The following is a 72,089-nucleotide window of genomic DNA, read 5'->3' on the forward strand; positions in this document are numbered from 1 at the left end:
ATCTCTGAGATACACAAAATTTGTTAATCACATGGCATTTTTGTAAATAAATCAACAACTTTTTCAATAAAAGTGGGTCCCACAGTGATGATGACTAGATAAAGTTGATTTATTTACCAAAATGCCATGTGATAAACAAATTTTGTTTATCCTAGAGATTAATTGGGGCTTCGCTTTATCGTTTATCCTAGAGATTAACTGGGGCTTCGCTTTATCAATTACAGTATTATTTTATGGAAAGATAATTCTTCTAGGTTTCTAATGACTAGTACCTTTTCCTTTCAATTTTTTCTTCTTCTTCTTCTTTTGTGTGTGTGTGTGTGGCCTTTGATATGGTTCGCTCTTGTGAAGGTTTTTTTAAAACAAGCTAGACATATCTTAATTTTTGACTCAAATATCGATATTATTATTTGACCTTTGCTTTTGTTATTTTTTGCTGTGACAGGGTCATTAAACAAGCTACAGTTTCTTGGTGGTCTCAATCACAAAGCTTTGACTAGGCGGCCTTTAGTGCGGTGAGTTGATTCTTTTTTAAGAAAAAAATCATATGCTTACACATCTTGCCTATTGAATAATCAGGAAAAATTGACAATTGTCTCAAGACTCTCAACTATGCCAATCCTTAAATAGGGCCCATCTGAAATTTTGTTTAATTAGGTTCTGTTCTATAACCAGGAACAGTCCCATGATTGTGGGATGCCTTCCCCAATTGGTCCTTGGTGACCTATGCCTTGAACAATTTGTAATTTGAAAGTTACTATGCCATGTGGAGTGATTTTATTGGTTCCCTTGATCGTTTTTCCCTTAAATGAAAGAATTAAATAAAATTCCCTATCCTTTCTCTCTCTTGTGGCCCATGGCTTGTCCATCTTTAGGTCATCTCCAACAACCCCTGACCACACATAGGATTCACCGGCAACCCAAACCCTCACAGGAGTTTAGTTGATAATATTTTTTTAGTAGCATTCAGGCAGCTAGAAGAGAAATAGAGCCGCCTCAGTCAAGATGAAATTGCAGTCTCAAGGCAGTTGGTGTCATTGTGTTGCAGTTTAATTCCTTTTGCTTGTGTGTTGACATATTAGACTTTACGTTGGATCATATTTCAATTGATTGAATCATATTATTAATATATGTGAGACCCTTATTAGTTATTACTCACAAAATCACCAATTCAAACCCACCTGCCATATTTTAATTAAAATAAAATAAATAAACAATTTGAGTCTCCTTTCAGTATGTTCGGTGACCATTGGTGGACAGGTGATTTTGGGTGGTGGTTGGGCAGGTGAGGGTTTTTATGGGTGGTGGAGAAGGTGAGGGTACTGCTTGGAAAAGGATAAGGAGAGATGTGTGTTGGGTCTTGGTGGTTGTTGGAGTTGGTAAGGAGTAGCAGAGGATAGTTGATGAGGTGAGGGACTAAAGGTGGAGGTTATTGATTACCTGATTCTTTTATGGTGGTTATGAAACTCAAATGACCAAAAATGGAGATGATTGTTAAGAAGGTCATGTAAGTATTATGTGCCATATGTTATGATAAAGTTTGCTTAGGAACATAAAAGATTATATAGTGGGGTCTATTCCTAGTTATTCAAACTATGTCACGAGGACTCTTTATTTCACCTCAAGTACCCGTGTCGAATCCTTAACACCGCACATGTGTAAGACAGTGTGATTCTTAATATTATAAAACAGCCAAGTTGGACATTTGGATATGTACCCTTGTCGGACATGGGTACCCTAGTCTGAGTAACATATAAATGAGTAACATATAAAATGTATGGATTGTTTATAGGATAGATTTAGTTGGGAGTCCTTGGGACCATATTGTCAATTGTACCTTACATATGGAATCTTCTTTTGTGGATGTGGTGGGGCTTTGAAGTCTTATCTTAAATCAAACCACTGGATGGATGTTGGAATAATGACAATTGGAAGTGCGGCCAAGACCCAACAATAAATAGTACGTAGTATATGAGAATATAAGGGTACATGAGAGTATGAGACTAGGCCTACATCCTTTATGTCAATTATACTCCTGTCAATCTCACAATTTCATTTTAAGTGTGTTCAATTATTTGAGATCCATTGCTCTTAAATACCTTGAATGTTCCTTTCCATTTAGTATAAAGGGGAAATCAATGGTTACTTTGGTAGAAATATTTCAGAAAAAATGTGTCATAACAATCATAACACCTAAAGCTGTTTGAATGTGGCTTGAAAATTTGCCAGGTGTATCCATGCAAGCCTCCATTTATTGGCTAAAAAAAACAATGAGTCATTTGGTTTGAAGACTGCCAGGAGAGAAAAATATTATGTGAAGAAGGACGGCAGGACACAACCTCCTGTTGAAGCCCCATATGTGCCTCAATCAGTAAAAAAAAATATCAAACTTATGCCAGATAAGACAATTGACATTTTTGAAGGCATGACAATTGCTGAGCTTTCCAAGCGCACCGGGAAAAAAATACATTATCTTCAGGATATCCTGATAAACGTTGGGGAGAAGGCTTGCTCAGAGTTTGACTCCCTTAGCATTGATGTTGCTGAACTGGTTGCTATGGTACGTGTTTTACCTGTTACTGAATTAATCTGTGGAACCTGCTTCACACTAGGTGTTTTGAAACAAAATTGAGCTATGTTCATTCTAGAAACATTAGGTTCAATATGATGGTGTATGTTGTTGCAACCTTGCCATCTTTTGATCATACTGCTTTTGCAGATCTTTTCAGTTGTATCTGTTATATGCACTGAAGAAAGTAATAGTGTGATTATTTTTCGTTTCCAGGAAGTTGGTGTTCATGTGAGGAGACTACACTCAAATGAAGGTTCAGAAATCTTGCCAAGGCCCCCTGTTGTGACAGTAATGGGTCATGTTGATCATGGTAAAACTTCCCTTTTGGATGCATTACGCCAAACATCCCTGGCAGCCAAAGAAGCTGGTGGTATAACTCAACATGTCGGTGCCTTTGTTGTGAGCATGCAGTCAGGGGCTTTCATAACATTTCTCGATACACCAGGCCATGCTGCTTTCAGTGCTATGCGAGCTAGAGGTGCTGCAGTCACTGATATAGTTGTCTTGGTGGTAGCTGCTGATGACGGAGTGATGCCACAAACACTAGAAGCCATGTCACATGCTAAAGCTGCCAAAGTTCCAATTGTAGTTGCTATAAATAAATGTGACAAGCCTGGTGCTAACCCAGAAAGAGTTAAAGTACAGCTTGCCTCGGAGGGTTTGGCTTTAGAAGAGATGGGTGGGGATATTCAGGTGATTGAAGTATCTGCAACAACAAAAACTGGGCTGGACACTTTAGAGGAGGCTTTGCTTCTCCAGGCTGAGATGATGGAACTGAAAGCACGTGTGGATGGACCCGCTCAAGCCTATGTGGTGGAAGCAAGGCTTGATAAAGGCCGTGGTCCACTGGCCACTGCTATAATCAAGGCAGGAACATTAGTTTGTGGTCAGTATGTAGTGGTGGGTGTAGAATGGGGTCGTATAAGAGCTATCAGGGATATGCTAGGGAAGTTAACAGAGAAAGCAAACCCTGCTATGCCCGTCGAGATTGAGGGACTGAAAGGTCTGCCAATGGCTGGTGATGATATTGTTGTTGTAGAGTCTGAGGAGAGAGCAAAGATGCTTAGTGCAGGAAGGAAGAAACAGCTAGAGAGAGACCGGCTTCTGAAGATTGAACAGGAGAGGTTGAAAATTGCTTTGCCCTCTGAAGAGGAACCCGAAACAGTTGAAAAAGTTGAATTGCCTATCATAGTAAAAGCAGATGTCCAGGGAACTGTTCAAGCTGTTACAGATTCGTTGAGAAGTTTGACTAGCCCTCAGGTGAGATGATGTGTCTGATATCATTTGGTGTCCTTTTGCTCCCCTATTCAGTCGTTTCCAATTCAGCATTCCTCTAGTCCTTGTTTCCTTTATTCTATGTACTTGAGAACCCTAAACCCCCTTCCCAAATAATCCTGGATAAATTTATTATGAAAATGAATGGTGCCTACTGACTCTTTTTATATGTACTTTTTTTAGATGACTCTTTTTCATAACTGCAATATTTCCTCGCCTGTCTTGAAGTCTGATTCCTATTAATATTGTTTATATTTGAACCCTCAAGAATACTGAAGGTGAAAAATTAATAGTAAAAAGAGTTATACATTCTCAAGCGGGCCTTCTTATTTCATACTTCGTATATGCCTTCTTCTGCATGTATTCTGAAAACCTTTCTTGTCAGGTCTTTGTGAATGTGGTTCATGTTGGAGTCGGCCCAATATCACAATCTGATCTGGACTTAGCTAAAGCTTGTGGAGCTTGTATTATTGGGTTCAATATTCGTAGTCCACCTAATTCCATCAATCAAGAAGCCGAAAGAGCCAAGATAAAGGTACAGACAGTTCTGTTGTGTTTATAACTAGATCTTGAGGTGCTGTAATTTGCAAATATACTTTTTCTGCTGTACTGACTGGTTTCGTTATTATTTGTTTTGAATTCCTTTTCTACTTCAGATAGTACTGCATCGCGTGATCTACCACCTCCTGAACGACATTGGTGCTTTGATAGTAGAGAAAGCCCCAGGAACACCTGAGATACAGGTGGCTGGGGAAGCACAAGTGCTTGATATTTTTGAGATCACTGGTAGAAGCAAGGCCAAAGGGGCTGATGTTAAGATCGCGGGCTGTAAGGTGGTAACAGGTCACATAGCTAAGTCTTCGACTATGAGGCTTTTAAGAAGTGGAGAAGTTGTTTTTGAGGGATCTTGTGCATCCCTCAAGCACGAAAAGCAAGATGTGGACATGGTTATCAAGGGAAAAGAATGTGGTGTTGTGATTCAAGATTGTTTTGATTTTCAGATTGGCGATGTTGTCCAATGCTTGGAGGAAATCAGACGGAAGCCCAAGTTCATATCATCAGATAATGGGGTTGTTCGAATTGAGTGCTGATTATAAGATAGCTAAATGGAGAACAAAGACACAAACAGAAGCCCGATTTTTTATACCTAGAATAAATTAGATTGTTACCTGGGGAATTTTCTGCTCACTTATAGTTTCTGTTTGTTTATTGGGCATTCATACATCAAAGTTTGATGTAATAGAGGTGATTAGGAATTTTGACATCAATAGTTTGGAAAATGTTATTTAAATCAACTGTATATAGGAGAACACCCTATGTCTTGTAAGTTGTAACTCTTCCAATATTGGATTTTTGGCCACGAATTAATTAGTTTATGTTATCAGAGTTTGGAGGAAGACTGAATACAGATTTGTTGTAGTCAGATAATCGACGATTTGTTATTATGTCGTGTTCAAGTCTTAAGTGCCTTTTAAAATTAACAACTGTTAGCGTCAATACTTGAACCCATGACCTATTTTCATTATAATTGAATATTTAATTGTGTTCGTAAAACTAAAATCTAGTAAATGATTTAAACATGTAATCGTGTAGTTTTAAAACAATCTATGATGACAAAGCTCAATATTTTTTTAAAAAAATTTCATTTGTTCATACCACTAGCTTTTCAAAATATGTAACCAAGAATGTATTGCAATTTTTAAGTTAATGTTGTTTTTTCTTGCCACAAAACATGTTGATTTTACAAGAATTCTTTTTTGTAACTAAAAAGCTACGAGTATAAATTTAGTGTTTGATAAATTAAGTAAATCAATAAAATAGGTAGGTTCCTAAAAATATTGGATAATAAGTTTTGATGCTCAATAATATTTGCAAAAATAAATACTTGTTCCTTTTTTTTTTTTTTTTTTTTCTGTTTTGAAAAACATCGGTTTCAAATAAATATAACTTTGCTATATCTGTACTTCACTTAATTTTATTTTAAATGATTCGGGGCATTGCCCATGCCAAAAACAAATTTTTGCATAGTAATCTAAATCTTACAGGGTTTAGTTTAATGTTTGAAAGATTATATTAGTTTTCTATTGATGTAAAAAATCATCTACTAGTCAAAAATATAAGTAAAACAGTTTGATTTAAACAAATTATTTTAGTTTTATATTGATGCAATTCATTTTATAAAAACGTTTAATGGTCTAACATTGATTGGAGACTTATTGGAAAAGTGCTAATGCTGAGAATAAGGTATGGTATTGGTAGCAAAGAGTCAAGTTTATTGAGAGTTTGACTTCAGAATTTTACACAGCAACTCAAATGAGGATAGCAGTGAAATAGAATCAGTCCAGACTCGAGATGTTTGTAGCTTTCAGAATTGAATGAACACATGTACCAACAAAAAATGGCTCTAATTATACAAATCTGCAACATATGAGTAATGTTTTTTATCTTATTCACAGGCATACTGACTAAAATGACAGTAATTAGTACATCAAAAACTCAAGAGCATGACTATCTTTTTTCGAAAAGAGGAAAGATCACAGAGAAGACTAATTCTAGTATTCTACATAGCTATCTCAGCAGCTTGAAACTCACTTTTTCTTCGTAGCACCCTTCTTTTTAGTCTTCTTAAAACTTCTTCCACTCTCCTGTCAAGAACAAAATCAAGCATTGGTCATCTTCCCTAAAGTGCAACTAGAAATAAATGACAATATTGTGGTGTTTCATTCACTCTCACTGAATTCTAGCAGGAAGTAAATAAGGGAGAAGTTTCATGGTACTAAGGTATATGATCGCAGAGCGGAAAATGTTTAGTAACATGAGCAGAGTGACATATCAGAACAATTTGGTCATAGGTACCTTTCTGTATTGTCTGTAGGCAATTTGACCTGTCAGTTCTTGTCCATTTTTATTGATATACACCTGAAAAAGTGTAATGCAGCAGAATAAAGAGGTGATCACAATGATATTAATCATAATCAGAATAGTTGGAGCTAATGCTACAAATCCATATTAACCAAATTGCCATTAATATACACAAGTATACAACACACAGAAGCTAGTAACACAGATGAAATAATGAAGAAAAAAAATACATCACCACCATTAGGAAATAGGAGGGTCTTTTAGTACTAACAAATAACTGCTGTTGGTAATTCTATTCCTGAATTGTCAATATTGTGAACCTGAAGTAGCACAAAAGTTGGAACTTGAAAGTGATCAAGTACACTAGGATGGTCCACATGAACAAGATGGAGTGTAAAGCAGGTTTTCTTTCAGCTACACATAATAGCTTAGCTATATTCAAATAAATCAGTGTAAGAAATCTATTTTTTCTCCCCTATCAAAATATATCTACGTCCAGTTAACACATATTAATTCATACAGTAAGAAAGCTTATCTACAAGTTAATAGCAGTCAAAAAACTGAAATCAGCAAGAAAATGCTAATTGCTTGATCAAACAGTCAGCTGTGATTAAGCAAGCACACTTCTGGTCCATCACATCCTTACCTTCCTTCCATTTTCTGCTACAAGCCACCGACCAGCAGATTGGCCATCAGCATGAACCCTTCTCCTGCCAGCATCTTTTGGAGTGCTAGCTGTCTGTTTAGGGTTAATCCAGTCTCCAGAACCAAGTGATGTTCCTTCTATACCCGAATTCTTAGATTTCTTTCTTCCCCTTTTGGAGCTTTTCTCTAAAGTGACTTGTCTGCTAGTTTGCCGTTTACCACCATCCTGACCAAATTGACTCCTGAATCCAAACAGCAAAGAATCATTAGACTCCAGATCATAAAAAATCTTTAGCGTTTAGAAGCACACAAATTAACAAAGAAAAGCATAGTACATGTAATCTATAGATGACACATTATGCGATTTCGACCCTGCATCAGTAGCAGTCAATGGGATAAAGTAAGGTAAACGACTACGGACTAATCTCTGGATCCTCAAATCATTATGGTAAAAGTAATGGTGAGATGGAGGAACAGCAGATCCTGAATTTTGGTTTTGGAATATATTATTGGCGTTGTTCATGCTTATTTCCTGTTCACTTGAGCACAGCTTGTGAGAACCTGGGGCTGGTTTTGTTGATTTTACAGATTGAAAATATTCAGTAAAGAATTCATCAAAAGCCGGAGTCTGTACACTAGACTTATCACCCGTACAAAAATCTTTCCACAAATCCTGCTGCTGTGAAATGTGAGGCTGCAAATCTACATTTTTGCCAAGAGATATTCTCTGACTTCCATGGCTGGATTCTTTCTGTTTATTGTTTTTGGAAAAATCAGCCCCACTAGATTCCCTGTCAATGTGTTCACCATCTGATTGATCATCAGAGTCTGATTCAGAATCAAGTAGCTTGAATCTTTCTTGAATATTGTATTCTTCTGATTTATTGTTTTTTGAAAAGTTGACTGTGCTAGCGTCTCTGTCATTGTGAGCATCTGATGGATTATCAGAATCTGATTCGGAATCAAGTAGCTTGAATCCTGCTTGAATATTGTATTCATTTTGTTTATTGCTATTTGGAAGGCCAACACCGCTAGATTTCCTCTCAGTGCGTACATCTGATGGATTATCAGGATCTGATTCAGAATCAATTAGCTGAAACCTTCTTAGGGGGCTTGCAGTTAAGTCTGAAAACAAATTTTTTCCTTTGCTTGAACCTAAACTTGTAGAAGGACAACTCGAATCCTGTTTCCCTTTTCTATTATGTTTAGCATTTTCCTGTTGTCTCATCAAGATCCCACATCCAGATAAGGGTAACTTTGAACTGCTACATGAAGAATGGTGTTGAGGTGCCACAAAATCATCTGATCATCAGAGCAAAATAAATTGATGAGACATACACAATACATATTAAGAGTTCTCAAAGTATACACCATGATATATCTGAACAAAACCACCACAAATGCATAGGACTGTTGCAAGAGAATTCTTTCAATCAAAAGTACAATATTCTACATGAGTAACACAACCAACTTATTCTAACAGTATGTTTGGACAGGAAGATGGGGGAACGGAGGGATGTAGAAATGAGAGATTTAATTTTTCCTCGTTTTGATATGACATAGGGGAAAGGAATTGAAGGGATCCATCTTCCTTCCTATTTATTAAAACAAAGCAACTCCAATATGGGAAAATTTTTGAAGAAAATCGAGTCTCACTCTTTCCACTTCCTTTTCTCACTCCTCATTTTCTCTCCTATCTGCTTCCCTTCTCAAATGCTAACCAAACACATTGTAAGTGTTAGTGTGTTACCATTACTCTTCCCAAGTAGTTTGAAAAATAAACCCATCTAAAAGCTAGTAAGCCACACCAACAATGACATATTATGAAGCATCCATTTTCTACTAATTTTCAATCATAGATATATAAAGCAACTTCTTACACTGCCAATTTGTTAGATACAGCAATACAAGGTCGCGAATTAAATAAGCATTGTTTCTTTCACCTCCTTTCAAGAGTTACATCCACTACTCTAGGTGAGTAGGCGGTAAGTGGTAGTAAAAATGAAATGAAGAAAAATGTGTGCCTGTAACAAAGGTGCCAATACTGATAAAAATGTATTTTGTCACGGACATTGACATGAGATAATCCTTGTAAACTTACACAAACTTAACAGCAATCCCCCAATTTTAGACCTTTATCCTCATACTAGAGAAACTATACACTCACTTATAAATTTATAGTGTCTTTACGACTTTACAAAATCAAGTATTCAAGTGAAACTACAAACTGCCAATCAATCAGGATCAGGAGGTAATCAATCAAACTGAAATTATCAAACCCAAATGATATGATTCTAGAAGAAACTACACTTTAATCAAATAAATCAAGGCATTCGAGCTGGCTTTAACACGAAATTCAGACTTTCTTTTCAATGCCTAGCACAATGCCAGTGCCACAATGTACAAGATATGCACTAATGCCAAACAATTTGGTGAGTCAAACTTACATTCAGCTACAATTGCATAACAAATATCACCTTACCCCAATAATTCTCATAACTTTTGAAGCAAAATTCAGCCAAATACAACCCTAATTTCCAGTTCCACAAATTCATCAAACTAATAAATTGGGTCTAATTACTTAATTCACTAATAAACCCTAAATTCAAACCCAGCTAATCCCCACGAAAATAAACAATCAAACATCCAAATTAAAACAACCCAGAAATCATTTCACTAATAAAATCAAACTCAGCAACACAAAACTTAAAGTGTAACCAAAAAACTTACTTGTTTGAGCAATTTCCTCATCAGAAAAGTCCTCAATATCATCATCATCATCAATAGAATCCGAAATGGGGGTAGAAATGGGTTTGTAAGAGGATGGCACACCACGACGGAGACGCCGGAATCGATGTCGGGGAGTATTTTCCGGCGATTCGGGTTCGGAATCGGAAACTCGCAACTCAAATTCGACGTCTTCCAATTCGTTAACCTTTTGTTTACCTTTTTCTTGGGGATCGATTGCGACGGAATTTTTGTGGGTCGGAGGTTTTCCCGGCGGAGGGTTGCGAGAGGGTTCGAAGTCGAAGTCGAAGTCTAAGTCAAGGCCTAAGGAGAATGACGGAGGTTCAATGTCCGCCATTAGAGAGAAAGAGAGAGAAAGTGATTCAGTGAGTTTTTGGGGGGAAAGAGAATTGAGTAAAGTTTTTGAGATGGTGATGAAATTTTTTGAGTTTTGCGCCAAAGTTGAATTTTTTAGTGGGATTAATTTGCAAATCTTAATAGTGGCCTACCATTTAGGTGATAAAAAAAAAGTCCTGTCCGAATTTGTGAGCAGTCCGGCCTGTTTGTTCTGAAATACCTCGTATTTTGTATTTAATTACCTGAGTGTACCGTACATCCAAAGATATAATTGCCATTTTACGCGTCATTGGTTACACGCGCCTGCCTCCTTCCTTACATAAAATTCCGTGGCTTATTTTCTCCTAAAAGTATGGTATTGTGATGCATGTAAGTATGCATATGAGGTCATGTGCTTTTTTTTTTCTTTTTTCTCATTTTGTGTTTTTTTGCTCATACGAAGTATATATCTGACCATGTTAAGTTACCTTTTGTGTTTTAGCTAGCTCTTTAGTCTTGCTCTCTGTAGGCTGACCTTTAATCTGCGTGTACTGCGGCAATTGGATTATCATCGGTAATTTAGTATAATGTTGTCTAAAAAGCCTCGTGAAACAGATATCTCAATCAGTTTCTTACAAACTGCAAGTGTCTGAATTTTTTCACTCTAGTTGGGAGAATTAGGATATGACCCTTGGCCATGGCATTCACCATAAATTCCAAACCATAGTAAATTTCATTGAACCACCAAGGAGTTGACTATATTCTAAACTATCTTTGACTTTGTTAGAATCACGTTATTTTTTTTTTTTTTTTTTGTGTCATTAATTGCTCATTTTTGTCAATTTTTGTGTATTCTGTTTTATGTTTGATCATTTTACATTTGTTTGTTCACTTTATGCTTATTTCTATTTGCTTATTTGCATTGCAGTAAAGCTCCTGATATTAATGATTTTGCGCAACAAGTTCAGCCAGATGGTCAGATTATTAAAGTAGAATACAAGATGAAGAGGTTTAAAACATTAGCTATAAGGGATAAAGGGCAAAAGATTTTGAAAAAAAAAAGTAGAGAAACAGAAGGCTATTGGTAAAGGTAAACAGAAGTAAAGCTAAATAGACGGTGAAATCTGAAAAGCTTGATTCTGAAAATTTTTCAACGAACATCAAAGCTGAAAGTTTTTTTGGTTATAATTCTTTGAAAAGTAGAATGTCTCCTTATTTTATTTTAAGTTTTGTAGGGGATAGTTCAGTCGCTCAGAAGAAATCTATTAGGGCAATTGGTTTCGGGTCGTTAGAGGATTTAAAGGTGACCCAATTGCCTCTTCACTTGGGTTTGTGGCTGGTACAAACATTTTGACGCCAAAACTTGTAGTTTATTATTAAGATATATTTCAGGAAATAGATATATTTAGGAAATATTTTTGATCTAGTGAATATTTCCATATCTTATCTTGGTTCTCCTAAGCTGGCAACACACGTTTTATGTGGCTTAGGAAACTAATTGTTTGTATTATAAATATTGAGCTCATGAAAGCTAATGAAATTAAGTGAAGTTTCTCTGTTTCTACATGGTATCAAGCCAATCGATTTTTTTTCTTTTCTTCATATTAAGTAGCCATGGCTGGCGGTGCCGAACCACCACCACCACCACCAAACAAAATTGAACCTAATTCCCCTTATTACCTTGGGTCGCAAGATCGACCGGGAGATTTCATCACTCCTACCCGTCTAAAGGCTGATAATTATGAGGAATGGGCAGCCGATATTCAAACGGCGTTAGAAGCCCGCCGAAAGTTCGAGTTTTTGGATGGCACCATTAATGAACCATCCCCGCCTTGTACAAAGTCCGATTGGACGGCCATAAACGCAATGCTCATATCTTGGATATCAAACACTATCGACTCTGATTTAAAATCTTCTCTGTCAAAATTCAGAGAGGCTAAGCCGTTTTGGGACCATCTAAAGCAGCGCTTTGCTCAAACAAACGGACCTAGAATTCAACAATTACGCTCTTCAATTTCTAAGTGCGGACAGACTAAGATGATGCCCGTCTCAATTTATTACGGTAAATTACATTCTTTGTGGCAAGAATTAGACCATCACGAGCCTCTGATTTCATGCTCATGCTGTACCTCGTGTTCGGCTGGCCGTTTACATGAAGAAAGGAGGGCTCAGGCCAGATTACATGACTTTCTTATGGGTCTCTATTCTGATTATTATGCTCCTCTCCGTTCTCAAATTCTTTCTCAAGATCCTCTTCCGAGTCTTGACCGTGCATATCAATTGGTATCACAAGACGAACGAGTTCGCACATCGAGGAAAGAGGCCGAACTCAAGGTTGAGTCCACGCCGTCTGAGGCGGTGGGATTTTCTGTTCGGGCAGGGACCGATCGAGGCCGAGGTCGTGAAAAACCGGTCTGTTCTAAGTGTCGACGAACAGGCCATGCAACCTCTTCTTGTTGGGCAGATATAATATGTGGTTATTGCAAGAAACAAGGTCACCTAGAGACTCATTGCTATGAGCTTGTGGGTCGACCCGATTCCAAGAAACCTTCTTCAACAAGGCAAGGACGTGGGTAGGTCCGAGCCAATGCAGCGACGGGCGGCAGTCCAAATTCCTCTGTTTCAGCCTTGGGACAACTATTCACGCCAGAACAGTGGAAAGCCATAGCAGGAGTTGTTGGTAATGCTAAAATTCCCGATAATAGATTAACCGGTGAGTTTGATGTTTCCTCTTGGATAATCGATACCGGTGCCACACATCATGTGACAGGAAATTCCTCTTGGTTATTTGACTCTCAAAATATTGATTGTCATGTTGGTTTGCCTAATGGTACAAAAGTGATGGCTACTTTGGTGGGATCTGTTAATTTATCGGACAAAATCACTCTCACCGGAGTACTTTATGTTCCAAATTTGAGTTGCAATTTACTTTCTGTCTCTCAACTTAATGATGATTTAAGTACTATTGTCCAATTTGATTCTCATGTTTGTGCTATACAGGACCAAGCGAAGGAGCTGATTGGAACGGGAATTAGGAGAGACGGACTATACTATTTTAGCAAACCGAAATTTGTGTCAACTGTTAACGCTTCATCGAATTTGGAATTGTGGCATCGACGGCTCGGACATCCTTCAGAGCAAGTAGTTAAGTTAATTCCTCATGTCAGTAGTAGTAATGGTCATTTAAATAAAGGTTGTGAAGTATGTATGCATGACAAACATCCAAGAGACAAATTTCCTTTAAGTGATAATAAAACCTCAAGAATTTTTGAGAAAATACACTGTGATTTGTGGGGTCCATATAGACATGTTTCGTCGTGTGGGGCTCGTTATTTTTTAACAATAGTTGATGATTTTTCAAGAGCAATTTGGATTTATTTGTTGGTTGATAAATTAGAAGTATTTCAGATGTTTATGTCCTTTGTTGCTATGGTTGATCGACAATTTTCTCAAACTATAAAAGTGGTCCAAAGTGATAATGGCACTGAGTTTAATTACTTGCGTGAATATTTTAATGCCACTGGAGTTTTGTTTCAAACCTCTTGTGTCGGGACTCCGCAACAAAACGGGAAAGTTGAGAGAAAACATAAACATATTTTGAATGTTGGAAGGGCATTGCGTTTCCAAGAAAAATTGCCAATTTACTTTTGGGGGGAGTGTGTTCTCACGGCCGCTCACTTGATCAATCGTACTCCTACTCCTCTCTTACAAAATAAAACCCCTTTTGAGATACTTTTTGGTAGACCCCCCTCATTCGATGCTATCCGTACATTTGGATGTTTATGTTTTGCACACAATCAAAATACCAAAGGTGATAAGTTTGCAAGTCGAAGTCGAAAGTGTATATTTGTTGGATATCCATTCGGGAAAAGGGGGTGGAGATTGTTTGATTTAGAAACAAAAGTATTTTTTGATTCCCGAGATGTGAAGTTTGTTGAAGAAATTTTCCCGTTTGGGTGTCCCGAGGATGTAAACATCACAAATCATGACTATGATAATCATGAAATTCATGAGGACTTTGCTGAAAATTATTTAGGAAATATGGTTGAAGATGGCGACAATCTGGAAGCACTACAAGCCCAACCCACCACTCCATCCTCTGGCCCAACTACACATCAGCCCATTTCAAATAATAATGGTCCATTAGATGACCAGCCCATGTCACCTTCTGTTGAGAGCCCAGAGCACACTGGGTTGGATTCTCAGCCCACCAATCAAATGATTGAAATCGCTAGTGGGCCAACACCCAATGGGGCCTCTCCTTCAGATCAGAAGCATGCAACAGAAAGCTCAAATGCTCAAGAGATGGGTCGTGGGTTTCGTGAGAAATTTCCAAATGCTTTATATCGAGATTATGTGACACATACGATTTTTGCTAATAGTCCGTCCTTAACTCCTCCCTCTAATCACTCCTCATCAGGTACTCCTTATCCTATAGCACATTACATTAATTGTGACAATTTTTCTATCCATTATCAAAAATTTCTTGCAGCTATTATTAAGTATAATGACCCAAAATCGTTTAAGGAGGCAATGAATTATGATGAGTGGCGCAAATCTATGAAGGAAGAAATCCGTGCTTTAGAGGACAATGGTACATGGACTCTAGAACACCTTCCTCCCGGGAAACGTGCTCTTGGCAGTCAATGGGTCTATAAGACCAAATATTTATCTAATGGTGATATTGAGCGTCTTAAATCAAGATTAGTGGTGTTTGGTAATCACCAACAAGCTGGAATTGACTATGATGAGACTTTTGCTCCGGTTGCCAAGATGACTACTGTTCGTGCCTTTCTTGCAATAGCAGCTTGCAAAAATTGGGAAATACATCAAATGGATGTGCATAATGCTTTTTTGCATGGTGACCTAGCTGAGGAGGTCTACATGAAGTTGCCCCCCCGGGTTTGAAAGCTCGGATCCTACTTTGGTGTGTCGGTTGCGCAAGTCATTGTATGGCCTGAAACAAGCACCCCGATGTTGGTTTGCAAAGTTGACAGCTGCCTTGAAACGGTATGGATTTATTCAATGCTATTTAGATTATTCTTTATTCACATATACTAATGGCAAAACTCAAATTAATGTCTTAGTTTATGTGGATGATCTTATTATTTCTGGGAATGATTCCGCTGCACTTAATGTGTTCAAAGCATATCTTAGTGATTGCTTCAAAATGAAAGACCTTGGTCCTCTAAAATATTTTTTGGGCATTGAGGTGGCTCGTAGTTCGTCCGGATTATTTTTGTGTCAACGAAAGTATACTCTGGATATTATCTCTGAAACAGGTTTATTGGGAGCAAAGCCTAGTGGGTTTCCCATGGAGCAAAATCATAGGCTTGCACATGCTAGTGGAGAGTTGATGCATAATCCCGCAGCATATCGTCGCCTTGTGGGGCGACTTATATACCTTGCAGTTACTCGCCCTGATCTTGCTTACTCAGTTCACATCCTATCACAGTTCATGCAAGAGCCTCGCATAGAGCATTGGGAAGCCGCTTTGAGGGTAGTACGCTATCTAAAAGGTACACCCGGACAAGGCATATTGTTGCGTTCAGATAGTGAGCTCACATTAGAGGGATGGTGTGACTCAGATTGGGCGGCATGTCCTCTCACTAGACGTTCGTTGACTGGATGGCTAGTGTTTTTAGGCAAATCTCCGATTTCTTGGAAAACTAAAAAGCAACCTACAGTATCTACATCTTCTGCAGAGGCGGAATACAGGTGCATGAATGGAGCTACTTGTGAATTAAAGTGGCTCAAAGGTTTATTGTTGAGTTTGGGTGTTCAACATCCTAAAGCAATTAAATTGTTTTGTGATAGTCAGTCTGCATTGCATATTGCGAAAAATCCAGTGTTTCATGAGCGTACGAAACACATAGAGGTTGATTGTCATTTTGTTCGTGATGCGATCATTGAAGGTTTGATTTCCCCGTCACATGTGTCTACTAAAGATCAATTGGCGGATATTTTTACAAAACCTCTCGGGAAGGCACAATTTGACTATCTTCTTTCCAAGTTGGGCGTCTTCGAACCTCGTGCTCCAACTTGAGGGGGGGTATTAAGATATATTTCAGGAAATAGATATATTTAGGAAATATTTTTGATCTAGTGAATATTTCCATATCTTATCTTGGTTCTCCTAAGCTGGCAACACACGTTTTATGTGGCTTAGGAAACTAATTGTTTGTATTATAAATATTGAGCTCATGAAAGCTAATGAAATTAAGTGAAGTTTCTCTGTTTCTACATTTATGCATACCATACTGCGAGCCATTGCGTATTACTAAGCAAGATGTGCACGAAGTGTTTGGTTTTCCTATTGGAGGTGAAGATATAAATGACGCAACAACATATCCAATTGTGGTTAGGCGATGGAAAAAACAGTTCATGAGGAACTTAGTTTTGTTTCACTAGGTGAACTTACCTCATATTTGAAAAAACACAAGTCTAGCGGTCCTATGTTCATGAGAAACTTTGTTATTCTATGCGTTTCCACGTTAATGTCAGGTTAATGAACTAAAATTAGTTAATTTTGGGTTTGAGTTAATTTTAGTTAATTGGGGTTGCAATCAATTCTGCCATTATTGCTATGAATTTTCTGTAAATTTCGACACTCAAATTCATGAAATTGAGTTTCAAAACATACGAAAAACGGAGAAAAAAGGAGCTTCATATATCACGCGTAAGGCATGCTTTTTTTTATTGCAAAATTACCAAAATCCCCCTATGTGTACCTAGAGAAAGCTACACCTGGGTGTACGTAATAGGCGTTGATACATTAAATATAAATTGATATTTTATCAACTTTCTAGATATTAGCTAGGGTTTATTATTCTCCAAGCAAACCCTATCAATTGTACAATATATCTATACCTCCATTATATGAAAGACAAATAGAATACACATTTTATTCTCTCTAGCTCAATCTCTAATGTTTCACCATTATTTACAACACGTTATCAGCACCATTTTCTAACCAATCCGGAAACATCTCCGAAAAATCATCTCTTGCTGATCGAGAAAACCAAGAATTTCATCATCAGGATTAGATTTCAATCACCATTGAGGTTAGTATATATCGAATAAAATTCAATTAATAAGTATGATAATTCATCGCAAAACATCACAATCGTCTTCGTACCATGTGGCTGAATTATATATATTTTAGATATGCGTATTTTTTCCATTAATGGAGAGTAAAAAAAAATATAGGGGTATAGGGTCTGTTCGGCAAAGGTAGCTGAGCTGCTGGCTGTTAGCTTTTGAGCAGTTGTTAGCTGTAGAGGTAGCTGTGAGCCTGTGAGCTGTCAATAGGTAGTTGTGAGCTGTCAGCTGTCAAGGTAGCTGTTGATAATATAGCCGTGTAACCATTTAATACTTTGTTTGTTGATGCGCCTATTTGACGTCGACAAACCATGACGGATTTCATGATTATTATCTGATCTTGTACGAGTACATATGATTGATTAAATAACTTTTTTTTAACATATAATTTCATGATTATTATGCTTGAATATTTCCACTATATTATATTAATGCTTAATTGATAATTATCATTCTTACTAGTAGATTTTTTTTTTTTTAACTTTAATAATAAATCATTACATAAGCTTTATTAAATGCTAATTGATATTTTGTTCAAGGGTTTAATGTCTCAGTATTTTTTGTTCTCTTTGAAAGCGTAAGTTGATGATGTTATAAATAATTCAATAGATTTGTACTTCAATTACCACCGACTTTGAATTGTGATGAATTAGGATCCTACTAATACTTCGTTAGTGATATTTTATGAATTGCTGCAATATTTAGTTCAACTGTTTTCTAGACTTCTAGTATTGTTAAATTGCTAATTCAAATATTTTTACCTTAGCCGTATGCCAAGATCTTTTTAAGTATTGTGTTATTTAGAAATAGACGAAGGTGCGTCAATTTGTCAGTATGCTACTTTTTTTAATTTTTTTTTTTTAATAATACGTATTTAAGCATAGGATTGATGAAGAAATGTCTTCTTAGATGAGCAATGTTGTTTCTAATTGTCATGTATATTAAGAAATGACTTCATGAGTAAATTGGCAGTAAAAGATTCTTATAGTCTCTAGAAAATGACTGAAATGAGTAGTAACTAGTAAGACTATATTGGAATATATGGATGAAATTATATTGACAAAAAAATTTAAGTGTAAATGTAATGATTTGACTTCACAATAACCAACACAACTAATATGTGATTAATGTTAGATTTTCTTGGCTTGAATACATAGATTATAATAGATACAATAAGGGAATAAACCAACTAAATGTGATAGAGAAAATTGTAAGCCTATACCCTATATGTTAATCAATCAAATCAATATGATATACAGTATTTGTATGCTTAATATACTAGATCATTGGTTAAAAAGAGTTGATCAGAAAGTTTCAAGACACATTCAAGCCTTCAAGGTATGAAAGAGCATCCCTTTGTGTTCATTCACTTAATTGCATCCTCCTCTATATTCTAGATCTGGTAAAATGTAATTTCCCTAAAAAAAAAACACAAGGTTTAGGTCATTAGCGATCATTAGTGATCGTTTTTTTTTTTTTTATTATTTTTGTTGTTGTTTGTTTTATTTATAAAAAATTAAGTTTAAAAGTTTTAAAATATATTTCCCGTAATTCATTACACACATGGATCTCATTTTAATTTATCTTGGATTAGGCACACCAACTTTCTTGCAAAATAATTTGTGTGCCATTGGATATGAAAATTTAAGTAAAAGAAAATACTTCGTATTCTTTTCTTCCTTCATCAACCTTTCTTCAATCCCTCAAAAAAAAAAAAAAAAAAACAACCTTTCGTCCTTTCTTCAAATGGTAGGATAGTGGGACCCAATCAGACAGCCTACAACTTAAAAATGGCAGATTTCTCAAATTAAAATAGAAACCCAGATTACTTTCTTCTATACAAAACGTTTCCCAACAAAATTTGGAGAGAGAATTTCGTTGTTCAGAACAAGAATAGATTCAATTTTGTTGCAATTTTGAGGTTCTTTCAATTTCTGCTGCAAAAAAATTCTGTTTTTTTTTTTGTTTCGTTTATGATGCTTCAAGAAGATTTCTGGGCTATTTTGCTTATCTTGGATGTATTATAAGGAGTAGTTTTGAAATTATAAATGGTAATCAATCATGTTACAATCCTTTGGAGTAGTTTTCAAAATTGCTACAGTATTAGTTTCTTTAGTTTACATGCCTGGCATTGAATTACAGTATGCTGCCATGTTCAATTCTCTTGAAGTATATTCGTTAAATGCACAATGTGATAGATTTGGCTTTTTCCCTTACGTACTCCTTTGTTAAATGCACAATGTGATAGCTGCATTTGGGACAATATGTTCTTGCTAAAGAATCTATTTGTTAGTTTTGAAATTGATTTCTGTAAAGTAAATCACTTCCCATCAAACAGAACATGTGAGATAACTATTTATTATTGGATACTTGGATGTTTATAAAAAACAATTTCTGTTAAATTCTTGACTTCTTGTATACATAGTCTGTTTCCTAAACAGGAAAAATAATCATCTGTTGTTATTTTTGGAAGGTTATAGTTGCTACTGTGTCTAGCGATCCCGTGAAATACTCTGAAGCTTTTATTGGGAAAACTGAAGAATATTGCGCATGGATTCTTGATTAAGAGAAATGGGGAGGTTTGTTATAACTCCTTTTATTCATCTTAAAATTTGAAAGAGTGATATTTTTAGTTCTGGTGGAACTTTTATATTTATAATTGTGAGTCACTGAAGTAAGCCTAGTGGTTCTCATCCTTTATCTGCTGAAGTTGCTGTATGTGGTCGCATGCATGTGATTCCAAAGTATTTACTTAATACTCTAATAGAAATTAGTAAGAGAACTCTTTATAGCCTTCTTCTGATGTATTAGGCATAGTGGCTTGACCTGACCAAGAACAAGTAATGTAATTTAGTTTACTCTTTATAGCCTTCTTCTGATGTGTAACAGACCTGCTGTATATGGGCCTTATTGAACTAATTAATCTAAAGCATATAGCCATGACAAAACTGAATCATATTTAACTCACTGTACTAAAATTGAAGTAGTCTCACATGTCCATATAGATACAATTTCCTCTCTATCATATTCCGGTTTCTTAATCCAACCTTTTCACCGATGTTTGAAAAGAATTGAAAGTACGACCCATCTGCTGATAGTTAAGTAGGCACTATATCATCTAACTTAAGGAAATACCTTTTGGAGCTAGGAAATAGGAGTATAGGACTGGCTTGTGGACTTCCTGCTGTTGGAAGAAGAAATAAATTTTATCAGGCTGTTACCAGGAATGAGTATGAAGGAGCTCTAGTTGAGAATGTAGCTGTGGTTCTTTGGATTTTAATATTAATATATAATTCTACGTATAGGGTCTAAAATGGTGGAGCTATCTGACTTCGTGACTGCAATTAGGGCTCCATTTAGCGCTCTTTCTCTCTTGTTTGTCATGAATTCGGGCTCCATTAATTTATAATGTTATATGCCTCTTCTTCGTTTCATCATCTAGCCTTTCTATTGCAATGATTAGCTAGTTGTTTATAGGATTTTGTTTATGTTGTATTCTTGGCTTCTTGTATAGATAGTCGGTTTCTTTCTTTCTTATCCTTTTTACTAAATAGAAAAAATAATTATCTGTTGTTACTTTTGGAAGGTTATAGCTGCTACTGTGTCTAGCGATCCTGTGAAATACTCTGAAGCTTTTCTTGGGAAAACTTTTGAAGAATATTGCGCATGGATTCTCAATTCAGAGAAAAGGGGAGGTTTGTTATAACTCTCGTCTTTAATATTTGAAAGAGTGATATTTTTTAGTTCTGGTGGAACTTTTTATTCATAATTGTAATTCTTTGAAGTAAGCCTGGTGGTTCTCATCGTTTATCTGCTGAAGTTGCTGTATGTGGTTGCATGCATGTGATTCCAAAATCTTTACCTAATACTCTTACAGAAATTAGAAAGTGAACTCTTTATAGCCTTCTTCTGATGTATTAGCCATGGTGACTTGACCTGACCAAGAACAAGTAATGTAATTAAGTTTACCCAATGCGTATTAGCAAAATAATGAAGTTCACTTTATTAGGTCACTTAATTTCAAAGTATCCTGTTAATGCGTGATGTGTTACAGACCTTCTGTATATGGGCCTTATTGAACTAATTCATCTTAAGCATGTAGCCATGGCAAAGCTGAAATGTAGCCATGGCAAAGCTGAATTATTTTTAAGTCACTGTACTCCAATTGCAAGCCGTCTCACATGTCCATATAAATACAAATTCCTCTGTATCATATTCCAGTTTCTTAATCCAACCTTTCACCAATGTTGAAAAGAATTGAAAGTACAGCCCGTCTGCTGATTGTTAAGTAGGCACTAGATCATATAACTCAAGGAAAGACCTAATGAGCTAGGAATTAGGACCGTGGCTTGAGGACTTTCTGATGTTGGAAGAAGAAATAAATTTTATCAGGCTATTACTAACAATGAATCAATGAGTATGAAGGGGTTCTAGTTGCGAATGTAGTTGTAGTTCTTTAGATTTTAATATTGATGTATAATTCTACGTATAGGGTCTACAATGGTGGAGCTATCTGACTTCCTGACTGCAATTCGGTTCGGGCTCCATTAAGCGCAGAATAAGAGGGTTTTCTGTTGTCAGTTGAATACTTCTTGACTTATATCTTTTGTGTCACGGTACACACTTACTTTTATCTATCATTGCTGTATGAATATATTTGTTCTTTCAAAGTAATCTTTTGGTAGTGGTGTTTCCTTTTTCAGAATGTGGATTCCCTTGGAACGATTAGAACTTTAACATAAATATTAAATGTTCTGAATCATATGTAGTTCTCTCCACGTGGCAGTCTCTTAAGTTGCCATGTTATTCTTTTATTCATTGTTTTCTCTTTGCTGATGCTTTGCAAAATTTATAATCCAAAACCATAAATGTCATTTTATTTGAGGATTATTTAAGCCTTTTTTTTTTTTTTTTTGGAACGCAGGTTTATTTAAGCCTTGTTTTATCAAGTAACACTTATCATTGTAATGTCCAGACACCATTTGGCTCCATTTTTTGCACCAGAACAAATGTTGCACTATTTGCAATTATTTTTAGCTGACACCTTTCTAAAGATCAGCTAACTTTTACAACTGTGCATTATTTGCTTGAACACTGCTAGATGCACAAGTTCCTTTTGAAATAAATGCTTCCATTGCTCTGTTATTGGTCAACCATCTGGGCTTTGGTTACTTGCCAATTTTAACAATCGCATATTCTGGCACCAATCTAATTATGTTGCTCTAACAAAAAGAAAATAAAAGTGATACTACTACTCCTCTCTATAATAACTATCAGTCAATTACTTAATAACCTACAAGTTGATCAGCTGAAAATAACTTGGTTGAACTATAGCCTTGATAGATTATAGTCAACCTCATGCTATTCTTTTGGCTTGTAAATATTACTGCTTGTACGTTACATTTTGGTAGCCTAATGTCTTATTTGTAGCTTAGAACTTTATTGTGTGTTCGATTATCAGCATCCTGATTCCTTAGATTTACACTGCTGTGATTAAAATGTTAAACAGCTGTAGCAATGTCAGATACTCAGATGTGAGTCTGGTTTTAGTCATTTGCTAAGCTTAGACTTTTGCTATTTTTATCTAATATTCCTTAAAGAATTCATGCTTCCTAAACTTTCATCTATGTTGCAGTTTAGAACTTAGGGTCCTGATTAGATATGTCAGAACTCAGATTACATATCTCTCGTATGTACTACTTGTTTAAGACTAGTGAATTTATGTGCTATAGTTGAGAAAATCTTGAAACCAGTTTATGAGGAAGTATATCTGTATATGTCAAAAAAGTTAAGGTATATAATCAATAAGAATGTTTTCTTTTACAATTTGTGTTCCAAGGGGAGTTTTATTTTGATCATGATTAAACTGTTGATGTGTAAATAAATTTAATGATTAGGAAGGAAATATTTTTGACGAGGAGTGGCCTTTTTCTTCACACTAACTTATGAATCTGGGATGAGTAACTAAAATCTTATGAAAGGTTTCTCTGGTGAGCGGGGAGAGTACTCCAGCATCAACTATAATTTCACCCGAGATTGAATCTGGAACTGTGCCTTTATGGACTTAAACGAGTGAGCTTACCCAGGCATTTCATGTAATTTGCCTTTCTAATTAAAAGTTTGACTGTTTATTTCTTTTGCATTAGAGTAGAATTGATGGAAAGGAAAGTCACTCAGTAACTTACTCAATTGACAAATTGTAGGTCTCGTTGCATAGAATGTTCTGTATACTTAAATACTTCATTACTTCGTATATTAAGCTTCTTCTATAAATGGAATATGATCTACCATAATCTAATAGCGGACTACTTTCTGTGCTCTATATCTATTCTAGGGCCTTTCCATAATCTGTTTATCTTGTTTTTCCTGACCTATTTGTGATTGATTTAAAATTTTTTTATTCTATGTTAGGCCAAAGAGAAGGATCAATTTTATGAAATTGTTAACCTCATTGTTTACAATAACATAGGTAGGTAGACCCTTTTATTTTCCTTCTCTACATTGAACCCAGGCTTTGGAGTTATAGTTTGAACATTTTTAAAAAATTATGTGTTTTCTTTTGTTAGCAAGCGGAGTATGAGGTGGAGATATGCTGTGTGAGGGGTCTTAACTTGGTGTTCCCATGTGTGAGCTTGTCTAAGAATATTTGATGTACTGTATGATTATGTTATAATTGGCTTCATAAATGCTTGTGAATCACATTGGGGTCATGGTTTGAAAAATAAATAAATAAATAAATAAAAATGGGTTCATTACATTCCACTGTATTAGAACAGTCCCCTGTAGTCCTCAACTCTCAGGATTTTTGTATATTTTTTGTACTACATTTATCTTTTTATGTTTTGTTAGTGCTGTTGTGTGTTTTTTCTTTCTTCTTCTCAAGCATTGGAATTACCTTCACCCAAAATTTAGAGTTGTTTGTGGTTCTTGACAATTTGTCTTGTATTTTACTTAATAGGGGCTATTGAACTTTCAATATTAGCTGATTACTATGGACGTGAAATAGCAGCTTATGACATTCAGACAACTCGATGTGATTTGTATGGTCAGACCAGTATGCTTTTTTTCTTCTGTTTTCACTAAAAGATATCCAATTCTTGATACTAAAGCTTTCTGTTTGTTTGGGTATTAAACCAGGATCGTAACTTCAGTGAAAGGGCTATGCTTCTTTATGACAGGCTTTTCACTATGACGCTTTGGCTGTAAGCTCCTTAACCTTTTAAAAACTTTTGTTTATTGCTTGCAGCTTTTTGTTGTTGTTGTTGTGCTTGTGGGGGGTTGCCTTTTTCTTTCGGTCCTGTGTCTTGATGAATCCATTGGACACTACAATGTTATGTAAAAACTTAACATTATTTGCGGTTGTGTTAACAGATGTCTCCCGCTGAAGGTGCTCCAGAGGAGGTCTAGCAATGACAGAACCATAGGGCCTGTTGAGGGGCTTGCTCAAAATTTTGTGAAGGAGCAGCATAGGTATTTGACCCCTTGCTTTAAATTTTTGCGTGTCAAATTACTGCAGTTTAAGATGATAGACAAGTGACAGTGACTTGCTGATTCTCCCACACTAATTAAAACTTGAGCCAAGCTTCCTGATTCTAGTAATTTACGACTTAGCTGGGTAACTTGGATTTTTATTCGAACCTACTCAAGCTTTTGAGCTGAGCATGATTGGATTTTTAACTCACAAAACTGAATCGAGCTTTGACCAACCCAAGTTCAAGTAGTATTTGGATTAGCCTATGAGGCTCATAATAAAATCTGTAGAGGATGATGCGAACTTTTAAGAATGTTATTTAGTTTAGGTTGATGGTGTTACTATGTCTAATTTCACTTTGCTGCACTTCAGACTGAGAAAGTTTACTGACACTGCCAACTTCACATTGCGCTGTGGAGTCTGCCAAATCGGAGTTAAAGGACAGAAGGTAGCATCTCTTACATTTTTTGTTTTGCGGCATACTTCATATAATATTTGGTGTTGTCTCCTAATGCAAACTCTGATGATGCTCGAATTATCTACTGTCGTCACTGCAGGAGGCTGTGGAGCATGCACAAGCAACGGGTCATGCCAACTTCCAAGAATATGGGATGAGTAACTTATGAATCTGGGATGAGTAACTAATATGTTATGAAAGGTTTCTTTGGTTAGTGGGGAGATTACTCCAACATTAACCTAGTATAATTTCACCTGAGATTGAATCTGGAACTGTGCCTTTATAGACTTAAACGAGTGAGCTTACCCTGGCATTTCATGTAATTTGCCTTTCTAATTAAAAGTTACTGTTTATTTCTATTGCAGTAGAGTAGAAATGATGAAAAGTCACTCAGTAACTTTCTCAATCGGTAAATTGTAGGTCTTGTTGCATATAATGGTCTGTATATTTCAAATACGAAAACTTCGTATTATCGTGTATTAAACTTCTTCTATAAATGGAATATGATCTATCATAATCTAACAGTGGACTATTTTCAGTGCTCTATATCTATTATGGGGCTTTTCCATAAACTGGCTATCTTGTTTTTCCTAACCTATTTGTGATTGATTTAAAATTCCTTTACTTTTTATGCTGGCCAAAGAGAAGGATTAATTTTATGAAATTGTTAACCTCATTGTTTCCTTTACGTTTACCCTTCTCTACATTCAACCCAGGCTTTGAGTTATAGTTTGAACATTTTTAGAAAATCATGTATTTTCTTTTGTGAGCAAGCGGAGTATGAGGTGGATATATGTTGTGTGAGGGGTCTTAACTTGGATTTCCCATGCGTGAACATGTCTAAGAATATTTAATGAGTATATTGCCTCTAATCATGGAAGGCCTGTATGATTATGTTATAATTGGCTTCTTAATTGCTTGTGAAGAGGTCATGGTTTTTTTTTTTTTTAAAAAAAACAATGGTTCATTATATATTCCAAAACAGTCCCCTGTAGTCCTCAACTCTCAGGATTATTTCAAATTATTTGCCGCTTGATTTATACGAGTAAAAGATAATAATCCATCCCAATGACATGTGGATACATACGTAACATATTAGCCATCTCTGGGTGGGCTAAAAAAGCATGGGTGATGGCACAGGTATTTAGGTCACTAAGACTACTAACCTATCGGTAATCTAATAATGATGCCTGATTTACATATAATTCTTTTTATTAATTATAACGAACAATATAACATTAATAATTATAATTAAAATTATAGATAGAATATTATTTATTATTATTCATAATAATAATAATAGTTGATATAATAATAATAATAATTAATTTTGCACAAATTTTGTTGCAAATTGGTGGGTGTTTTAATGCAAATGGGTCATTCTTTTTGGGACAAAGTTTTGGCCAAATGGGTTTTGGGCCGGAGGGAGTATTATTCATAATAATAATAATAGTTAATATAATAATAATAATAATTAAATAAAAAGGCTTCTTTTTTCTCTCTCTATATTTTTTTGTCTTAAAAATTAGGGTTCCTAGATAAACTTGAGTGACATTTGTAAGGAAAATCTGCATAATGGGGGGAAAAAGGCATCTATGAAGAATGCTGGGAGTAAGAAAATCTCCGGAAAGTGCGCAACTTGTGGGAATGAATTTCTGGATGATAATCTCTTTATTCGGCATGTGAATCGTTGTATCAAAATTCACCCTGATGCCAAAGACAAGGTATAAACTTTTTTTATACTATACTACTACGTTTTTGATTTTTAGCTATTTTGATCATGAATCCATTCATCATATCATCTTTCAAACAAAAAATTTTCCCTTTAGATATTTTGATTTTAGCAGAAAGGTGAAAGAATTTAGTGTTATAATCAACATATTTCCTCCAATCCATCAATGCTTTTTGAGCCCAAGAGATTCATTCATTATTGTAAGTCACTGTCAAGTCACTGATTCAACGATCTTTTTGCTTCTGATGTATAAGCTGTCCTGCTGTTGGGGTTATTTTTAATCTTATTCGGCATACGACAGGAACCTAGACTAAGAGCATCATTAGTGTTGGGGATACTTATATCCTTTCCCGGTTTCTCTCTCCTTTCCTACACTTGACACATCACTTTCTCTTTCCTCCACATCACTTCCCACTATTTCCATCCTTTTACTCATCCTTTCCCTTAAAAATTTCCAACACCAATGAGTATCCTTTCCCACTTTCTCTCTCCTACTTACATATACCCCACCATTTATTCCTTTTTCAAATTACATATATTTATTAATATACTTAATTATTATTATTGTTGAAAATGTTGTTAATAATAATTAATAATAGATCGTTCTATTAACCGACACATTAATTAAATGAGACGAATTCAAAAACATAAAATTCATTGATTAAAAACATGAAATACATTGATTAAACGACACGAATAAAAAAAAACATGAATTACGTTGATAAAAATAGCAAAGAAAATAACAAACATAAGTTTAAAAATAACTGAAATGTTTAATTTTCATCGGACCTCATAGACTGTGCCCATAAATGCTCGATCAAGTCGTTCTTCAAAGCCATATGGACGTCTCTATCACGAATTTCCCCTCTCGAAGCTATCAATCTATTGAAATTATCTGGATCATACTGTCCGGGAGTTACGGTGAATGTTGTTGCATTCCTAGTTGAGGACGACCCCGGCATATTCTCAGGCTGTTCATCGGCAAACTCGAGTGGATCCTTATAATTTAAATATGTATCACGCTCGTCTTCAACAATCATGTTGTGGATAATGATGCAAGTCATCATAATTTTCCACAACAGATCTACACTCCATGCCAAAGCAGGCTTCCTGATTATTGCGAAACGAGCTTGTAACACACCAAAAGCACGCTCAACATCCTTTCTCGCACTCTCTTGACGTTTAGTAAATAACGTATCCTTAGCTGTTTGAGGGGCAGTAACCGCATCTATAAATGTCGACCACTTTGGATAAATCCCATCGGTGAGATAGTATCCTTTTGTGTAAGTGTTTCCATTAACTGTGAACAGAACTTGTGGAGCACGATTATTTATTATATCATCAAACACAGGAGAACGTTGTAGTACATTAATATCGTTGCACGACCCAGGAGTCCCAAAGAAGGCGTGCCAAATCCATAAATCCCTAGATGCAACCGCTTCCAAGATAACAGTGGCCGTTTTAGATCGGCCTTGATACATTCCTTTCCATCCAGCTGGACAATTTTTCCATACCCAATGCATGCAATCAATGCTTCCTAGCATGCCGGGGAAGTTTCTATCCTCCCCTTCTCTTAGAAGACGTTGGATATCTTCCATTGTTGGCTTGCGGAGGTACTCAGTTGCAAACTGAGCAATAACTCCATCGACAAATTGTGAAAGACATTCTCTAGCAGTACTTTCACCAAGCTTTAGATATTCATCTACTTGATCAGCTGAACAACCATAAGCTAACATACGTATAGCCGCGGTGCATTTTTGAAGGGGTGAAGCACCAAGACGCATGGTAGCATCGGGACGTTGTTGGAAATAGCGATTACTTGCACTTAATGTGTCCACAATGCGAAGGAACAGGGGTCTCCTCATATGAAACCTCCTTCGAAATACGGTATCATTGTATACCGGTTGATTACTAAAGTAATCTGCAACTAGATTGTCGTGAGCCGCTTCACGATTTCTAGGCACAGTTACCCTTCATTTTCTCGGACGTTTTTGCTTTTCAGGTTGTAATGAATTAAGCACTGAATTTTGCATCGCAACTAAACGTTGACTCTCATTTATAAAATTCATGACCATGTGATCATAAATTTTATCAGTTATACTTGAGGAGGAAGAGCTTGAAGAACTTGAAGAGATTGAATCTAAGCTCATATTGTGTTTGGTGTTTTATTTTTGGTGTGTTTGTTTGTGACACTAGAAGATAGAAATCATGTACTTTAAATAGACAAAAATAGGAAATTGTTGGTCAGAAGATAAGATTTTGTTAAAACATAATTGGTGCACATAAGATATGGATAAGATAAGGATTGTATGGTGAGAATTATGACCAATGCATGCAGAATTTTGTAAGGTCAGTTTTTTTACCAATGCATGCATGAGTCTTGTCAAAAGGTAAAAGAGACATCATAGTTTTAAAAACAAATTAAAATACACTAATATTAATTTAATACATAAACAACAATAACAACACTACATAAACATCAACATTACTAGTAGCACAAACAATTTAAAAAAAAAATAACTTGCGTACCTTACAATACTTAATTAAAATACAAACATTGCAAATACTAAAATGAAATTAAAGCGAAAACCTACTACTAAATTCGTCTCTCAGTTTGTTATACATTGCTAATTCCTTGTCATCAAGAACGGGATTCTGCATTAACCTTTCTAACTTTCTGAACTTCATGGCCTCCTCCTTCTGCCTTTTCTTTTCTTCTACCCGGGCCTTTTGTTCTTCATCTCGTTCTCTCATCTGATCAAGTAGTCGCTCTCCCAATTGACCCAATTTCTCTCCCATGTCATTAAAATTTGTATTTAAAGAGTCAAGATTTACACTTGACGAAGTACTTGATGCTTTACCTTTCATCTTTGTATGTTTTATGCCAAGAGATCTTTTAGCCCTTCCGCCAACCTCACACTGTGAATCGGGTTGGGATCTTTTACCGCTCCCCCCACTATCTGTAGATGCTTGACCACCCGGTAACATATCGGACTGAACTTTGGACAAGGAGGGATCCCATTTGGGGTAATTCCTCAGAATTGCAAAACAATGCAAATAACAAAACATCTTATTGTTAGTTGCTTTGTAATCCATGTGAGCGAATCTCTCTAAATTTTGCTCAGATTCACCACTACCCTTAGTTCGAAAATGATAACCGTAGGCGTCAACCCATTTACTTACATGTAAATTTATGTGATCCCATCGATTTTGCAAAGATTTAACGTTTCTTACCTTAATCTCATTGAGATTTTCAGCTCTAGCCTTTTCGTACTGGTTGTGAATTTCTGCCCATAACCCGCTTCTCTTGGTCTTGGTTCCCCTCTCCACATCGCCTCCTGCATTTATATAGGCTGATACAAGAGCTTTGTCTTCGGCGATACTCCATGCTTGGTTTTTCCTTTGTGCAGATGTATTGAGTTGCACTTCTGGAACAATTTCGACTTCATCATTGTCAATCTCTTCAAGATGTTGTGCTCCCGCTAATTCTTCAACATGTTCACCACTTAACTCTATTGGAGTAGCATTGCTACTACAAACTCCACCTGGAGATTGATTCATATTTTGAGTTAAATGTTCTGATATAGGGAAAAAAGGGGTATTACCAAAAGCTTGTTGATATGATTGGGAATTATGAGGAAAATTTGGTTGTATTGGTGGAATATTATTGAAATTTGTTGGTCTTGGTTGACTACTACACCATTGAAAAAATGCAGCTTGAATTTGAGGATTACTCAACAGATTAGGGTCAACAGGAGGATTAGATTTGTTAAATTGAAAGTTTGAATTGTTAGGAAAATTCGGGTTACCACCGTAATTAGAATTATTACGATCCATATTGAAGACTCTAAGAAATTGGAAGTGAAATGGAGAAAAATAAACTTGAAAATATGGAGATTAGAATAATTTTGTGTTTAAGAGTATTGTACAAGTGAAACTGAAATTTTGTGAAAATATAGCAAATTTATACTCATTTTATAGACAAAAAAATTTTATGACCGTTGGTGTTTTCGGATTTCAAAAATAAGTTACCGTTTGCAATTTATAGCCGTTATAATATTTTGGAGCAAAAAAAAATCAAAGCCAATAAGATGCTGCCACTTGTCGGAATGAAGTATGACCAAAAATTGAAAAAAAAAGGAACTAGCCGTTGGAGATTGCAGCACGCGTGAGTTTTTGTATATTTTAATGTGTAATTTTGCACAAGGGACGAGGTAAGCTTCCTTTTACCAGAAAGGAAATGGGTCATTCCTCTTTTTAAGAGGATCCTTTCCCAACACACAACATTCATCAGGATTGACTAAAGGGTCCTAAAAGGATTGGGAAAGGTCCCGATGCTGCTGCTCTAATAGCAGCATCTTGGTGAGTAAAATTCATTTTAGGGACTCACCTTTCATACTTTTCATCGTTTGGGGACTCACCTTTCACTTTTCATCGTTTGGGGATTGCCGGTCACCGAAATTCAATTAAATCCGGTCACTTAATAAAAAATTCTCCTAAATTTGTTAATTACAACTGTCAAAAGATAAATTTTAGACTTTGACTCTACAAAAAAAATACATTGTAGAAGAAAACTCCAAAATGTTAAGAGTATGTAGAGCCCAAAATGCGAAAATTGTAACTGGATAACCTCAAAATGTTAAACATTTCTGCAAAAAAAATTTAAAATGTGTATGAGTAATGAGAATTATTTTTAATAGCAATAGTATTATGATTAAAAAAAAAAAAACCCAATAGCATATACGAATGTATTGTACAGAGCCAATGGGTTTACCTCAAGTTTGATTTATTATGTAACTTCTCACATCATTGATTTAGATTATGGTTGTAAGGTCCACTTTTTTTTGTTAGCCATATCCTTGCATTAAGAGAACAAATTATCAATTAGCATATAGTCTATTTATTTTACTTGAACTTCATACTGAATTGACATGAGTGGAGCAAAAAAAAAAAAAAAAAAAATAATACCTGTAGTGCTTGAGTTGTTATGTAATTTCTGCCATTCAGAGAAATGAAACTACGGTTTGATGATGAAATGCTACCTTGAGTCGATTGTGATTGCTGGGTATTGTTATGTATTACTGTAGTTGACTGCAAAGTTTGCTCTCCACCATAATCAGTATAGTAAGCAGCTTGCCTCCTTGGTTCATTGATCTGGGAAGGAAGACATTAATACAAGAACCATCAACATATTGTACATATGCTTATAATTGAGTGGATTTTTGAAGAAAACAAGCATATGAACTTACTAAGATTAACACACACACACACACACACACACACACACACACACACACACAAAAGAACACACTGAGGATCCAGTAGCAGTTTGTAGGGGTGTTTGTTTCTTTCCTTTCTGTTGAAGTTGCGTGAGTGGTTGAGTTGAACTTGGTAATTCGTCTCTGAAGCTACAACTTCTTTTGTTATGCCCTTGCTCTCCACATACACTACATTTCATAATCCTGCCAGTCTTCCTCATTTTACCATTGCTAGTTGCTTCTCCAACCTGTTTTTTCCTTACCTTTTGCGGTCTACCTCTAACCTTTTTTAATGGAGGGGCTGAAATTGATTCAGCTTGTGAAATTGGCCATTCATTAGGTCCATTCAAAGGCTCCATAGGAAACTCATAAGCCTTCAAATATTCAGATTTGGTAAAAGAGCTTGCAACATACTGTTCGGGATGTTCCACGGACTTCCAAATGGCAGCAATTGCATGTTTACATGGTATCCCACTTAGTTGCCATGTATTGAAACTGCAAGTTCTATCTCTTAGATCAACGACATATTTCGTTTGAGTTATCCCATCTCTCACACCAAACTTAAACCTTCCATCCCAAAATGCAGACCACCCCCTTGACTTTAACTTATTATCTTCCAATTTTTGTTGAATTCTTGGACAAATAAAACACTCTTTCTTTTCAATAAAATCTCTTTTCTTAAATAATCTCTCCATTAAACTCTCACTTATGTCCTCCAACATAGTAATTATTGGCTTATGCCTAGAGTTAAGTATATATGCATTGAAAACCTCACTCATATTATTGTCGATGCTATCACAACAAGATTGTGGTGTGTAAAATGCTTTACACCATTTCTTGTAGTTTCTATTCAATAAATCATTTGCAGCAGCCTCTGAAACTTTTCGAAATGCTTCAATGTTTGCTTGGAAGACATTTTCAGTTGTGCTTTTGGCAATTCTCCAGAACCATTTCCTAAGTTCCTGCCCCCCACCAAACACATCCCTAAAATTACAATAAACGTGTCTAGCACAACACCTAACTTCTGCTTGATTCCATATCTCACTAACAGCTTGAATCAAACCTTTTTGTTGATCTGACATTATTGTATACCCTGCGCCACTAGTTGTACCTAAGTCTTGAGATAATAATTCCAAAAACCAACCCCAACTATCACCACTTTCGACCTCCACAACAGCCCATGCAATTGGAAACATTTGGTTGTTTCCATCCCTCCCCACAGCCACTAAAAGCTGTCCACCAAATGGACCTTTCAAAAAACAACCATCTAGTGAAATAAATGGTCTACATCCATTAAGAAATCCCTTTCTCAGTGCTTCAAAACAAAAGTACACGCGTTGAAATTCTTGGTTTTTCAATTTCAAAATAACCGTGTTGTTAGAGTTTGCTCGTAAAATCTCTAGTGCATATCTATGTAATAACCCATATTGCTCTCTATACTCACCAACATGACCCTTTTTTCTAGCTCTTACTGCTAGCCACAATGAAATTTTTATTCCCCAATCACACCATACGTGCTCTACAATTTCTCGCAATCTCATGTAAGGGTTAATCTTAAACTTACTTGCATAAGTTGAAGCAACCCATGAAGAGGAAATCAATGTCACCTTGTTCTTTCTACCGCAAATGTGCTCATCTTGATGTGTCTTTATCTGAAATGTTCTTTTACCAGCAGCCCAAGACGCCCAAAGTCTCCATTTGCAGCCCTGTGATTTACATTCAGCCCCAATCTTATCTTTTTTATTTGTACTGAAATGCACATCTCTCCCATGGAAAATACAATAGTCTGTAATTGCTTTTTTCAGATGTTGAGCATTATCAAACTCTTGTCCGACGTAAAACTTAGTATCCTAAGGTGTTGTCCCTTTTTTGTACTTCTTGAAAGTAGAAGATTTTTTTATTTTAGTCGGAACAGGTATTATATACCCACAATCTTCCTCATCAGATGCATTATCAGGACTATCCAAGTCAGTAGAATCCTCATATTCACTATCTATTTCTTCAGGCTGCTTTCATTTGTTCTCTGCCACTCTTTTAAGTTGTCTAAGTTCTTCTTCATAATCCTTATCAATCTTCTTAGCTTCTCCTATTTTTTCTATAGCAGCAACAACCTCTTCATCATCCATATCACTGCCATTCTCATCATAATCAATTGCATCATCTATTGTAGGCCTGACAGGACTCTTAAAAGCATCCTCATAATCAATTGAAAATAGAAAGTCCAAGTTTTCCCCTATATTGAACATTATTATTATTGATCTATATGTGTACTGGGTTAAATACTATTAATCTAACACTTAATTGAATTTGCACAGGAGGTCGTCTCTGGTCGTCCTTCGGGTTCCAGTTCAGGTTCCCGACCCACTGGTCGTGGCGGTTGTGGTCGCAGGTACCGTCAGGTATGCTCTTTAATTCAATTTGTTGTCTTAATTTTGCTTCTATTAATTAATTTGTAGTTTAGAAATTTGGATTGAATTCTTTAGTAAAAACTATCATTGAGAATTTCCCTTTAAATTTTAACGATGAGTTTTATCTTTTTATACAAGTGTGTTTTGTGTATATGAAAGTAAAATATGATTTAAACATAATTTTAATGTGTTATTGATTAATTTTGCAGTGATGGCATGGCAGCTAAAATTGGACAGTGATAGCAGCTGGAGAACTTACTCTAACGGGACTTTTTCAACAAAACAATGAATAATTGTAATAAGTTTTGGAGATTTTATGGTTTGTAGCAAGTTTGTTGCAACTTTTGCCAAAAACATCCGCTACACATTTACTGCAACTTCCCAAATTTTCCATTTTTAGTAAGTTTTTTTTAAGAAAATTACACATATACCCTTACTTACAATTTAATAACCACAATTAGATCTTAAACACTACACTTAATTAATTACCAATCTGACCAGTAATTTATCTAACCATTACCACCAAATTAAATTCACTACCCCAATTCCCAACTAACTCATAAAATTCATCCAGCTTTCAAATGATTTTTCCAGAAATTAAACCCCAATTCATCTTGTTCTTCATCTTCCTTGTTTTCTCTCTCTTCAAACAACTAGATCTCCATTCTTGCATCCCTCAGTCTCTCTCTTTCTCTCTCCTACTTCTCACTCGGTTCATCCTCTCCCTCTCTCAATCTTTTTCTCTCTCCTTGTTTCTTTGTTTCTCAGACTCACAAGATTTCCAGATCTAGCCAACAAATTAGTTCGACGCAATTAATTTCCAGATCAAATTCATTCCTTACGATAAAAAATTCAGTTTGCGATGTAAGGTGGTAGTTTAAACCGCCATTTACGAACGATCTTAGGGTGAGATGGGTCAGTGGATCTTTCGATGAGGTGGTCGTTGGGTAATTAGTTTTAGAGGGTGTGGTTAGTGGGTTGGGTTCGATTTGTGTGGGGTTTTACGGAGTGCTTGTGTGGTGGTTGTGGGGGTAGCTTTAGGTTTTGGGTTATGGGTGTATGGTGGGTACGAGCTTAGCGTGGTGGTTGGGGGGTGCTTGTAAGGCTAGTGTTACTGTTTTATTGTCTTTGTACTATGGTGGTGCTGCGAAGGCGGTGGCTTGTGTGGCGGGTGTTATGAAGGGTGGTTGTGGCCTGTGTGGTTGACAAGAGGATAAGGCCCGTGATTGTTAATTTATTCCCACTTTCTCTCTCGTTCCTTCCTTAATCACATGCCTCTCCTTTCTTCATCTCCATTTCTCATTTTTTGCCTAGGAGTCCATGTCAACTCCAAAGTTGCAAAAAACTTGAAACGGGGATAGTATTTCTTTAGTAAAAGCTTGTTTAAAGACTAATGGTTTTATATTATCAATAAACATGGAAACCATATTTTCCTAAAATACTAGAGAATAATATATTAATATCAGAATATGTATTCAATTAAATGGTTAATAAAACTAAGGGAACAAGAAACTACAATCAATTTAGGGTAACAAACATGCAATTTTTGAATTTCCGCAAAATTAAAAAAGGAATCTTTGCCTTTGTAGATGATATCTAGTACTATAAAGAAAAGGAGAACACAAAAAATAGACTATCAATACAGATAAAATTATTGTCGTTAAAGTGTGTGACTCATCATGCAGGAGAGAAAAACAATCAATCAAGAACTGATATGCCAAGACACTCTAGCTGATATGTCAATAATCACCCTTGAGAGAACATTTTGGCCATAGAATTCCCTTGAAAGAAAGTACAAGGGTGGAGGATGTGTGTAGATTACACGGCTTTGAACAAGGCACTATCAATAATAAGTTCCCTATCCCTTTTAAGAAACTTCCCCATTTTTCTCAAATTTTCAACCCAAAGAAAGCCACATGTCAAAGTTATCCAAACCAAGCTTCTTTATCTACTAGAAAATTTATCTTTATCTTCATCTTCATTTCCCCTCTTCAATTCAACCTTTAATCAAAATTAATTGTCCATTTTGCCATCAATATTAGTCCCTCAATCTTCCCCCTTCATTAGTAGTCTCATAGCCCTCATTTCGAATTAAATACTCCATAAATTAATTCTTTAATCATCTTTTTGATTACACACTTAAACCTATAATTATTTATTGGTATTTCCTCACTCATCTCTTAATGCAATTCTAACTCTATTTAACAAAGTGCCTCCATCAATTTCATATGTATATTCACATTTAGTGAGTAATTGTCATATTGTGATTTTTTTTAAAAGATTATATTTAAATATAGCTATAATCATAATTTATGGTCTTGTATGTCAATCCCAAATAGTTTGCGAGAAACACTTGTACAAGTAGACAAACATAGGTGTGTTATTGTATTGTGCTCATAGAAGATTGATTGGGTTGCAATTGAAGTTTTAGAACCTATTTTTGGATGGATTGTTACTTGAAACTTCCAATTTTTAATTTGTGTTGTACTAAATTTGAGAAATTTATGCATCCTGACGAGAGAGAGGTTGATGTTAAGGTGCTTAGCTTGCTAGAGATATAGCTTTATAGATTAAAGTGTGTTATACATCATGCGGCGAAGAAAAACAATCAATCAAAACCACAAATATAATAAAGAGAAAAGTACTAGAAATTACCATCATTCATTAGGGGTGACAAACACACGAATTTCATTTTATGCAGAATTAAATGTCAAACAATTCTTACCAAACCCTCCAAATTATAATCAACAAACATCAAAGGCAGTGTTTTGTAATTTGGCTTTTGGGGTGTGAGGATAATTCAACAAGTAGCAACTCACTAGGAAAGTGACAAGGTAATTAGTATAACATGTGGCTAAAGAGCTTCATAAAGCATCTATTACATACCTTAAGCTTGAAAGTTTTGCAAATTTTCCTTTTTTCCTCGACATTCGGATTCATCTTCCCCGTATTAGTCATCCTCTTCCTGATTATCCCTCTTAAGAACCACCTTCATGCTATCTTCTCATATTCATATTAGTGATCCTACTTAAAAACAATAAATCAAGGATGAAACACACAATAAAATTCAGGGATTAGAAAATAGCAGGGCAGGCATAAAACCTCACCTCAATGTCCTCAACACGCCATATATTCCATTCGTTTTCTTTTGAATCTCCTCCTATACCATGACAAACAGATAAATATAATTAAATAAACGCACTCCAATTTGACATGAACAAGAAAGCTGAGGTATAATTAATTTATAAAAAAAACAAATCTAATTGAATTGAATTGAACTATCCATGCCATAGTTTCCGTCCATTTTCTTCTGAATCTCCTCCTGTACCAGGACAAACAACTTTAGAATAATACAAATAACATAAATTCAAGGAATACCCGAAGAACAGATCAAATTAAATTAAAAAGAACAGATCTAATCAAGGGGATAAATAAATTCGATTTGAAATCAAATTAAAAAAAACTCAGATTCAATCCCATCCAATTAACAAGAACAAGAAAGTAAAGGTACATAAATTAAATCAAAATCAAAATTAAATCCAAAAACAGAGAAAATTGAGATCGATGAATACCCGAGATCAGAGGACAGAGGCCGGCGGACGGTAACCGGCAGATGGCGGCCGGTGATAAGGAGAGAGTCTTTACCAACCAACCAAGTCTACCAAATTAACAACAACCAAGAAAAGAGGAGAATTTTGGGGTTTTATTTTTTATTTTACTTTTTTTGTTTCAGTTTTAATAGTTTTACTTTTAGTTCAGACTTTCTGAACTGTACTTTGTCTGCTAAATTAGATTTTTTAATTTTTAATTTAAACCTAAGCCATACCACCTTAATGGGCGATTTAATCCACCCACCACTAGGGCTCTTCATGGGCCGCCCTGACCCATAAAAAGTTTTGGAGGTCCAGTATGTAAATGGGGCGGGTTTTCAAAGGGTCACCACCCAAATACCTAACTCACTACTGAAATTACCCTTTCTGTCCACCAAAAGGGAGTACTTTGTGTGCTTAGTGCCATTTGAAATTATACTGTACACTAGGTTAGGTCCCGTGCCATGCACGGTTATTTTAATCACTTCATATTTTCTTTATATAAATTAATTTATGCCTTTATGGCATACAAAATAAAAAGTTAATATATTTGTAGAATAAATTATATTCCATCATAATTACACTTCTGTACAGAGATTATTTATTTCCTTATTAATCCGTACTTAATTGGGTAATAACATAAGAAAGGTAAATATTATTATTTCTTTATTTGGTTGACAAAAAAAAATTTCTTTTAAATAACTTCTTTAAATAAAATTTTCTAAATTATAAAAAAAAAAAATACAAAATACTAAGAACAACATGACACGTGTCATTGCTGGTGTGTCTTTTAGTATATAGTTATTGATTGATGATTATTGATAGATATGTTACAACTTACAAGTCTTACAACAAATTATTTGCCGATTGATTTATACGTTGAAAAGATAATATCAAGATTTTTTTATTTTTTTTTGGAAACGATCAAGATTTTTTTTGACAGATCTTTTGAAATTTTCGTAAAAAAATAAAAAAAATCTCTTGATAATAAAATCAAGAATATCTCGTCAAAAAAAAGAAACAAAAAATTCAAAAAGATTATCTCTTCATGATTTTGTTTCCTAATTTTAGGATACGTTTATGTTAGTTTAGGAAGCTAATAATAATTAATTTTAATATCCTAAAATAATGTTGCCGTCTTACGGTTGATTAAATTTGTTTCCTAGTCTAAGTATGATTCCTAAGTATGATGTGAAAAACTAAAAAGTGGTATAAATATATGAAGGAGCCACAACAGAATTACAAATTAAAGATAGTAATCGTAAATTCCCAAGTTTGTGTGCTCTATTAAGTTGTTAATCAGCAATGAATCAAAAAGAGTTTGACGAATCATGGCCTCTCTCTCTTGAGGAAACACAAACACCTTGGCTTCTGTATACCCATGACCACGATGATGATACTGACTCTAGTGAGTGTGATGATGATACCGAGTGTGAACAACTCCAGGTTTTTTACTCCCCCGGTGACTCGAAATCGTACATGAAAAGTATCCCTGAATTGTGCCACAAGGAAACAATTGCTTTTTTTCATGGCTGGTTAATTCTACGCGATCAGGAGGACAGTTGCATCTATTCTTTATTCAACATTACCACTCTACAGACCACAAGTCTTCCGCGTTTACCAACTGATGATGTACCTGTTGGAGGGTTACCTGTGTGCTTACTAACATCATCCCCATCCCCATCCCCTGCTGATGATAATTGTATGTTTTTATTATCCATTGTTAGTGATATCTGTGATAGCCTGTTGTTTTTCTGCCGGCCATGGGCTGATACGTGTGATTGGGTCGTACAAAGTGTTGAGCTTGAAGATGGGACGAAAGCACGTATAACAAACCTGGTTACTCTTAATGGGGTTATATATGGTCGTTCATATGTAAAAGATCCCGTGAGCAATGATATATTCTATATAGTCGATGAATTGAACACGCTGACCATACGACCCTTGCAAATTGATGAACCGAATATAGAATCAGAGACGGTTAATGAATTTTATCATACCTATTTGCTCGAATCTTGTGGCTGTATTTACTACGCAAAGATACTTTATCGTTTTATTAATAAATATCATGAAATAAACAACATTGTCGCTATCAGGGCATGGGAGCTGAATTTAGAGGAAAACAATTGGATGGAGTTGAAGAGTTTGAATGGCAGAGCTTTTTTATTGAATCCTCGTGGTAGTACTTGGTGTTGGGGTAATAATGCTAAAGTTGGTGGTATTCAAGAGAATTGCGTTTGCTTTCCTTTTTCAAGTGGATTAGAAGATGACCCAAATATTATAGTTTCAGTCAACCTAGTTGATCAAACTTGGACCGTTGTTTCTCCCTCCCCAAACTTGGTAAGCCCTGATGAGTACTATGATAATCCTGTTTGGGTCGTCATGCCAAGGTTACAACTCAATAACATTCCAAATCCAAACCAACAACAAATTCAAATCGAACACGAAGATGACAATATTAATGAAGAAGCACAAGAGGAGGACATTAGTTGTTGGTTTGATAAGCTGCCATTAGATATGATACAATCGCTTCCAAACTATATGCATTTGTTTGAGTATTGGAAATTTCGCGCTAGTTGTAAGATGTTTCATGCAGCACTCCCTGAACCTCTATGGCGAACCAACAATGAGTTTCCCTTATTCTTGTTCTTTAAGAATGAAGTTGGATTGTGTAAGTTGATGGACCCGTGTCGAAATGATGTTATATGCTCCAGCACCCTAGTTCCATTCTCTCAAGATCGTTTTACCTTGATATACTCTAAAAATGGGTGGTTACTTAGCTTAGTTGCTAAATGTCATCTGAAATTCTACAATCTCTTCACAGGTGTCACAGGAGTTTTTCCACCACTATTCGATGAAAAGTGGGTAGGTGCCACCAGAAGCATTGCATTCTCATCGAATCCAACAAGCTCCGATTGTTTGACAGTTGCATTGTTGAAGTACCCTGACTTTTTGAGACTATGCTATCTTCAATCAGGGGATGACACATGGGAAGAAATTGATACTGACATTATGGAGGACGATCCAGATTCAGAATTTCGGCCTACTGAATGTGCTCCTATCTATCTCGGGGGAGCATTCTACTTCCCAGATTGCTTGGGAAATCTCGGTGTGTTTGAAATAGTAAACGACGAACCAAGTTGGCAAGTTTATGATATGCCGAACATTGTGGATGATGATTTCGAGTCGTGTCATCTACTTGATTGTGAAGGAGAACTCTACATAGTATACGTCGACCGGATTGAAAACTGTCGGGTTCAAGTGTTTAGATTCGACGGCACTAACAAGAGTTGGGTTGTAATTGATGATATAGGAAATCATATTTTCTTTATTAGCAAGACATCGTGTTGTTCAATAGTACCAAGTGATCCTACGATGAGAAACAGGATCTACCTTTCGAAGATAGAAGGGAAAAATATTGTGTTCTACCTCTAGACACTAAGATGTATCACATTCTAGGGAGTGGGGATTCTAGGGCGGATTTGTATGGTACAAACCAACCGTTGATGTGTTGTTGGGTTTAGCTAGCTGCGTTATACTATTAATTTTATGTACTTTTATTGATATTTTATAATTTTTATAATATGTTTATAATTATTTATTTTCTGCAAAGGATTTTGATGTTTTTATAATCATTAGTTGTATTTTAGTATTTTACAAGGTAATTAAGATAGATATGTGGTGGGTTACAATACAAATTTGTGATTGTGAGAGAAGCCATACCTAATTTCTCGTAAACAAAATTTGTGAAGAGTAAAGGAATAGAAAACTGGTGTAGTTTTGAACTCACTAAGAACCATTGAATTATTTTTGGCTCTAAGTTTTATCTTGCATAACCTGAATTTATATCGGTAAGCACCATATTACTCCTATTAAACACTAAAGTGCTCTAAATCATATTGTAATTAGCACTCTAGCAGATTTACATGGCTTAAGATCGAACACTTCCATTGAGGAAAAAGGCGATTTTTTTTTTTACTGAGAATATACTTTCCTCAAACTGTTTTTTCAAGAATTACAAATATAGATATCCTACTGGTACAAATACAAATAGAAATCTGCTCTGCTAGCACACTCTGATAATGACAATGTCGCTCCTTAAATTAAGGGACATCAGTGTCACCAATTACAAAGAATATTTAGTAACACAGTAGGTCTTACCCGAACAGAAGTCGTCATTATTCCCATCTTTAAGTGTGTGTCGCAAGAGCGAGTAAACAAAATTCCTAGCTGGAGCATTTACACTCCAGAGCTTGGCGGAGAAACACCTCCCCAAATCCATGAGACTGCTCATCAAGTATTATTACCTATGGTTTTTCTGAAGTCAACCTCGTCTAATGGTGCCTCTAGAGATTGGTAGTTTACACGGGCTGGGGGGAGAAGAACGGTAAAGGTAGTCCTTTTTGCTTCCAATGAGATCAGATTTTCTGCTTTAAAACATGGCGTAATTGGACCTTCTGAGATTCCATCCTTGCCTCCAGGAGCTTGTGCTTCAAACTGCTTTTATGCGCTCCACGAGGCCATTCAATGCAACCTTTCATCCCCCGATTAATATCAGGTGAGTTCCAACCAACCATAGCTGATGGGCTAATCCCACTCTTATTGGATCCATGATCAGGCGACATGGTAGCTCCATTTGAAACCCGTCCATTTGAAAGCCTTCCATTCACACCATCCACAGAAATTATTTTGTAATTATCACCACTATTGGGTCCTGATCGCCAAAGCCTTGTAATTGATTTCACCTTTTTAAGCTGCTTTGAAGGAACTGAGCATACTTCGCTGATCTCAGTAATGGGTGTCTCATCACCGCCCTGTTCTTCCCATTCAGTGCAGCTACCTGAGGCATTACTATCCCGGTACATTCTATTAATCGACATCATACTTCCATCAGGTGAATAACTAGAGCCTTGATCTTCCGCATGGCTGACTGTTTCCCATCCACTCCCATCATCATCCATGTCAGCACTCTGATTGCCATATCCATTCGAAAGTCTCTGAAAACTCTCTTTGCTATGGTTGTTGGTTTCAGGGCTCACAGCATGTACTTTGGAAGAATGGCTTGCTGGGCTGTATTCAGCACATGGTTCAATCTCTCTCACATTGCTTTCCGCCATCACCATTTCTTCAACAACAGCGAATATATCATCTGGGTTTGATGGCTCATATGTAAACTCTTTAAGGTCTTGAACGTCTATAGATGCAGCAGCTCGTGTAAACAGCTCAGCTTCCCTCATCTCGTTCATATCAAGGTTCACACCCTTAGACCTGAGAAACTTATCGAGCTCTGATACAAGATAGTTCATCTGTGAATATTTCTGATCAAGAGCTACTTTTGCATCAACAAGCTTCATCTGTACACGTTCTTCTCGCCAGACCTCTGCCATCTGCAGCATTTTCCTCTCTTCTTCAACTTCATCCCGGATCTTCATGCACTCTTTCTTGAGTGAGTCAACTTCAGCCTTGTCCTCCCCAATTTCTTTTGCCAGCTCATCACATACCTCCTCGATTAACTCTCGAGCTTTCCTCTCTTTCTCGTAGTCCTGCATATATCTCTTTGCTGATAATTTAACCTCTGCCATCTCATTGACCAGCTTAGAGTTGACAATCTCAAGTCTTTGGCGATTCTTCCTTTCTCTGCTTAAGTCAGCTTTAACATCATCAATTATTGCACGAACTTTCTCATGTTCTCTGCTCCGCCAAGTTGCCCTTTCCTCACTAAGCTTCTTCAAGAAGTGTTCCAGTTTCTTCTTCGAAGATCGTCTTTCTGCTTCCAGCTCTTCTATGCGACCCCTAGCCTGTTCAAGTTCCTTCTCTAGAGTAGAGATCATTGAGGCAGCATTTACTTTTTGGTCAAGTGACTTCAAATCATCAGGATGTTCATCTGTTTCCTTTGAGTGAACTGGGTCCCACTTTGTTGCCCCCTCCATTGCGTAATTAGTAAAGCGAAATGGAGATTGCCGCTAAGACAGGAAACATAGAAATATAGTCCACATTAGATCATGCAAAGAAGCATATATCTCTAAAGTGCATAAAAAAAATAAAAAAGCAATCAGAACAATTTTCCAAGCATATCAGCATAATATTTCCATCAATTTTTTGTGCATACACCATACCAAAAAACTTTCACTAACATCAAGATTCTTTCAAGAATGGAAGAATATGCAAAGTAAGATCTTAACACTTAACACTATAGATTAACAAAAACCAAGATCGATTCATTTTATTGATCAAATATACCTCACAATGATATCCGTTGGTTGGACCATTAACAGAACACGGGCTCCTAAGCGGTTCTTTCGCCTCAGAACCACATTCTCTGCTAGCATGATGATATGATAACCGATCACTTCCATGCCCATTCACAGGCTGCAAAACGGAACGAAGGAAATCATGCTACAGCTAAATGCTTACTATCAATTTTCAGACACAACATCCAAGTAAACCTTCACAATGGTTCAACAACATCCAATGAATCCATTATTCCCATCAACATCTATTACAATGTCAACATCAAGTGATCAACACAATACACAAGGTCACAATCGTGACATACAACGATCCATAATACTCGGGATAACATTACATGTGAGAAACCACGACGTTTTCCATCAACCATAACAACTAAGACCGAGCTCGATACGCAAAGGGATAAAATCTGCATTATTAAGCACCTACTCAACTCCAAAAAGCATTGCAATCACACAAAACACTGGTAGGCCAACCCAGTATGAAATCATAATAATTCATAAAGTTTTCAACAGGACATCCTGAATTTGAATCAAATAACCCTTAAACTAGCTTCAATCAACTTAATTCCAATCTTTTAAACACATTCCATACACTTCAAAACCATATAATTAAATGAAACTAGCAAATTAATGCACTGGTCCAATACCTAAGTACAACATTAATTACCCAAAAATGATTGGCAAAGTTCATACCAGAAAACAAAATAAAAATTGTTACATTATCCACCAATTAAAAGTTCATTTTAGCTAAGGTAAGCAATTAAATCATCAATACATAATTAATTTCAATTTTTTAAAATACCCCAAAAATAGATTTTTTTTTTAGAAATTTTTTTTTTAGAAAGAAGAACAAAAAATGAGCAAACCTTCAAGTTCAGATCTTGAGTCTCAAACAACGAGTTAAAACACACCTTAAACCCTAATCGATCTTCACTCTCTTTCTTCTCTCGCCGCTTCTTCACCTGTTCACCGCCGCCTTCGCCGCCATTTTCAGGAACTACCAATTGCATCCTCCAAAGAGTAGCAGCAAGCTTCCTTGCTGAAACTGGGGGGCCCACTTTCTCTCTCCTCGATTTCCGGCGACATTCCGGCGATTTATCGTCGGCGGCAACATTTCCGGCGTCGCCATCATCATCATCACCATTATTATTATTGTTATTATTATTATTATTATCCTTCACACCGCCATTAACACCGCCATTTTCTCTCTCCTCATGAAACTTCCACCGGAGAAGAGGGGTAGGAGGGCCGGACTTTTTGGACAAACGAGGGGTATTCCGGGAGGTTTTCCGGGGAGTTTTACGGGTGGTTTTTTTGGGAAGATCTGGGGTTTTTTGCGGTTGAGGTGGGTTTTTCGAGGAGAGTAAAGCGGAGAGGTCGGTGTTAGGGGTGATCTTCATTGTTGGAGCAAATGGGTGGTTGTAAAATCCGCCATTGAAGTGAAAGATTTGAGCTTTTTAGTGTTTTGGAGGAGAGAGAAAGTGGAGAGGAGAGAGAAAGTGAGCTGAAACTGGAAATAAAGGATGTTTTGATGGGAAGAGAGAGAGAAGATGAAGTAAGGGGTGGTATGAATATGTATAATTATACGAGTCAACGTATATTTCTACAGTAAAAGCATTGGATTCTGTGAATGATGAAACGGTGTCGTATAGTTTGATGGGAGCATTAAAACGACGTGTTTTTGTTGTTTTTGCTAGTTTTGGAGTATTTTGACTGGATGTGGATTTGGCCGTATAAACTATAAAGTCTTGAAGTGCATTGATGTTTTGAAGAACGAAATTGGTGGGCTTTTTAGATAGTTCATTGTTGTACGAGTACAATCAATCTATCATTATAAAATTGACTTCATTTTTTCTTTTAATTTTGTGATTATGATAAACCCCTTTTTTTATAGTTTAAATATCAGATTGGTTTTTGCATTATTTATAGTTGTATCTATTTTTATCATATTTTCATATTAATATATAAATACAGTATTATAGTGTATGATGTAAAATGTGTTGTTGAAATTACTACAAAGCAGATTTTTAAAATATAATTATACTTTCTCTATTTTTTAAATTACTACATTTTTTATTTTTACGTTTGTTAATGCATAACTTGAATCCTTAACATTTTTAATTATGTATTTATTAAAAACATATATTAAAAATAATTAATAAAGTATACATTAAGATGAATATAATAAAGTACATTTTATAATTATTACAAGTAACAAAAAAAATAGAAGAAAAATATGTTCTTGCTACACAAAATTGCATGAATTTATAGTCATACTTGTGCAATAACAAAAATGTCAATCAATTTTTTTTCTTCAAATATTTAGAAACAAAGAGGTTAAATAGTGCATTGAAATAGAATGCTTTGTTTGTAAAAACATTTTAGATTTCAAGCCTATAAAAGACAAAAACTAAATATGATAATATTAGTCTACACCTCTAAGCTCTAGCTAAGAATAAAATAGAATTACCCTAAGTTCTAGCTAAGAATTTAGATTAAATGAGCGCTTAGGGTTAGTTGAAGCTTATTAAATCCTCAACTTGTGAATTGTTTACACAAACATTAAAATACAAGACAAGGCTAACCATTCTAAAGCTCTAAAATAAGGTGTTAAATGAATTACGGGTAATATTAATACATGTATGATAGCTCACACACAAATAACATGAATAAACCCACTCAAATGTATGTATTTGAGTAAATGTAAAGAGAAGAAGAAAACTTTGAAATGCAAAAGACCTATATATATATATATATATATATATATATATATATATATATATATATATATATATATATAAACTGGCTTGCTTAAAATAGTTGTAATATTTGGCTTTACACATTTTTCAAAGCATTTTGTTGACCTTTAATATATTAAATAGCATAAAAATATATAAAAGAATGCCAAATTTTAACATGTTCAAATTATACATTAAAACAATACGATCAAATTTTACATACTTCAACCATAAAAATTCACTTAGGGTCTGTTCTCTTACGTTGAAATTCAGTTCAGTTCAGTTTAGCTCAGCTCAGCTCACCTCAGCTCAGTTTAGTTCAGTTCAGCTCCTAATTTCCTTTTCTTATAAAATATTCATTTCAGTTCAATTCAGTTCAGTTCACTTCAGCTGAGTCCAGTTAATGAGAACAAACCCTTATTACAAATGTATTGAAACAAATAAAGTAAAGGGAAATTTTATTTACAAATCAAAATTTTGCAGCATGCATGGTCTTAATGTCTTATGTTACATGGTACATAATTTTTATTTTCACTTTTAATTAAAGAGAATTCAAAAGTATTAAAAAACCAACAAATTGTTGGGCTCATGGTAAAAAAATGATTTTTTAACCTTAGGTAGAGATTAATCAATCCTATCATACGATTTATTTAAGAAGGAAACTTTGAATCCCCTTCTTCTTCTATTCTGAAAGTGTCAAATTCGTTAATCAAATGGAGTTAATTTATGAAAGATTTTATACTGGTATAAAAGATTGAAAGTTGGAGGTATAAAAAAAAATCCTTTTTAAAAAAGGAACTAGTTACTAGTTAGGCATGGATCCCACTTGTATAAACTGTTAAAGCACAATCTTACAGAATAGAGAAAAAATACAAAAAGAAACAAAAATTAGTGAGGCATCATTCATGTGTTTGCAGTTTGCACAGGCTCCAGCGGACTGCGACCCCGCATTCTCAACTCATAGCCTACGTGACACCACTTACCAGCCCATGGCCATGTAGGTTGGGCTTTATTAACCACCGTCAATAAACCTCTATTATTGTTTAGTCGTATTTACTATCTCCATCTAAATTGAGTTGTTCCTATATTTGACTTTTTTTAATTAATTAATTTTGACTAAAATTTCCGATATAAGACAAAACATATTACTACTATTGGTACAATGCGTTTTTTATATGGCTGGTCATCCCTTGTGTCTGGTCAGGTTACTTATTCAGGGATTACTCGATCATTTATCGCATTTTCTGTGTGGCTGACTACACCATGTGGCTAGCTGACACAAACCAAAAAACTTAACGAGTAACCCTTAACCAAGTAACACGTGGTTAAATAATCCTTAACCGAATAACCCCTGATTGAGTAACCCTTGACTGATCGAGTAACCCTTGAATAAAACCCCGACCATATATAAAAATTTGTATTGCTTGTATTATTTCTTTAATTTCTCATTGGTATTGATTATATATTCTTCTTTGGTGATTTATATTATTTCAAATTAATAAACTTTGTGATTTTTGTTTTGACTTGTACTTTTAGTATTATAACTTTTTACTGTATTACATTTAGGGGGTGTTTGGTAAATGGGAATTGAGGGTGGGAATAAGAAATTTAATCCCAAATAAAACAAAATCTCTTGTTTGTTAGATGAGATTGGGATTAAAGAAGGGAATGGGATTGGGAATAAATGTGGTGAATTCCCACAATTTTATTACTTAGGGAGGGTAGGTAATAAATGGGTGAGAATGGGAATATGTGCAAAATGACATTTTTGCCATTAATGAAAGAAATGGAGGAGAAAGATTAGTAAGGGTAATTTTGTATTTTTGTTATTTATTCCCCATCTATTCCCATCTACTACCCAAACAAAGTATTGTCATATTTTTCTATATTCCTAACAATCAATTCCTAGTCCCATTCCTACATTTTAATCCCTAAACTCCCATTCCCACATTCCAAATGCCCCGTAAGGTATAAAGTTAATATTAAATATAAGTATTGCTAATGATTAGACATGCATTTTTGACACGGTATTAAGTGCATGGATTGAAATTAAGCAAATATTCAGAGAAGAGGGAATAGTCGTTCTAATCCGCGAAATCACGAATAACATTAACGGGGTTGTTAAATACCACGAAACTCCATACTTGGTAAACAAACAATTATTTAAACAAGTGCATTTTTTCCATTTCATTTTGCTTAAACAATTTTATAGTCCAACAAATAAGCGAACAAGATTTATCCTTAAAAGTTTAACAATACAGTGGCAACATTTTAATTGTAGCTATTAATAGTCATCTATAATATACAGTGTACAGATAACTTGGAAAAGAAAGGTTAAAGTTTATAAAGTTTAATCACGATCGATGATGATCGAAGTAAAACGATGGACGGATACGTTGTTATAAGACACCAAAAAAGTAATCCTAAAATTAATCTCAAAGTTAGGGAAGATTTTGTGAGATAATGGCATACCACTAACACATATTTGAGCAAGTAAACACGTTGGTTAACGCTATCCAAGTGAGCACGAGTGTATGGGGATGATGAGAAATTTTATTAAGCAATTTGTCTGTTTGTTTCTGCAACGTATATCTTGGGAGTTTCTGCGAAAATGTTCTTGTTTTGTACAATCAACCTATTTAATAATGTATGAGAGATCTACATTGTCTACTTGTATTATGTTTTCCTGCATTTCTTTGTTACTTACATTATTTTAGCCTGATTGGAATAAAAGTATCCGAGGAAAATCCCACGTGGCTTCTGACCCATGTTGACACGTGTTGTTTTTATTTGTGTGAAAGTTTTTTTCGGTACATTATTATTTCTAACTAAAAATGGACTTAGCACAATTTATAATGCATGATTACTTTGTATTAACTCGTATACCATTTCTAAGGTGTAAAAATGTACATTCACAAACATATTTGACAAAGTTCTCTGTTACATGTACTAGTGTACTACTACTATACTAGTAGCCAAAAAGATCAGAACTTGGATACTCCATATTTTGCAATGGCTTTAGTAATCTTTTTAATCTCCACCTCAATTCTTAATTTTCTTAATTTAAGTGTGATCCAATATTATTATCTCTACAAAAGTGACAACTTTGAATTTCCAGGTATGCATATTTTATTAGAACGGAATAACATAATACCATAGACAACATGGATACAATACTATTTAGTTGCTAACTTATAGAGTTATAGTCGTAGCAATATTCTCTAAATGCATGTATTCGTTCCAAGATGAACATGGTCCATTTCTGAGGGGTATTTAAGACAACTTTCTCCTTAAAGTTGTCAATCTTCAGGTGAATGATAGAATAATATGTGTTTGATCTATTTTCTTTTGTAAGAGGGAAATAATATAGTGAGCATCTAATAAGGGGTTAAAAAAACTAGCTAGAGCCATACATATCAAACAGAAGATAATGATGTATAAGTTTAATAATACTTACTAGTTACTTAAAAAGGGGCAATTAAATTGAGGCTAAGAATTAAGGCGATGAGTTACGGTTGTAGCAGTAATTTTGATGGACCATTTTAATTTGCTACAAAATACAAAGTGGTCCTAGAAAGCTAAGGTATAATCTTTTTGGAATATGCAATATAATTGTCTAGAAAGCTATGTATCCTTCATGTATGTTGTAGATCGATTAGTGATTGTTATTGATTACAACAATACAACTGACCGATGTTTTCTTCCCCTACCATATAGAATAGACGTGTTCTCTTTATCTGGACATTAGTTGATTTTATATGATCAAGTTTTTTAGTTTTTTTTTGAATTTTTCAACCCCGTTTAAAATGATTAGAATTGTTTGTGTTCGTACTTCTCTAATATTTTAAATATCTTTTTAATTATACGATGTTTAATCATATAAATAATATACTATCACTTTTAATCTGTGGAAACTCGTTTAATATCTCCTACGTACCGTATCACTTTTTGAATAAAATCCTTGATAAGTGTTTTGAGAATACCATAGTATATTTCGCCAATAATTAAAACGTTATTTACATAGGAAATTTATTTACCTTTAAGCTAGTTACCCCTTATTACTCTTACTCTATCGATCATAACTTTTAAAGTTTGTTGCCAATTTTCTAGTATTTCATGTACGTATATCTACATGTTCACTTAATAAGTTTCAATTATCAAGTGATTTGTCCAAATTCAAGCACACCCCGGGTGTATTCTTGGGAATATTAACCCAGTCGACAGTATAAAACGACGATATGCCACGAAACTAGCGCATATGCTACCTAGTCATAATAAGTACGTTTTTATTAACCTAGACAAGTTGAATATTATTTCATAAAAATTATGCATGCAGTATTTGAAACTAAGCTAATTGTCATCAATTGGTTAACTACTAATCACTGCACACAATAATATATACTTCATATGAAGTATCTCCTTTACTCCGTATTTGTATTTAACCTTATAAAATCTTATACGTAGTCATCAATTTCATCGATAAACTAACACATGACCAATGAAAGTATGAAACAAATAAAAGCGGGGTATAATTTTCGTTACGAATTTCAGTAAGCTAAGATAATGCAATTTGCAAATTAATTAATTATTACGTATGTATGTAATTCGTAATTGATAATTCATCGTAGAGTATGGGAATGTAGATTAATACGTAATGCACGTTTCCATGTCTAAGGGAAATGAGTTCATCTGTTCATACATGAAAATAATGAAATACGATACGATCGTTTATACGTAGTTGTGATCCACTACTTTCCCTTAAACTTTGGCTACAATATCTTTCTAGGTCGGTATCCATGAGCCTAGTTTGCAAGATGCGCGGGGCGGCTATACCGTATTTCCAAACAGAATTGATATTGTTGTCTACTTCGTATATTATACTAGTATGTATAAAGAAAGAATTATACGGATTGATCTCTTCACTATTGATTAAGGTATTGTAATATGTTTTCTTATCACATATTTTATGGTTAAAAATAATTAGAGTGGACAATTGGATGAATTGATTTTCATTAGTAGTGAAGAGAACTATACTAGATGGAAATAAACATTCTAGGTATAGCAGTTCGGACTTTTTCAATTTCAACACTAAATTCTTTTTTTTTTTTAAATTTTTTTAAATTTTTTTTAACTTCAACTCACAATTTCAACACTAAATTCTTTTTATCAATATTGGTTATTTACATTTCAAAGAAATACTCTTGTTTTCAGTATCCGTCCCTTATTGATAGTTCCTTATGAACAATTTTTACGGAAATTAATAAACATAAATAAGTAGTTAAAGTATATTGAAAAGATAAATTTATATTTGATATGCAAAAAAGTAGAGAGAGAAAGTAACACAAGTACATGGAAAAACATAATTTATATGAAAAAATTATATTTGCCCAAATATTGCAAATTTGACAGAATTTTAGTAAAAAAATTAATATTTATAATTGTTAAAAAAAACAAAATTTGAGACTAAAATTTAACTAAAATAAACTATCAATAAGGAATAGAGAGAGTACATTATCAATCAGCAATTATTATAAATCCATCTTACCTTAAATTTGGTGTACTTAATATATATATGAAGTAATATATCAAAAGACGATTTGAAAATAATCAACCAACTTTCTAAGAAAAAACAAATACTACTCCTAGTAATTAAGAATGTATGTACAAGTATCTCTAAAAACAATTTATTTGTCAAGCTAAGGACTCAAAAAGGTCAATTTTCATAGGGAGCTAAAGGCTTTATTTGGATTTGGAAGCAATTTCTAATCAATGTATAGTAGGCCACTAATTGTTTACATTAATTAGCAATGATTTCTTCATTAAAACACTTTTTAAATTAAGATTTATGGATATGTAGGGCAGTACAATGTAGTACTCCACTACTCCGTATTTATGTACGTAGGGTGAGGAGCTTCCTCCTGCGGACCCCACTTTTTCCAACCGTTGGAGAGTTGAGTTGGAGCTGACCAAAAAGAGTGATACTAATTTGGGGCAAATCTCTTAAAATAGACCTATTTATTTTTTTGATGCACAAAATAGCCCCATTTATAATTTTACACTCCGAATTACTGGTACATAAAATTGATTTTTAAATTACCACCCAAAAATGTACCCATTTTTGAACTAACCACCCGTTTAATTTTTTATTTTAAATTATCACCCCTTAAATTAAATAAATGCTCAGATTACCATCCATTTATAAATTCCGGTGGATTTTTTGTCAGTAGGCCCCACCTAACACTAAGCTTGACCCTTTTGCCTGTTTTTTTCCCAGATTTTTCACTTTAAAAATGCTCTCTAAATTTTAATTCACATTTCCTTCACTAAATTCTAACAAATTTCAAAGAGAAAAATGTGAATTGAAGTTAAGAGAGCGTTTTTAAAGAGAAAAATCGGAGAAAAAAATCAGTCAAAAGGGTCAAATAAACGTTAGATCGGGTCCACAGACGGAAAATCCACCGGATTTTTGAAATGGGTGGTAATCTGAGCATTTATTTAATTTAAGGGGTGGTAATTTAAAATAAAAAATTAAACGGGTGGTTAGTTAAAAATGGTTACATTTTTGGGTGGTAATTTAAAAATTTTCATTAAATAAGTGGAATTATTCTTTGGCCATGTTTGGTAAATGACTTTTTAGTGGCTTTTTGGTTAGCTTTTGGCTTTTGGCTTTTTTATGAGGTCAAACAGCCAAAAAATGTGTTTGGTAATTGACTTTTTAGCCAGTGAAAAAGATAGCTTTTAAGCCAAAATGAAAAAGCTGCTTTGAGTAGTTTTTTTCTGTAGCTCCCGCTCATTGCTGTTGGCATTTGGCTTGTTGGCCCACAAATTATCTAATAAACAGCCAACTACCAACAATTAATTTACCAAACACTTTTTTAAACAGCCAGTTTTAACAACCAATTTCAAAAGCCATTATAAACAGCCAAGCATACCAGCTGGTCAAACAAGCCAAGTGAACCAGCCAATAGCCAACCGCCAACAGCCGCTTGCCAAACAAGGCCTTTAATTTTTAAAACAAAGGAATAAGGATTATTCGAATGAACAACTGAAGTTACTTATTTCTAAATTACTTTAATTCACTCATATAATGAATTTGGGTTACTTTTATGAAATATGAGGTTAATCTTATGAAAAATTGAGGTTACTCATACATATAAATGATGATTACTTTTATAAACTAACGTGGTCACACTGTATGGCTAGCCTCATACCCATTACTATATATTTTAAAAATTTATTAGAAGGCCACATAGAGAGATAATGAAATAAATAAAATATAATAGAAAACTTATTATTAAAGAGTTGAAGATTTTGATTTCTTTTACTATTTATCCTTCAATCATTAGGCTGAATTCTTTTCTAATTTCCATCATCATTAGACAAAAAATCTTATGGAAAAAAAATAGTTCAAAGCCAGCTACCACCTTCTCTTTCCCACTAATAGAAGAAATAAAAGAAATATAAGTAACTAGCTAGACTACTATTAGGGTTGTTTTGATACATTGTATCAATTTTACTAAATAAATATAGGTGGTTGGAATCCTATTGAAATAAATAAAGGCAGAAAGTTGTTTGTCTAAATTGTGATCTCAAGAGTTTGGACATCAAAGTGTCTTTGTCTCTCTCTACAGAAATCCATGCTCAAATTATTACAACCCACACATCCCTAATAATGCAAGTATAGATTATGTAAAAACTATAGTTTTGGTGATAGAATGCCGGCCCATTATTAGACGCGGATATCTAGCACTCTACCTAGTTGTTTATGTGGATATACCAACTACATGTCTTGATGTAATGGTCAATACCGAGGGAACGTGTATGATAATTGATAAATCACGGAAAAAGTATTATCAGATGTCTCCGGAAAAAGTATTAAGTAACTAGTAACTTATGTGAAAAGCGGTAAATTCAAAATGTATTAACTAATAAAAAAAAGGAGGAAATACTTCTTTTGTCGTTGTTAAAAAATTGCCTCATTTGACTTTTTAAAGTTTTTAAGTTACAACATAACGCTTTGTATTATATTTTGTATAAAAATATTTTCAATTTCTTATATATATACTTGTAAGCAGACCTGGTTATTGGGCGGGTCGGCTCAGGTTCGGTGCGGGTTAGTTGTGGGTTGGGTCAAAGAGGGTCAAATTTTATAGAGTCAATATTGAGTCGGACCAATGCGGGCCACGGGTCAATAGCGGGTCGATAATGGACGGGCCTACAAAATATCAATTAAAAAAATATATTGGACAAAGTCATTATTAAGTACATGTGAATATAAATTTATCTATGTAATTATTTTTACATTATCTATTTTCTTTATTAATTAAATTGGAAAAAAAATATGGCCTATATTGACCCTGTTCAATTAGAGCCCTATCCATTAAAGCACTGTCCATTAAAAGCCCTTTAAGCTACCCTATCCTGACCCTGACCCTATTATTATTGGGCTACCCTATCCAATGACCACTTTTACTTGTAAGTAATATATTGATATTAAAAATAAAGTTGACAACTTGACATTAATAAATCTAATTAGTTCTCACATGCATGAATATTATTTCTTACTTCGTATAAATTGGCTGGTGAGATTCTTGGTCAAAATTTTTGAAGTATGACCGATAAAAATGCAAAGGGGTAGAGGAAGTATGTACTATGTAGTGCCAATGAAGACTATCAAATATTTAGTCTCAAAACTTCCTAGTTTTCTGACTTATACAATTGCTTGCATAAATTAAACTCAAATAAATTTGATTTGTTTATTTCCATGATGTTGTTATAGAATTTTTTTATGTGTATTAAGAAATTAGTTAAATTTCAAAGTTCACCCACAAACTTGAGCGAGTCTTAATTTTGAGTCTCAAAATGACTTAGCAAGTTAAAAAAGATGTATATAAGTCTTATTGTAAAAAAACTGAATCGTAGCTTATAGGTGTTTAAAGAATTTAACACCTAAAGAGTTGCTAAACCTACACATCAATTTGATCTAATAATACGACTACGAGTGCAAGATAAATCATCTTATGCTAGATAATGAAAAATTGAAAATGAGAAAGATAATTAGCAATTGCAAGTGAAAGCATTAATTACTTAGCATGGGGAGTTAACTCATATGACTAGCTTATCAAGGTCACATGACATGAACATGAACATGAGGAATCCCCTTATTAGTGTCGTATATCCCGTGCATATCTCCTCGAAAAGGAAGGTTTGCTTTCTATGTGATCCCCCAAAAGTAAGCTCAATTGCACATGATCTTAACAATCTTCAATCAACTTGTTTTATTTTATTTTAATTTTAAATTTTTTTTATTGATTGATACTTAAAATTTATTTTAAAAATAATGTTTAGTCAATTAATCAAATATTAGCAAATTAAGGCCATATGTTTAGCGACCGTCCAACATTATCAAACTCCATGTTAATTTCTCTTCCTTTTATGAAGATCTTGTGCTCTTGACAATGTGATAAGAGTATGGTTTTGACTTTTAGTATAATATAAACTTAGTTTTTAGTTCAAATGATGTCTCGAGTATTGTAACATTGAATTAAAACTGTTGTTTAGTATTTAATTTCTTATTGGGTTGGAAATATAATGGATGGATATTATAATAAAAACAGTAAAATCAAGCAAGAGCAAGAATTTATAATACATTGTACCCTTCTTGTAAATTGATAATTTTTGCAGTGGTGTAGAGGGGATGCGATGTAATAGGAGAAATTGATTGTCTGTTACGAGTTCACCCAAATAAATACAAATTTCTTTCATATTGATATTTTAAAATTATATATCAAGAAGAATCTAATAAGGTTTTATTTAAATGTTTAGAGTTCACCCAAAGCTAGATAATCAAAAAGTGTGTGAATTAGTGGAAAAAGTTACCATTAAAAAAGAATAGAGTTTGTCAAAAAAAAAAAAAAAAAAAAAAGTACAAGTTTACCATTAAATCATGAATGGCCCAAAACTAAAAGAGGTAATATCCAAGCCCAATTAAATTGGCCCAAAAAAGAAGCCCAATTCTTCATCTGTGTTCTTCCAACTCCAACGCCAGAATCCTGCAATTCAACTTCATCACTCTGATCAAACATCAATTAACAACAATTCACATTTTTAGAGAGAGAAACCGAAGAGAAAGAAATGGTGACGCCATCTCCATCCTGTTAACTCTAATTTTATTTTATTTATTTTTAATTTTGCTCAATTAACTTCATTTTTATCTTTGATTTGTTAATTTGATTGATTGATCGATTGAATTTAGGGGAATTTACATTACTGGAAGTAGTTTGATTGGTGCCGCCATTCAAGCTCCTCGAATTACCTCCAAAACCCTTATAGGTAACATAATTAACTAGCGTATATTTTTATAATCTGGTTGCATTTTCCCACAATTTAGCTGTTTTTAGGGATTTTATTTGAGAATTAGCTTTACATTGCTTACCTGAAGTTGTAATTAGTTTGCTCATTGGTACAAGTATTCAATTTGTTATTTGTTCCGCTGTGAATTTTATCGATGTCTATAATTGCTTAAAAATGGAAGGATGAATGAAACCAGAATTTGTGCTCTGGTCTCAAAGCTGAAACAATTGGATTTACAATTGAAGCAAAACTGTTGTGTGTTTAAAAAGGCATAATTATGCAAAAACTTATTCACATTCCTCTTTTTCAATTAAGGTTAGGGTTAGGGAGGGTAGGACGGGAGGTAGACATATGCTGTAACGGTAGCACGATTCCGTTTATTGTGGGTCCGTCTATAGTGTCATTTAGTTTGAACTTGTATGAAAATTTGTTAGAAAACTAACTCATCAAAAAGCTCAAGTTATTTGTTGAAGTCCAGAATCGATTTATATACTTTATTAGCTGTTCAATTATGAATTTATGATACTAGAACTTGGAGAATAGGTTGCATGCTAGGATCAAAGGAAATGTGATTGAGAAGTAACCTTAGTTTTTGCTACCATTTTGTGTTTTGGAAAACATCTAAGACCATAGAAGCGCAGAAGAAGGAGAAGAGATGAGGCTGTTAGGGTTTGGAGGCTTTCTTGAAAGCAGAAAAATGTGACAGAAATAAAATGAAGCTAGAGATTGCCTTAATTTGGGTTATTGTGGATGAGAGGAGAGGGAGGAAGATGTAGAATTGGGTAGAGGCCCTAGAGTGTTCATCTTGTGAAAAGGGAAGCAGATGTGTGCTATAGTTGTTCAATGTTCACTTGTTCGGTTGTTCCTGATTTAAAAACGCGGTATAGTGGAAATTATGTATGCAAATGATTCCGCATAAGCACAGATGCTCCTTCAAAGTAATTCAAATGAGGTCCTTTATAGTTACATGTTTGCATTTGAATATTTGATAGTCTATGTCTTATGGTGAATACAATGAAGGAAAGCATCCAAATGCACCACACATGTTTTATCTACTCCTCTAAAGATGCTGAACTTGCTGATTGTTATTTGATAGTCCATGCTCATGCTATTTGCACTGTGAAGGAGGAATGCTTTCTTTGATTTGTGGCGCTTATGTTTAACCCACTCCATATTCCATTATTCCTTGGAAATCACTCATATGTTACAATGTTTAGATTTTTCCCTCACTAGATTGCCTTGGGTCTCTTCTCTTAATCTCTCCTATTTTTTTTACAATAACCTTCTCTCAAATACAGTGTAGAGCACATACCCTGTTCATATGTGGTTATTGCAATTTGACACGTTGGATTTCCATGCTCGTATCTGTTCTATATATATTATTGTAAAAGTGTATGGATAGTGCTAAAGTTGTGTTGCAAATATTATAGTGGATGACGTACATAGTTCTGGGGCTGTAAGTGATGGCAATGAGTTGTTATACTTGTTTATGTAATAAATTCTGTAGTTTAAGTGCAAAAATTAAACTTCTTGACGAAGACTTGTGCTCTATTCATAGTACTATTAGATCCCATGATGTAATTTTGGGCTCGCCCTTGAGTAGCCAACAAACTTTGTTGTATGATGCTAACTTTTATTAAGTAATCTTACCCTCTTTTCTCAAAAAAAAAAAAAAAAAAAATTGCAAAAATTAAGTTTGTAAAATGTTATATTTTGTTATCCTTTTCTTTCCTCCTGTATTTGTTCATTGAACTTCCAAGTCTAAGCAATATAATTGAAGGTTAAAAACTATACTGATAATAGTTTAACATTAAAAGCCATACACAACACTTATATGCACCGTTGACTATGTTAAATTTATCTCATGAATTCATCATCAAAAGCTAGTTACTCCATATATTATTGGTCACACAACTTGTTTAAACACAAACTTAGTAATTTAGCTAAATCCAACAATAGTTTAATGGAACTGTAGTATACAACAAATCATCCATGGAATCTTCACTATTGGTGACACCATACTTGCAGGTTTCCAAAGAGTAGAATACCATAGCCTTTCCCTTAAACCTTGGAAGGTAGACCCTGTTGCTTATCCCAGTCTCCCTGCTAGTCAAAGCTGAAAACGAAGAAAAATGGCTGATAAAGAAACAGTGATTTTCTAGCCTTTTAACTGGAACCCAGTTCTTGTTCAATATGTCAAATCTAAACACATTAACCCATTTTCCCCTGTTTCCGATTAACACTGAATACAATGCTCCATTGCACTCGACTAGATGACATTTATGTAACTCAAAATCCTTCATATGATTCATCTCACTAGGCTTATCATAAACTTGCCACTTTTTGTTTCCGTTTGCCAATAATTCAAATGCTCCAAATTTTTCCATCTCTGTCAATGATGTAAAAGACTTCCTTGTAATAAACCGGACTGCTTATGCTAGGATAAGTGCGATGAACTGTATAAGTATAATTGCAACTCTTCCATTCTTTATCTCCATTTTGGTGATAAATAATCTGTAGATAGTAATAAAATTCGGTATAGATAAATGCAACAGTCAAAAATCGGTAGAAGTTGGATAAGTTGAATCCGATAGGCTTGAAGCTAATCATATCACGGAAAGAAGAAAACTGTAAATTCAAGTGGGAAGTGAAATTCAAGGAAATACGTAGCATATATTTTCAATGTTTTTGGAAATTTTTTCACAAGCAAATTAGTTGGACAAGCTATTTTTCTTGGTTCTAGTCATCAAACTAGTTGCTACAAACTTTTAAAAGTTGCAAGCAAATCTTTAACGGTAGCTGTTGGAGTTGTTCTAACAATTAAGACCCCGTTTCTCAAAAAAAAAAATAAAATAAAAATAAAATAAAATAAAATAAAAAATAAAAACCACACACATGATTATATTGTTCCTTAAGTCATTCTTTTGCACCTATTTGTTTTCCTCATTTGATTTATTGCATTTTTCCAGACAAATTATAAACTTTTGATGCATATACAGCAGGCATTGAAACAAAACTCACAAGATCCCACTTTATTTAATTTTTGAATAATAGCAAGATCCCAATATAGTATATTGTCTTATAGATCATTCAAAATTCTCAGTTAAATTTTAAAATTTAGACCACAAAAGATACAATGAGGCAAATAAACAAGACAAAGGGAGTATAATTAACTTACAAATAAAGTCAAGATACCATATAATCATATCTATTAAACTGAAAAACGGAAATTTTATCAAAAATCATATCTATTAAAATGAAACAGTTTATACACTTCGTATTATTATATATCTAAATAGTCAAGTGAAATTATATCATATTCGGATAATCGTATATGCATTGATTATATGTTTAAGACTTTTACTAAAAGATAATCAAAGATATATAGATCATTACTAACTGTAAAATCGATGGTATTCCAAAAGTTGTAATAGGACAATATACAATTCTTTGTTAGACATGCAACATACATTCTTTACTTCATATATTGGATAATCCTTAACTTAAAGTATAACCAACATAACTGGACTAATACGCACTGCTGACTAACTAATGAAGTATGTAGCTTCATAATTATTAGCAAGCTAAATTATATACTAATAGCCAAATAATAATGTATTTTATACTAGTATTATTCCATATACAAATAACTGTTAATGTTATTAGCTAAAAATGAGTAAGCAAATTAATTGACAACTAGTTGCTTAATACAAAAGATTGCTAATACGACATCCAATAATTGGCTGTATTGGCTGTATAGATAGTGGCAAATATAAACTTGCCATGTGGTACTCTTTCATGTCCAGCCCAATTTCTTTGTAAAATAGTCACTCCTTAATAATGTACTTATTTATGTAATGTACTAGATTATATAATATGCTATATACTATATATTAGGCCTTAATTATACATCAAACACCCTCCAAAAAAACAAAAGATATTACATAACAAATAAAAATATTAAGAAATGGGAAATTGCATAGAGCATGAATCATCTCAAGTTATATGGGGAGGGGAAGATTGGACGTCGTTGTTGATGAGCAACGGCGAAAAAAGAGCAATGAAGATGGAGGAAGAGGAGCTACTAAGGAAGATAAGAGCAAAATACTCGGTATCAAAAGAGGTAAAGGTGAAGATGACAAAGAAGCAATTTGAAGAATGGCTAAAGAAGATAGATGTGGAACAAGAAGGGTTGTGTGTTGAACAAACATTGGGAGAGTTGATGAAAGTTGGTGGTCAATGTAAAGTGCATGAAATTTCTTGGAAGCCTAGATTGAAAGTCATTCCTGAAGCTAAGCTTAATTAGTTTAATTTGGTCATTGTTTCTTCTTAAATGTAATAATATATAGTTAGGTTTTCTTTTTTTAACAAGCAAGGGTTTTAATTAGTTGCTTGATGTGGGTGTATAATGGATTAAATTGCCATTTTTGATAATTTGTATATATTGTTGAAGCCATGTTTAAATTTGGGATATTGAAAACTTATTTTTTTAAAAAATATTGTTCGTCATTAAGTGTGAATGAATTAGTATTAATGGTATTATTAGAATTATTTTTTAAGAACGAGTACAATTTTTTACGTACTATCTCACAAAATTACATTCATAGTCTACATTTAAATGTAATTATTTTACGTCTTTGTATATTGTGCTTTCTACATGATCACGTATAGAGAGGATGTAAAATTACGCTTAGTTACACATAGGATGGATCCTAGAAGGACACGGATTTATATTTTAATGTGTACTTTCATTATGCTATTCCATGATATATAAGATCGAGATTATAGTAACCTCACCCTCTCTCCCGGCCGGCCACATACTGTCATGTACTCATGTTGTTGCCTTCACTTCTTATTAGAGGATGATCAAGTGCTCCCACGTTGTCTATATATATTAATTACGACGTATTTCTTTCTTTATTAATTTTCACATAAGTTTTCATTATTGTTGCTCCTAATTTAACAATTAGTTATGGTTGCATCCATGTGGTAGTGTTGAGACTCTTGCATTTGGTGGAGTCATCAACCTCGTCGTTGGTTATTCACATTGGTGTTGAAGAGGTAAAAATCAATTGTGGTGGAAGTAAAGGGAGGCCGGGAAATTGTGTATTTTGTTTTATATCTTCAAACCCGAGATTAACTTTATTAGCCACGATAGTATATAGTGATAGAGTATAAAACATATTCCTGGGCCTCAACCATCAGCTTAAGCTTTTGGTTGAGATGGTCAGTGCAATACCACCTGAACCTTGTTTGATAATTTCTTTTTGGTGCAATTGTGAGATTTTTTAATTTTTTAATTTTTTATTTTTAAAATTTTATAGATAGCAATTATAGTAGTTATCCAAACATTTTTTTTTTCTTTTATATTACGTATAAGAAATGTTAAACTCACAATACATACCTATACAAAACCCTTTACAATTCACATTGAAATCAATCAATCCCCTAAACTTACAAAATACAATACAATTATCCCATAACATAACATAAACACTTTTTTCCTACATGAAGTAAGCCATAAAATTTGTACAAGTCATTTAAAAAAAAAAAAAAAGTTAAACCATTTTACACCAACCTTAGCTTGTTGTAAAACTCAAAATTTTTTGTACAAGTTAACAAAAATATATAGCACTAAACTTCATATATGGTCTGCAACATAGGCCTCCAAGACCTATGATATGTCTTACAATGAACACTAACTTTGATCAATTGAGCTAAAGCTTGTTCAACGCACAACCCCTTTTGTTCTACATTCATTTTCCCTAACCATTTCTCTAATTGCTTCTTTGTTACCTTCACCTTCACCTCTTTTATTTTCGACGTCGTTGAACTCTTTGTTTCTTTGCTATCATATGTAGTTGCTAACTCTTCCTCTTCCTTTTTCATGGCCGATTTTTCGTCTTCGGTCATCATTGCCGACGTCCAATCTTCCCCTCCCCATATAGCTTGAGATTGTGGCTTTATACAATTCCCCATTATTTTTATAAATTCGACTAATATTTGTTTTATTTTTTACGTGCTAGTGTTGTTGTATTTATTATCTTAGAAGTTTAATTATTAATTTTTTCTTTCTCAAAAATATGTTTGATAAACAAGGCTTTAATTTGGATGCCATTATCCAGTTATTTGGGAGCCTTTTATACATGGATAATACACTGTTTATGAGAAGAGAAGGTCAAAAAAGTCGTCAAACCAATAACACAAGTTAATTAGTGTAAATTGCCATGTAATTAAGAATATTAATACAAGATTAGGACGAAATAGTCTTGCCTGGCAGGTAATGATAAAAGTTGTGTGCGTAAAAAAAATTTAGTGTTGACTGACTCTTGCATATCTGCTGTATGGAATTATGGATAATTATGAATTGTAAACTTTAGAATTATTGTCCAAAAGCAACTAAGTAGTTTGCATGTGCATGCTGACTCATTATTACTTGTATATTTTATATACTTTTTTTATATTAGCTTGATTGTACTCCTTCCGTCCATATATTAGTTTTTGTTTGTGTTTTTTCACGGTATTTAAGAAATAGGAGGAGATCGAATGTGGATAAAATACATTTATAAAAGTGAAAAGTATAATAATAGACAAAAGTTAAAGAGAGAAAGTGAAAAAAAAAAAAGTAGAAGGCGTGTGCAAAATTCAAGAGAAAATTAAGAAATACAATTAATAAAGTTAAAAAAAGTGAGAGTATAACGGTATTTAATTTACATACTATCCAAAAATAGAAACAGAAACAATATTTTGGTTTTCTAAAACAGGAAAACAGGAACTATATTATGAAACGAAGGGACCAGGGAGTATAAGATTTAAGGGACCATGAAAAAAGTAGATTGAAAAAAATAGGTGGCTGAGTGTGAAATCCAATTCAAAATTAAATAGAAGAACATTAAAGATAAACTATACCATAAGGAAAACAAGGTATATGAATTGAAACAATACACCCCGTCATAAAAAGCTATTAGGGGATGGATCGAACTATATATTTAGCTAGGTAGATTAATAAAATTCTTTATTCCGATTTACAATATAGCCCTTTAATTTCATCTTGAAACAATATTTAATTTTGAATATTCAGGAAAATAAAATTTATAATTTACTTTATTAACCTTTAAAATATTTACACAACACGTCTTCAAATAAATTGAACCATGCAATCATGCATGACCATACGAGAATGAGAGGAAATTGGATCTAAAACTTTCATGAGGAAGAGGATAGGATCATCTCAACATGCATAAGCCAAGAAAAAAAAAAAAATTAAATAAAAAATAAAAAATAAATAAATAAGATTGTCTCTGTATATTGTCTCTGTTTATTACAATTGTAGTACGCCTTAGGTTTTATCTTTTGCATGTTTAATTCATATAAATCAACTTTGTTCATCATATTGTTTTTCTAATAAGTGGGTTTTCAGCTGTGAGTCCCAAGCTTGGATAAATTGATAATTTGATAAAGGAGAAGGGTAACGATAGGTCTGTGATATTCAGTGTAAAATTTTGTCACATCGCCTCACATGAGCAACAATGTTTGAGAGTAGTATTAGAATGGGTTACCTCTTGGGAAGTCTTTATTTTAGTTTATGTAGCCGACTTCACTTATTAGATGTTCAAGAAGAAGAAGAGAAAGAAAAAGATGTCAAGGGTGGTTGTAGTATTTTAATTTCAATATATACTATAAAATTATGAACTTAACTGTGGTACTTTTTATTTTTGAAAATTAAAGATATTATGGCCTGGAAAAGTTGTAGATTATGTTAATGTAAGTATGTTACATGTGTGAAACATATAGTACTAGTGTACCACTAATCTATATCTTTACTAGATCAGTGGATAATTAATCCAATAGCATGATTCACTAATCAAGAAATCCTTCCTCTTTTTTTTTTTTTTTTTTTTTTTTTTTTTTTTTTTTTTTTTTTTTCCTTTTATCTAAGTTCTAAATTTCTAATCACTTTTCCTTTTTGTCCATTTTCTAAGTTTACCTACTTTGTTCCTTTTATAACAACTTTAGTTAATTTTTTTTTATCATTCACTATCCCTCTTTGTAGTGCCCAATTTTATTATAATCTCTTACTTTAGTATCTCTTTTCTATATGTTCTGTATAATATAAAAGTATTCACATGCATGGTATAGAACTCAACGTACACAACGAAGAGAGCATTTTCAGAACAATTCAATTCAACAAAATCAATGCCTTTTTATTTGCTAGTGTCTACATTAAATTCTCACCTGATCTGAAACGTGACAATTGAAAATTATAATACATGCATGAAGTAACACGTTGAATCGAGGAACTAGCTGAGGAAAGAAAGAAAGAAAAAAGAGATAAAGAGTTGAACAGCATATCAACTTTGAATGTTTTCTCTAACATAACAATTGCATCAGAAACTATTCAAGCACATTTTTTTTTCCAAATTAATTTTCAATATTTAAATAATTTTGTCTTATGTGTATAAATAAAGTGAGTACACTTGCTTTATTTAATCTTTTTAGTAAATTAATTAATTAGATTCTTCAAAATTCCAGGGATCTCTCACCAACTGCATCTTATCTCATCATAATTTCAATAATCTTTTTTTTTCCCAAGTTTCAAAGCATTATGGCCACCTCACTATATATACGGAGTAGTTTTTTTTATTTTATATTATTTATTTATTTATTTATTTGTATATAGTTAGTTTAGTTATACAAAAGTGAGACTGGTGACGGGGATAATGATACTTATATAAATAATTAAATGTAAAATACGAATAGATTGTATTCGATTAATGTACAAGCTATGTATCCTTGTATCTTTAAGTTGGACCAATAAAGTATCTAGATATAATTTTACCTAGTATTACAGCTTCAATCTTAAGGGAAACTTATAAATTTAATAGAGATCGAGTCTCATATTTAAATAGTCAGTTTTCTCTAGAAGTTGTTAGTGAGGTGAATTTAAATTTGATTATTGAAGTTTAATTTTACTTAGATTGGAGAATATGTCCACATGAACTTCGATGCCATCTTAGTTTTCTTTAGGTTTTTTGTTGTTTGTTTTGTTTGTTGATAATTGCCTCCGTTTCATGATTGTGATTTTGTATGTAATATTCTGATGTGTAATTTTAATGATTCATATTTTGTTTTTATTGGTTGTAGTTTCAAGCGATATGATTTCAATGTGTAATTTTTAGATTGCAATGTTCACAACTTCACATCGTATCATTTATTTAAACAATAACACTGGTTTGGTGGGCTCTACAATAGTGCTATATGCAGTCCAAGGACCATCCCCGTTATGGATAGTGATCTGAAAAGGTACAACTTCGGAAATAATTTTGATGGTACAGAGGTACAAGTTTATTTTAATGTGTATGAATAAACTCATTTATCTCATAGACAATTAAAAATATTATAATTTACATTTGATACGTGTTAATAAGTTCATAACACAACAAAATTGTAGAAATCAGTAGCTTTCTACTTTGTCTCTTAGAGATATTAATTCATTGATATCAGATCGAAAATATATCTAACATTGTCCTTATATTCTGCTTTGACTCACTCCCACCTCTTTCAATATCTCATATCACTCCCTTTGATCTTTTATTAGAGAACCAATAAATATCAGTTATGATTTGATGATACTCTCTCCGTTTTTAAATACTTGCTCCATTTCTTTTGGACACGCATGTCGATGCTATTCTTTGATCACTAATATCTTTAATTGTCAATAACTATAAATTATAACAATTGAAAATTAATAATCTATTCATCGACATTATTTCAACAAGTACCCACAATACTATATTTTTTCCTACGTATAAATCACAAATATTAGTCAAAGTAGGACAAATGAATAGTGCAAAAAATAGAAATGGAACAAGTATTTAAAAACGGAGGAAGTAGTATATATGATACCCAAAAAAAAATAATAAAAAATCTCTCCGTTTTAGCCAGAATATGTTAGCATTATTTGATAAGGTAGAGTTTAGAGATTGAGGTTATGTCCTTACTTATTATTTGTGGTAGACTTGAAGTTAACTTTCAACCAAGTTGAAGCTTACTTGCAAGTGGCTTGGCTCAAGGCCAAATCTAGTCAAACTTGTCAAATTTTAGCTTCTTAATCAGAATTAATTAAATTAAGATGACCAAAAGCAGTCATTTACTTTTGATTCTTGCATAATATTATCAATTTGATCAAAGAGCTTATTCACCCCACGTGTATACGATATATACTAATCAAAATTCACTAACCTTATTTCGCTTACCTCCTCTTTTCTAAGTCTATGGGCAAATTTTGTCATTGTCGACTATTTATTTGTTTTTATTATATATGGACTTATAATTTAAAATTTTTAGATATCAACTTAGTAAGTTGAGCAATGGTACTGATAGGTTGGAATAAATCTCGTCTATATCTTTGTCATATACGTCTCTTTGTATTAAAATGCATGTAAACATTATTCAATCATATTTTGTATTTCTTTATTATAAGATGAATTTAAAAGCTAGTGACCTCATTTTAATTTATATATATAAAAATTCCAATTAATTGTGTTGACAAATTTATGCATAACTTAAATTAAATAAGTAGTGTCCGATTGAAACTATTTATTGGTTGGTATATAAATTTTGCTAATAAAAATACGAGTAATACTGATCAATATTAATTATAATTGTTTAATTGACAATAATTTTATTTACTTGAAGTCTAGAAACTTACAATCCCTCAAGGTAAGTGTTTCAGGAAACAGAATCTTCCTCGATTTGCAAGGATATTTTGGATATCAAGATGTCATAAGCTTGAGGTTTAATGTCCGAACGTACTTGAATTGAGCTTTGCCTTGCAGAATGTTTGAGAGCAAGGCCTGCAAGAAAGAGAGAGTAAGCTGCCTCGGGGGTTTGACCCGAGAACTCCCCTCTAACGCTCAAGTCAAAAAAATGTACTTAGTAGAGAGAGATTGGGAGAGGTTAGAAAAAGTTACCATCATTAATCATTGATTGGATATTTATAGATGTACTTTCTAGTGATAAAGGTGTACTTTGTTGGACATATTAGGGGTAAATTTGTACTTTGTGATGATTAATGGATGGTTAATTATGATAAGTTGGATCATAAAGGGTATTTTTGTCATTTAAGAGATATTAGGCTTAGGACACGAACTAGGCCCACCCAAACAGTAAGTGTGACCGATTGGTCCGATCCTAAAGATGTAGAGCTTAGTTATAGTTGAACCAGGAGTGGCATTTAACATGTTAAACTCAAGAATATTGTGGAAAAAACGGCTTAATCTTTGTATTGATAATACTCACATATATATACACAATACATCACTTGCCTAAAACTCCTAACAAGATAAACTTAACATAAATACAATATTAACATATATAACAAACCAAACTCTAATATAACACTCTTAAAAAAGTTAGCTTGTTGCGAATTGTACTCCAATTAATTTTGCAACTTTGCAAGACAAACAATTATGTTTTTCTTATATCTAACCAAATATCCACTTAGGAGATTCAAAATTATTCATGTACTCTATTACGGGAGTACTACTTTTTATGATTATTCCCATACTCAATTAAATTCCATTAAAAGTTTATAGATTAAAATATAAAATAGATACCGATAATAAATTTCAGGAAAAAAAAAAAAAAAATCAAACTTTGATGTGTCTTTTAACCATGTACTTCGTATATGATTTGATGTATAAAAATGGAAAAAGTTCATAATTAACTATATGTACAACTTTACAACCTACCAAAATACCAACTTGATCAACTATACAATAATCAACCGTTGTTGTATTCACCTAACTACCAAAAAAAAAAAAAAAAAAAAAAAACCAAGAAGGAAAAAAGAAAAATGATAGAGTAAATTACTCTCTCCGTACCATGTAATTGTCTCGTTTGATCAAAAAGCTCTCGCACGATCAAATAGCTAGATCAAATGAGACAAGTAAAATGAGACGGAGGTAGTAATTAAACTTCGGGAATACTCTGCAACCTAGGCTTCCAAGACTTAAGGTGGGTGGTCTCACAATGAACACTAACTCTCACCAATTGTCCCAATATTTGTCCAGCAGATATCCCTCCATGATTTTGTACATCCAAATCCATGCTCATCTTCCCTAGCAATTCTTCCAATTGCTTCTTTGTTATCTTTACCTTTACCTCTTTTATCGTTGAACAATCCATCTTGTTATCTTCCATTGTTTCGCCTGATTTTTCGATGTCGTTCATCATCGCCGGCGTCCAATCTTCCCCTCCCCATTGAGCCCCAGAGTCATGCCTTAGGCAATTCCCCATTTCCTTAGATTTTATAGGAGAAGTAAGGTAAGATTTTTTTGGGAAGGAAATAAAGTTTGATGATACATAAACTCTTATGTATGCTAAGGGTTTATAATGTTTAATAAAAAGGGTGAGTGAGCCCCTTTTATATTGTGAAGAGAAAAAGTGGGTCAAATTAACCAAATAAAATTAGTGGACATGTAGGATTGGGAAGAAAGAGTCCCACCTGGCTGCAGGTATTAATGCTATTATTAGTCTTTGAAAAATTAGTAAAAGGTAATGGAGTAAGGTGACCTCATTGCATGACTATGACTATATATATGTTCCATCACTATATATTACTCCCTCCGGTTTCAATTGTTTATGTTCAAGTCACTTTTTATTCTGTTAATACTCCGTATTAATTAAGTGGTATTAGTGAAAGAAAAAATTAATAGGATCGAAAGTAATTTTGTGAGTTGGTCTTTTAAATGGAAAATATTTTACGTTCAGCTTTGAAAGAAGTTGAGTCCGACTGTAATGGACGGGTGAAGTAATTGTCATGGGTTATTTTCATGGGACAAGGGGCCCTTTACTTAGCATTTAGGCAACAACGTAGCTAAGTTTGCATGTGCTGGCTCATTTATTGGTATGATAGTACCATCTACTTTTCTTGCTGTTTGTTGAGTTGTGTGCCTATATATGTTGTAAGCTTTGGCTAAGCTTGTTATATATTCTGGCTTGGAGTTGTTGGCTAGCAGGCTAGGCGCGAATGAACTATCCAGATTAGCGGTGAAACTCTCTCGCAACCCCTTATTTCTTATTCTGGTGAATGAAATTATATTATTTTGTTGTACGGCACATGGTGCACCAAATACAAGTAGCTAGACATATTTTGGTGAATTGCATACATTGTAAATTGTAATAGCTAATTTGCCTATTTTTTTTTATTAGATGCTACTGTACGCAAGAGTGTTAAATAATAAATATGGGGATGACTGAGCTTTAAAGATATGTTATGTTAACACGATTACATAATGTAAGTTGAAGTGACATACGTATAAATGAGATGGAAGACTAATCATAATAATATAGTTTTTCTATAATTATTTTATTTTATTTTTAGTTGAAGATGTTACTAAGGGCCTGTTGTGATTGACTGAATTGAGCTTAGCTGAACTGAACTGAATATTTTATGAGAGGAGGATATTAGGAACTGAAGTGAACTAAACTGAAAATAATATGAAGAGAACAAACTCTAAGGATTAAATATGTATATGTAAATTCTATGCTTTTTTCAAAAAATAAAAATAAATTCTACTATAGCGTATTCACTTCATGTCCAAAATTAGTGGTTTGCCTAGTAATTAAATAAAAATAAATAAATAAAATTCTTTGTAGTTATTACTTTATTAGTAATCATTTATAATTATCATCTTACAAATAAGTTGTTGGATCACTTGATAAGATGACTCTTGGTTAATCGGTTTAGATCCTAGAAATCTAGGGTTAAATTGTACCATGTAGTAAAGGCTACTTAGAGATTAAAAACTAGGGATCGATTCTCAAGTGCTTGGCCCGCAAATACTGGCCTAAAAGTAATAAATTAGATGAATTGGAGTTAAAGAAACCAGTGATACATACTTCATAAGTTCATGTATGATCAATGGAAAGTTAAATATTGCTCAATAGTTAGCATATATATGCAGTATTAAATGTAGAATGAGTCTGTGAGAGCAACATCACCTAAAATTTGAATAAAGATTTTTGATGGAATTGATAAAGTCTACTCAAGTATTAATATACTCATTATATATACTCGTATACATTTTGCATATTTGATTGTTCAATATTTTCTTAAAAATCCTTATCAGAGTAACTTATGAATAATTTGGTCTTCTATCACACCTTGAAGGTCTTCACTTGACTATTTTGATAATAGGAAGTAATGAACTTTCAATATACTTCGAATTAATTATATAAACGGTCTACGGTGAAATTAGCTAGTCGAAATTGAAAACCCTACTTGTGAATTGTGATGTCTAAATTTGA

General features: G+C 34.0%; 2 protein-coding genes, 2 long non-coding RNA genes and 1 pseudogene across 10 annotated transcripts; 2 read left to right on the top strand and 3 right to left on the bottom strand.

Moving 5' to 3' along the window:
• Nucleotides 1-6,368: 6,368 nt before the first annotated feature.
• LOC145628224 (uncharacterized) lies at nt 6,369-10,439 on the bottom strand. The gene is made up of 5 exons (XM_081680525.1): nt 10,085-10,439; nt 7,690-8,656; nt 7,356-7,596; nt 6,704-6,766; nt 6,369-6,492 (listed from the first exon to the last, which is right to left on the bottom strand). Exons 1-5 carry the CDS (start codon nt 10,437-10,439, stop codon nt 6,436-6,438), a joined length of 1,683 nt encoding a protein of 560 aa, XP_081536651.1. The 3' UTR covers nt 6,369-6,435.
• Nucleotides 10,440-20,089: 9,650 nt separating this feature from the next.
• Nucleotides 20,090-25,915, top strand: LOC145628226 (OVARIAN TUMOR DOMAIN-containing deubiquitinating enzyme 2-like; annotated as a pseudogene).
• A 1,069-nt stretch (nt 25,916-26,984) lies between these two features.
• Nucleotides 26,985-35,380, top strand: LOC145629382 (uncharacterized). The gene is made up of 3 exons (XR_014111664.1): nt 26,985-27,170; nt 34,752-34,835; nt 35,054-35,380. It is a non-coding gene; the product is annotated as an uncharacterized LOC145629382 (long non-coding RNA).
• On the bottom strand, nt 27,469-38,613 carry LOC145629380 (uncharacterized). 6 transcript variants are annotated; one of them, XR_014111658.1, is made up of 7 exons: nt 38,417-38,613; nt 37,952-38,004; nt 37,731-37,833; nt 32,147-32,332; nt 31,953-32,036; nt 31,600-31,827; nt 27,469-27,483 (listed from the first exon to the last, which is right to left on the bottom strand). It is a non-coding gene; the product is annotated as an uncharacterized LOC145629380 (long non-coding RNA). The 6 variants fall into 6 exon arrangements; XR_014111663.1 differs by having other exon boundaries at nt 31,600-31,674; nt 38,417-38,611; XR_014111659.1 differs by having other exon boundaries at nt 27,474-27,488.
• A 3,706-nt stretch (nt 38,614-42,319) lies between these two features.
• LOC145629383 (uncharacterized) lies at nt 42,320-46,242 on the bottom strand. 2 transcript variants are annotated; one of them, XM_081681977.1, is made up of 3 exons: nt 45,597-46,242; nt 44,675-44,803; nt 42,320-44,397 (listed from the first exon to the last, which is right to left on the bottom strand). In XM_081681977.1, exons 1-3 carry the CDS (start codon nt 46,083-46,085, stop codon nt 42,853-42,855), a joined length of 2,163 nt encoding a protein of 720 aa, XP_081538103.1. In that variant the 5' UTR covers nt 46,086-46,242; the 3' UTR covers nt 42,320-42,852. The 2 variants fall into 2 exon arrangements, with proteins under 2 accessions (XP_081538103.1, XP_081538101.1); XM_081681975.1 differs by having other exon boundaries at nt 45,552-46,242.
• Nucleotides 46,243-72,089: the final 25,847 nt, after the last annotated feature.

Source organism: Chenopodium album, chromosome 4 (assembly GCF_948465745.1).
Source record: "Chenopodium album chromosome 4, dcCheAlbu1.1, whole genome shotgun sequence".
Taxonomy (NCBI): Eukaryota; Viridiplantae; Streptophyta; class Magnoliopsida; order Caryophyllales; family Amaranthaceae; genus Chenopodium; species Chenopodium album.

Coding starts and splice junctions, on each gene's coding strand:
- LOC145628224 (XM_081680525.1), bottom strand. CDS start 10,439: ATGGCGGACATTGAACCTCCGTCATTCTCCTTAGGCCTTGACTTAGAC. Junction 6,767..7,355: donor TAGCAGAAAATGGAAGGAAG/GTAAGGATGTGA, acceptor ACACTTTTTCAG/GTGTATATCAATAAAAATGG. Junction 6,493..6,703: donor CCTACAGACAATACAGAAAG/GTACCTATGACC, acceptor TGTTCTTGACAG/GAGAGTGGAAGAAGTTTTAA.
- LOC145629383 (XM_081681975.1), bottom strand. CDS start 46,085: ATGAAGATCACCCCTAACACCGACCTCTCCGCTTTACTCTCCTCGAAA. Junction 44,804..45,551: donor CTCAAGATCTGAACTTGAAG/GTTTGCTCATTT, acceptor TCCGTTTTGCAG/CCTGTGAATGGGCATGGAAG. Junction 44,398..44,674: donor CCAACGGATATCATTGTGAG/GTATATTTGATC, acceptor TTCCTGTCTTAG/CGGCAATCTCCATTTCGCTT.